The 72,089-nt window shown below is 39.2% G+C and overlaps 2 protein-coding genes across 2 annotated transcripts in view; one reads left to right on the top strand and one right to left on the bottom strand.

The window, feature by feature from the left end:
• Positions 1–2,602, top strand: part of LOC139723188 (leucine--tRNA ligase, mitochondrial-like) — a 20,618-nt gene extending 18,016 nt beyond the window's left edge. The window contains exons 16-18 of the mRNA XM_071634445.1: positions 268–504; positions 1,531–1,614; positions 2,423–2,602. Of these exons, the coding sequence (XP_071490546.1) occupies positions 268–504; positions 1,531–1,614; positions 2,423–2,602 (501 nt within the window). The remainder of the gene's footprint in view (positions 1–267; positions 505–1,530; positions 1,615–2,422) is intronic.
• A 19,628-nt stretch (positions 2,603–22,230) lies between these two features.
• LOC139723187 (zinc finger protein 423-like) lies at positions 22,231–63,362 on the bottom strand. The gene is made up of 5 exons (XM_071634444.1): positions 63,215–63,362; positions 36,351–36,446; positions 30,934–30,996; positions 27,390–27,611; positions 22,231–26,522 (listed from the first exon to the last, which is right to left on the bottom strand). Exons 1-5 carry the CDS (start codon positions 63,360–63,362, stop codon positions 22,231–22,233), a joined length of 4,821 nt encoding a protein of 1,606 aa, XP_071490545.1.
• Between the last annotated feature and the right edge of the window lie 8,727 nt (positions 63,363–72,089).

The raw sequence follows: 72,089 nt of genomic DNA, 5'->3' as shown, positions 1-72,089 counted from the left end.
TCAAACTGTACAGTAAAAGAAAATGAGTTTTCAAACTATAAATGGCTGTACCTTCTCTTTTGCAATTTTCTCCAGTTTTCATGCAAAATTTCATTCACACATGGTAGGTAATAATTCATACGGTATCATGTGTCAAAAGTGAATTGTTCATTCACCAGTCTCCATAAGTCCACTCTTTGATAAAATTCATTCTATTCTCCTGTGACCAGTGTATAAATGATGATAACTACAGCAGGTGACCTTTCTCTGTTCTCTTTTCACTTCCAGGTCACGACCCACTTTAGTGATGACTACATGCTCAGCGTGGCCATCAGTCGCCTCATGACTCTGACCAACCAGCTGCGGGGGATCCCCGACGATGTCATCAAAAGGTCGCCAGCCTTGTACCGAGACGCTGTGGGTGCCCTCTGTGTCATGGTGGCCCCTATGGCACCCCACATAGCCAGTGAGATGTGGGCAGGGGTAGCTGGTACAATTGATGCTGCGGAGGGCAGGTGGGATTGGGTGAGTGTCTGTGCACCAAGCAGTGTTCATGCTGCATTGCTATAAAATCTTTTATTTTTGCGAGGGTTTGATATCCACAAATTTTGCAAATCGCTGTTGGGCTACAAATTTAACAAAACGCGAAATATCGCCACCTGATCTCAGTCGCATTAAATTTGTTCCATGAAAATAATTACATACTCATCTAACAACATTTGACCCCTTTCTGAGCAGGGGCGAGGCCATGGTCATGGCTGGCTGGATAAGCGCGTGCTGGTATGCCTATCAAACGCTGTGCATATCCCTCCTTATCGACAAATCTCAAGCATGAGATAGAGAGTGCGGTGATCTTGGTTAGGTTGTGTGTACCAGTGCATTGCGAATAAGGGTGTACATGGCCTTACATGTTTTCTCCCAGTCCAGTCGCAATCACTTGGGTTTGCGCTAGTATTTTTGTGCACTCTGTAGTATACTAAGTGCATGTACAGTACAGTGGCGGAGTGAACAGACAAAACAACTACGCTAAAACAACTTCTAGCATAAATGTCTGTGACCTCATACATGAAAATATCTTTATGCAAAATTAACAGCTTTTACAGTAATTGAGACAAAAAAAATTCCCTTTGTGGCTATTTTTTGTTTACTTTTGTTGCTTTTAGGATTTATTATGAATCTGAATAGGTACCGTAGCATTTTTGAATTGTTGAATTTATCAATGATCTTCCGTGGACAAGTTGAGTGAAAAATTCCGATATTATGTAGTCACTACACCGTGCATTCCTTGCCAAGTTAATTTCAGTTATTGTTGATGTCTCTAAGTATAAACTCTTGTGTTTGTTTAGGGTAGGTGTGTTTTTTTGAGGGTTTTGCAATATTTGTTTAATAATTTTCTACTTGTTTTTTCATGCAACGGCATGTGGTCTTACTTTTTTGAAAGATGAGGGTAATTTGGATATCATTTTTTATGTATGTTTGTATTCTTACTCTTCAGAAAAAAAAAGTTAAACTCAAGTTATTGAACATATGTTTGTTTGTTTTTTAAAATAGAGAAAGTCTGTCTTGGAGCAAAGTTGGCCACATGCTGAGACAGAGCTGAGTGAAGCTGCAGACACCTTAGATCTTGTCATAAAGGTGAGACTAGATATCTTTCTCTTCCTAACATTGTACCTGCAAATTGCTCTAATTTAGTTTGTGATTGTAATCTCTTTTCTCTTTCATCTTTCAGCAATAATCATGATACAAAAATTTTATATAGTTTGCTTTAAATGATATGTGAATATATTCATTTTGTTATGAATCCCGAGAAGTCTGATGAATGTCATTTTAAAGTTATTTGTTAAACAAAGAATGCAATTGAAGATGAGGTTATTTTTTTTTCTCAAAGAAATAACTGGAATTGAAGGAAAAATGCTACTTTTAGCAGAATAAGATATGTATCAAGAGAAGGAAAAATTTAATTAACTTCCCAACTTATAAAAGCTTTTTACCAGTGAACTTGGTGATATCCTTGAAATACTGTGATTGAAGTCAAGAATGGAAAAGAGAAATTTTGAAGTGACTACCTGGTACCAAAAATGAAAAAGATAATATCTAGTGTGGTATTCGATGGATGGTTCAAAATGCTTTTCACATTTTGAGCTGTTCATTGAACACCTTATTAGCCTGTCTTCATTTTATGCTTTATTTCTTTGTACTTTTATTATTGCTAAATAGTTGTAACTGCAGAAGTTCTAAATAAAGGATTTTTTTGTTTGCTTGTTAACCAGTTTCTTGTCTCATACTTCGAAAGTATGTATCACATTTTTAGTATGCATTAGAGTATCTAATTCTCCGAGTATTTGTTGGGGTTTTTTTGACGTATTTCTGTTTTTAGAAATCCATTTTCATTTATCTGAATTGGGCATTTCTTTCCTTTGGGTTTCCCTGTCACTGTCACCAGATTAATAATAAGACTTGTGGCAAGCTGCTTGTGCCGTCGTCATTGATTGAGGACCGAGTAGAGCTGGAGCGCTTTATCCTAGACAGCGATGTTGGGAAGGCACATCTGGAGCCTGGGACAATCAAGAAGATGATCCTGGCACCAAAAGTGCCTCTTGTCAATTTCCTGACAACCAGGTGAAGCGTAGAGGCATGGAAGGGCTGGAAGCAATGGCGTTCGGGGATGAAAGTGGCTATCGAGGAGTGAAAGTAGTCCCATGTTTTTTTGGCCAGTGCCTGGGCACATGGTGACGTCTTTGCATGCTCTCTACCTCTCCCTCTCTCCCTTCAAGTGAGCTGGTGTCTGCTGTGAAAAACAGCTGGGATTGTGTAAGAGAGTTGATCATCTGCCAAGTTAGTACAGCAGGTGATCTGAGATATGCATTTGAAGTGACGTCAAGTGAAAACTGACAGCATGATGGGGACAATTGTAAGTGGTATCCGTTCCATTTCATGGGACAGGGCTCCTCTTGCACATACACTAGTGACTGTACCAAACCTATGAGTGTATGTTTGTGTTTGGATATGTAGCCTTCAGGTCCAGACTTAGTTGTGATTTTAAGGGCATCATGGGTTGGAACAGAAGAGGTCCATGCGATAATCCTTATTCCAGCAATCCTTTCTTAGCTTGTATTTATCTTTATTCCTTATCTGAATCAATTATAGGCAGTACATTGTACATCCTACTTACTACCACAGAAAGAAAAACGATATGATCCTTCCTTTTGTAAGTCAGTGAATAGTGTTGTGTCTTGCCTGTCATTGCATAAAGACAGATCATTCTTCAATGATTCATGTCCTGTAATGTCATGTCCTGTAAGCACAAAATGTATGTGGTTATAGTCTAGCAACATAAAGCCCCCCCCCCCCTTCCTGGCAATTAATGAGAGATGAAATATTCAAATCTCTCTGAAAATGCAATGTCCAATTGGAAGGCAGACTGCTCATTTCAAATTGTAATTCCTGTTTACTTGTTTGTTTTATTTTATTTTATTTTATTTTTTTTTTTTTTGGGGGGGGGGGTCAAAACTCATGGTATTATATGCATGATACAAAATCACTTCCAAGTTGTACCCTTTCTCTTTCAGAAGTGAGAGAGAGAATTCAGTTAGGAGGCTTTTTGCTAGATACATCACTTTCAACTACTTTATTTGTACAAATTCTCATGTTCTGATAAGCCTGACATTATCTTTTTTTTTAGACAAATATTATGCCAAAGTAGCATTTTGTCTGGCATTATCAAAGAATATGTCCCTGGAGCGTCTTTTAAATTCACGTGTGTGCTTATTACTTTTCCAGGTACCTTAATGATAGTCAATGCAGTGATACCATCTCCTTTACCCCCTGGAGTCTCTTTAGTGGTTAGCACTACTCTACTCTACCAGAAGGCTCTGCCATCATTATTGTTACCCCAGTATCGCCAGGTACTCATCTGACGATGTCTGTGCCCGGGGAAAGAGTTGGTATTAAAAACATTTCATCCAAGAATGTTTGCGTCGTGCAGAATTTCAAGCCAACGTGTCTTAATTTAGACTCAAGAGGGGCTGTTATCAATAAACCACTCAGAGGCTTTGTTTACCCTTGTCTCCTTAAAAGGGGAATTCCCAACCAGTTTAAAGTTAGTCTGAAAAGTAAGAGTACAATTTTTATAATCACAACAGTGAAAATTGTATCTTAATTGGATAAAAACTGGGGAAGTTATGAAATTGTGAAGTTGCAACATAGTTCTTGAACAGTTGATATAAATTCACAAGTTAAGGAGCTCATCATTTCACAATTTTCCATTAAGTGTGTAAGAAAAACCCCAACATGATGGAAATTCAATTTTTCTGCTATAAAAGTGTAATAAAACATAATAAAATTCCTGGCTGAATAACTTCAAAATAGTGATCACTCAGATATGTTAGGAATTGAGAAAGGGACATAGCTGCATTAAAAAAAAAAATGGATATTTCAAAGATTTTGTGTAAAAACTTTTTGGCAAATTCTGAGGCGATGACATCATCAACTCATTCATTTGCATATTCACAGTGACTGCTCAAGAACTGTATTGTGAAAATTAGCAGAACTTTGCAATTTTGTTAACATCCCCTCTTTTTATCCAATTTTGATAGAATTTTCACCATTGTGCTTGTAATAAGCATAATATTTATAATAATGATTCTGTAATATTTTATGATAAGCTTCATATTTTATTCTTTCTTTTTAGATTAACTTTCAGCTGGTCTGGAGTTCCCCTTGAGTATTACATGTACCAGTGTCACTGATATTTTGTAAACAATGGAACAATGCTAAATTTGGAGTAATTATGATTCCAGAATGATTGGAAAAAAAATCTCTGAGTGGACAATAGTGCTAGGATATACCAATCAATGAACCATCTTTTAACATGGCAAAGTGTGTTCACAGATATCTAGGCTGTTACATTATGATATTTCAAAACTTTTGTGTGCATTGCTGTTTTGTCATCCATTAAAGCTTTCCCTTTATGTTTGTCATTTTGCCTCCGATGAAGATTCTGCTATGGTTGAAAGCTCAGGCCCCTTTTGACTCCAGTAAATATTGTGATACAGATGAGTCAGTTGAATTGACCTGAATACACATACACTATAGTCTATACATTATCTTCTAGATGCTTGACTGCAAACTGAATTTATTCCTGATTCCTGAAACTGTGTTTCCCAGGTGATAGGCTTTCTTCCTGTTTTTTAGATAAAAATATATCAAATATGTATATTAGAATGTGATGGGGTGTACATCGTTGGAAAGGTTGGAATCTGAATGGGTCATTCAAACAAAAATCAGGAAATTGATGTTTGGTGATTCTCTAAAGGCTGTCATGGTAAACGGTTGCATGTCAGTGTGTAACAACTCATGTATGCCATTGCCCCAGTGTATGGTCTGTGTTATGTGACTGTAGAAATCATAAGTTTTTAATAGTCCATTGCTTTAAGTATGCAACTAGCCTCATGGATGATTTTCAGCTTGGATTTAGGGTGCAATTAAATGTTGTGAATCCTCATTGACAGCACTGAACATTTGAATTGTATTTTTTTAAGAATAAAATTCCTCAAGTGACTGATGATATCATCATTCATAGCATAAATGCATGTCATGCTTGCCTTGTGTACTGTATTTCTTGTTGCACATGCAAATTTGTCATCTACATGTACAAGTGTATAAGTGAACATTGCTTAATTTTGGGCAATAAGCATACTCCAGTTGTATAGCCCAAGGATGCTTCCATTTTGTAGACCAGACTAAATTGGTTGATTTAGCTTCAAATGCTGGAAAGAGATAATACTGTGTCTAGGATATACCTAAATGAGGTTTGCGGGGCAATTGTAGTTGGTATTTTGATCGGTCGTCACTGTCAGCGGGCAATTGTAGTTGGTATTTTGATCGGTCGTCAAGGTCAGCGGGCAATGTTAGTGGGTATCACCCTTCTTCAGGGTTTCGCCGTTCACTTTACATGTAAACATTCCGGTCAATCACGAAGAGGAGACATTCACAAATCAGGAACACACGCACCGCAGAAGAACGCCAATAAATCAACTCATAGGCCCTACAAGGTCGACCTCTTCCACCAGCTACTAGGCGTCAAACAATGATGAGTCCATTTGTGCTCAATAACTGCACAGTGACAACTATTACAACTCTCCAAATTGAAACAGAAGCAAAAACAAAGTGTAAATAATTCAGAGGTTTGAAATTCGCCTGTTATAACTATGTAATATGTATCTTGGAAGTTGGAGATGAATGATGTACATTGATGAACAATTTTGCTACTATTCGACATGTTGGTGATGATCTACAGGTAAGTCAAATGTGGCTTGATATATATCATAGTGTATAGCCGTATTCACATACATGTACTTTCCTAATTTACCTAGGGGATTGGTGATAATTATGATATTGACTGGCCTTGAGGGAGATACCAGAAAATATTGCCCGCACTGAAAGAATAATGCCCTCGTCTTCGACTCGGGCAATATTCTTTCAGTTTGGGCAATAATTTCTGGTATCTCCCTCAAGGCCAGTCAAAATCATATAAACATTTCAGATATCTCTGCCTTGACAACAGATTTGGCCTACAGTCTTTGAGATCAAGTCCCAGTAGAGCAGTGAATACAGGGAAAATTAGAACACTTCAATGAAGTTAGAAAAATATCCGACAATCCTTAAAAAAGTTAAGAATTTCCAAAGTTTTTATTAAATATAAGTGTGTTGTATTGTCATAACTGAATGAGAAGGCTACAACAATAAGTGACAAAGATATGATGAATAAACAAAGATTTCCGTAAAATATTTCAGTTTGTGTAATATTCTTCCTACCTTTTGAAGGAGGTAAGTCAAATTCTCTGTCATCATGTCAGAAATTTTACCTTATTTCATCTCAGTACCATGACGTGAACTGCGGTAGCCTTCCTATCAAGTAATGGCAGCACCAAAACTTTTGAATGGATTGTCCGATTTTACTCAAACTTCACTGACGTGTTCTACTATCATTATCACTGGATCCACATTATACATTTGCAGTAAATTCCCTTTCATGAGAATTGACATCTGCCTACACAGCGAACAGAAACAAGAAGATTCATTTAGGTTGAAATTAACCCTAACTAGGCCAGGCTATTTAGGTAGATGATAGAGCGGGTGGGGGGGGGGGGGGGGGGGGGGGGGGCTCCCAGGCCCCCCTCCAGATCTCGGCCGTCGACCGCGCGATCGCGACGAAAATTGGCACACACATTGCCTATGACGTAATCTAAAGTACCTTGAAGTTAATTTTTTTTTATTGTCATTTATGCTAAATTGTGCTAATTTATGCATAATGATGCATGAAATCAATTTGGTGTAAATCACTAAATAAAGCTCAAAACAGGCACATTTTTGTGTAAATATTCTTTTTTAGTGTCCTTAGCAATTGCCTGTAAGCACAGTTTGCATTGAAATTGTACATGAATACACGTTTTTGAGCAATTTTTGGTCTGACACGCACGTACATATTTATGCGCAACTTCGGAACCGCGCGCCCGGGCATCGCAAATTTGGTGTCAAAAGATGCGGGAGAATCGAAAGAAAAAAGTCATGAAACGTCGCGGCGATAGCTTTTCGCGATAGCGATACATCGCGCGGAACGTCGAGGGGGGTGGGCCGGAGGCCCCCCCCCCCCCCCCCACCTCTACCCCCACCCCATCCCCGGCCTAGTTAGGGTTAAGCTATAATAGAATTTGAGTTTCCCATGTTTTCATGAAACTAATGCCTAGTATAGGCTGACACCACCACCAATACTATACAATCCCTTTAATGGTGAGAGCAAAGGAGAATGATGATGATTTTGGGAAAGAGATAAGTTAGACAGAGGAGCTGTTATATGGCTCAATGGTTGACCACAAACTCTCAATAAACTTGAAAGCCCTATGAGGATCGGGCCCCGGTAGGCAGTAGAGGAAGTGCGACATATGTAAAGACAAGACGCAAATATTCGCGTTGCTAGTAAAAGTCCTTCAAACATTCAGAAGGGAGTTGCCCGATTGTTGGTTCCGTACGTATAATACATGTACTTGTTTTATCGCAAGCATGAAAGTGATCCCATCTACTGCAGGCCATACAAAAACTTAATCCCGTAACTCCATTTATGAGCACGAATGTCGAAGAACATGGAGTGTGGAAGAATGTGAAATAGTTTTGAATTTGCAGCAAACATACTCTGTGTCAACGCTCTTATAATGAATAAATTCACAGGGAAAAGACGAGAAAACTGAAAAAAAAAACCAACATCATTTAGGCTTGATGGGGCACTGACAGAAAGTAGAATGTATTAAAAGAACCTTAATCATTCCATATTGCTTGAGACACTTTTTTTCTTAGAGAATTCTAAGAAAGGAAGGGGATAGTTGCGCATCCTCTGACTCTTTTTTCCCTTCTCCCCTTCCCCCGTCTTCCTACTTCGTTCATATTATTGTCATCATCGTCACCATTGCCGTCAGACTTTTTTTTACAGACTCATTTTTTTCCGTAGTATCACTTTTTTTTTTTCATAATCCAATCTTCCCTATGAAAGAAAAATAGAAGACAAACATTAAAATCCAAAAGAGCGCCAAGCGGAATTCTCCCCGCACTCGTATAGTGAGGCACCGCGCCGTATTCCCTGGGTGATGCTGACCTAATCCACGCCCGTCGCTCCCCATATGACGCACTCTGAGACGGTAAGAGCCTCCCAGTCTCGGAGAGAGAAACAATAGTCTGGGCCGTGGGAGCTGGAGCCCCAGTGCGATTCCCGCGAGCTTCCAGCGCAATGACACCCAATTTCCCGTCCTCAGTCTGGGCCAGATATCGAAGGAAATCGAGCTAATACCATCCAGAGAGAGGCGACGCAGGATGCGTCCTACATAATCATCTGGGGGAAAGAGGAGACTAATAAAAAGTGAGTGTGTGTTTGTGTGTGTGTACGCTCGAGAGGAATGAGATAGAGAGGCAGAGGGGCTGGAGGAGGAAGGGGGGGGGGGGGGGAGGGAGGACTCGAAGAGAGAAGTTGTTTGATCGATATTGATAATTTGTAGCATATTCAATACCACCCACCAAAGTGACCTTTGCCTTCCTTCAAACTGTCGGCAATCTTCTCCCCAAGGTGCTGCGATTGCCAGTATTAAGTCACTGCCACGCCCCCGTATACGCCATCTTAATATCATACAGTACAATATGTCGCCTCTTTCCTTCTGTGACATTTTGTACCCCCCCCCCCCCCCCCATTTCCTTCTTCTCTCGTGCGTATTGACACGTTAACGGAAGTTAAAGATTCGAAAAGACAAATTCAGCGTTCGCGTCGATTTTCTCGCTCCCGACGCGCCGACTGCAAATGATGTATCGACATCACAAAAATGCACACCCGCGCTGCACAACAATCGTATTAAGCTCGTCCTCCCCAAAGACCAAGGAAACGGATTGATGGACTCATATCAATATCAGCTTGATCTTCTCGCTGAGTCGAAGCTAAAACATGGTAAAACCCATATTACTTCCGTCGTCACGTGCACCGCCAAGTTTGCGTAATGATTCGTTATCCGCTTAAACGCGACAGTGACGGGTTGTCTGTCCCTGCAATTTTGTGATCTTACCCTACTTTTTAGTTGCTAGGCAACGATATTTTTTTCTTTTCTTATGAAACGAATTAATAATGTTTAGAATAGTTCGAAAAATATACGCAATGTCTTAAAATTACCTACATGTATTTCTACTGCACGGAAAGTCACTATACGGAATGAACAATATTGTAGATAACCATGATTCCTCCAAGTCGTATACATGATGATGACCACCGCTTGTCTGGTTAGTCCTATCTTTTACCTGGTCACTAATATCGGAATCACGAAACGCGAAAAAGAACAACGAATTTCAAAGAATTACAGTTTCATCGCTTTCATTGTTTTCATCTGATAGGATAATCTATAATTGAGTGTGTGTGAGCATGGTGTGGGAGAGTGAAGGGTTCGTTGGTTATACCATTGTGTACTGTGACGTGGGTGTCATGTGTGTGTGTGTGTGTGTGTGTGTGTATGTCTGTGTGTATGTGTATTACGCACCATCAAACGATGCATGTATTTCAAACGATATTATACTATTGCGACATTGTACGATTCATCATAGAGAGAACATCCAACAACATACTCACACAGTCGGTCACTGTGACCGAATTCGGCTTTCGCCTAACTTCAGGGTTATTCCCGGACATTTTAAAAAAAAAAAAAAAAAAAAAAAAAAAAAAAAAAAAAACCTTGAAAAGTCCTGCAATTCCAGTTTGATGTATTCTCCTAAAACTACATTATTTTATTCAAATGTGACATCATCATGAGAAAGCCTGATTAATTTTCTTAACAATGACAACTCACTTGTTTATTATACAATTTACGACATTTATAGGAGAAACCATTCCCCACCATGTCCACTCGATGAGAAGCAATGTTATTCATCACCGCTGTTAGCTACAGTGTGTACATAAAGTCACTATTGCCTTTTCCATCAGTCATATTTTACTTTTAACGAGTCTACCCCCGTGTTTCGCCATTCTCTTCTTTCACAGTTGACCTCATATTCCAATTTCAAGCAGTGACTGATACAAACAACTCAACAAGTTTTAGGCCCCCTATACATCTTGTACGCCGACGAAGATCGTCAACAAAAACTTTTGGGGTTTTTTGTCCCCGCCGAAAGAGTTCGAGCAGGGGACTATGAAACGGGCTCCGTACGTGTGTGTGTCCGTGTGTCTGTCTGTCCGTCCGTCCGTCTGTCTGTGCGTCCGTGTGTGATCAAAATGTTCAATTTGCTACTTCTCTGTCATTTATGAGCCAATTTTAATTCTGTTTGCTTTATATGATAGCACTACATGGGAGCTTTGAAACTTCTACAGAGAATTTCAGTTGTGACCTTTGACCTTGACCTTTGACCTATATTGTACATTTTGCTTCAAAATGCTACTCCTTCGCCATTTCTAACCCGATTTCGATTCCGTTTGCTTTATGTGATGGCACTAGGTGAGGGCTTCAAAACTTCTACACAGAATTTTGACCTTTGACTTCTTTGACCTTTGACCTTGATTTTTGACCTATATTGTACATTGGCTACAAAATGCTACTCCTTCGCCATTTCTAACCCGATTTCGATTCCGTTTGCTTTATGTGATGGCACTAGGTGAGGGCTTCAAAACTTCTACACAGAATTTTGACCTTTGACTTCTTTGACCTTTGACCTTGATTTTTGACCTATATTGTACATTGGCTACAAAATGCTACTCCTTCGCCATTTCTAACCCGATTTCGATTCCGTTTGCTTTATGTGATGGCACTAGGTGAGGGCTTCAAAACTTCTACACAGAATTTTGACCTTTGACTTCTTTGACCTTTGACCTTGATTTTTGACCTATATTGTACATTGGCTACAAAATGCTACTCCTTCGCCATTTCTAACCCGATTTCGATTCCGTTTGCTTTATGTGATGGCACTAGGTGAGGGCTTCAAAACTTCTACACAGAATTTTGACCTTTGACTTCTTTGACCTTTGACCTTGATTTTTGACCTATATTGTACATTGGCTACAAAATGCTACTCCTTCGCCATTTCTAACCCGATTTCGATTCCGTTTGCTTTATGTGATGGCACTAGGTGAGGGCTTCAAAACTTCTACACAGAATTTTGACCTTTGACTTCTTTGACCTTTGACCTTGATTTTTGACCTATATTGTACATTGGCTACAAAATGCTACTCCTTCGCCATTTCTAACCCGATTTCGATTCCGTTTGCTTTTTGTGATGGCACTAGGTGAGGGCTTCAAAACTTCTACACAGAATTTTGACCTTTGACTTCTTTGACCTTTGACCTTGATTTTTTACCGATATTGTACATTTTGCTACTAAATGCTACTTCCGGCGGGGACATATTTTACGCACCGCGTAATTTCTACTTTTCCTTGTTTGTTCTCCTTTGCTACCGAAGTATTCACATGCATCTCTAGGGTTCGGGTGACGCCCCGATACCCTTACTTCACTGCATTAACACCATAGTTTACGTTACAGATTTACATAAGCGTGTGAATACATACTAGTAATATTCTATATACTTGGAGCGTTTTGAAGTAGGCGTATGAATACTCAATATCACTCGAAGGGGTTCACCTCACCACGTACTACAGCCTCCTCTGAGCTCTCTTTGGATGGATTGGTGGGTTGGATGGATTGGTGGGTAGGTGGTGGAGAGGTTTTTACCTCCGTGGATTGAGAGTCCCCCTTTTCCCATAATGGGTGGATCCTTCCCATGTGTCGTACACTAGTACCAAAGACCCTATAGATCTTTGCTAGTACTCTAAGAAATGGCGTGCTCAAGAAGACGCCGCTGGATGGGGTATATGTTCTGTATTCGGGGAAAGCATTTTTAAATACCTCGTTGTTTTGAGGAGGACAATGTTTCTTCGACGTCACGGGCGGAATATTTCTACACGTATTACTCACACAAATTTCGAATGTAACTGATAGTGATGAAGTAACTTTGATACATACCGGCAAATCAACGTCGATCTCCACTCCATCATTTTCCATATAGTTGGTCACACTATAGTTTAACTTTGACTTCAAAGTTGAGTGTCTGTTTCAGTTAACAACCATATTTTATAAACAAGGTGTACTTTAACCATGGCTCATTTTGAGCAGACGAAAAAAAAAAATGAATTCGCATGTACATTTCATCCTCTTGAGACTGAGAAATATGTAATGTCAGGTCTCTTTAATAGCTAAGCAAACCAGAGTTTTTAATCTCATTAGTATTTGTTTTGACTGTATATGTGACATGTTTTTAATAACTGTTTAAATACAACTATTCTGAACTACATTGTGTTGGTTTTTTTTTTCTCATTTTCAACACTTGGTCAACGGTATCACTGATTTCAACTGGGTGTTTTCTTCCTAGAACTATTGTTTGTTGTTTGTATCTATGAAATATGATTTTCCATCTATAAACTAGGATTGTACAGGACCATGTTAAATAGCATTCACTTGCTGATCTTCTTAGCCTGTCAAATGTATGTTGAAAAGAATGAATGGTTGAATAAATAAATAAATAAATAAATAAATAAATAAATAATAAATAAAACCAGAAAGGATAGTCTGAATGTTTGTGTGTGTGTGTGTGTGTGTGTGTGTGTGTGTGTGTGTGTATGTGTGTGTATGCGCTCACGGTTTTAAGGGATGGTATAGTTATGATTGAGATTGAGATTCAGGTTTTAATTCTTGCAAGATAATTAGAAACCACACCTATATGAATTAATAAAGAGCATACAATTTTAAGAGGAATTACATGTACAAATTTATTTGAAGAAAGTGGGTTTTACAAAGGCTGAGATATTGAAAAAAAAAAAGTAAAGCAAAGTGGCCCTCATAAAAGGTGGGACCCTGTCTTCCCTTCTCTCTTGTTAAAGGATGTTGCTGATACAGACGCTATACCACGAGCAAGTACGTACCAAGTACGTGTGTGTAACAAAAGGACATTATTTTGTTGATATCAATAAAGCATGCTTCAAATTCATTGATATTTCAGTATGCAAGCGGGTGTAATTCCAGAACGTGCTGCTCTTGTTCGTAACTTGTAGGCCCTACATATTTGTTTGAATTCTACGAGCAGATATTGCGTCAGTAAACCGACCGCACGTCGCTGCGCGACAAACGCGATCGCTACGTTGTGAATGGAGGTTATTAGGGAGCTTTAGATTTTAGACGCGCGGACGTTCAAAGGGGAAAAAAAATGATCTGAGCGTGCGCAGTAGCGCGGGTCAAGTTGTCTCATGTTTCTGCGCACGCTCAGATCATGTTTTTTTTTTTTCCCCATCTGAACGTCCGCGCGTCTAAAATCTAAAGCTCCCTAGTGTCGTGCCGATGTCGGAATGCACATTGCCGCCCAGTTTTTTGTTTTTGTTTTTTTTTTTAATCGCCACAAGGGAATGTTCCACGCACTAATTTGTCCACCTGACCAGCTGTATTGCATTGATGATATACAGATATCCACTTCATATTTGTGTTCTCCTGAGTTTGAAAACCCAAACCTGAACCCAATTATCATGAAGAATTGTACATGTATAGGCCCTATTATACAACGTCCAAGTAGATCCTTGTAATTTGATTGGAGGATTGTTGGTGACGTAATATTCAACAAGTACTAGAGTACTCCATTCAACGCGCCGTGCAATTTTGGTTCTATTTTTGCGTGCAACTTGGTTCGATTTTTTCGTTCTATTCCACGGTTCGAGAAATTGTACGGTACTGCGTGTACTGTGTGTTGCATATTGAGGATCGCATGCGCGTACGTAGGCCTACGTAGTGCTAGTGTACGTGTATGAGCGCTAACTTAGCTGTGACCTGTATCTACACTGATTCCCCAGACAGAAAGAGAATCGCAGTGGATCCACATGTAAGTATGGCAATATTTTTCATACATATATAGACTTCTAGGCCTACGTAGACCAAAAAGATCTACTTGGACGTTGTATAAATCAAATAGTGTATGGTCTTTACTCGTGCAATGGAACGAGATTTCGCACGAGGTGAAAGATAGAGGCGCTCTATTCAACGAGGCGAAACATTGCACTCGTGACCATTTTTGTATACCAATGATATTGTAATTTATGAATTATTTGTACTCATAGTCGATTTATATGTTTGTTTCTCTGGTTAATGAATATTGTAAAGCGTTTAGAAACATTTCTGTCATTGACGCTATGATAAGTTCTTCGTGTTACTATTACATGTATTAATACATGTATTGCAAATGCATGCACGGCATAGTTACGAATTACACCATTGTATTTTGGATAACAATCCTAGTTACACAACTGATCTGCGGCAGTTTGCGACCATTTGGTCGCACAGCAGGCGGCAATTGGCTTTAATTGTCATCGATCTCACCAGGTCGCAAGAAGACATTCACAAATGCAACAGCTGTCATTCAAGAAAAGCGACTAGAAGAGACATTTGCACGAATAAAAGTGGCATTTGCTCGTGGTCGTGGGTTCACAGATAAGCGTTGCACGAGTGATTGCGATTTGCTTGACGCCAATCATGTAATACATGTAGTCGCACGTACGACCAATAATTGGTCGTACCAGTGGACGTGAGACTATATTATGCGATCGCTCGTGCGATTGAACGAATCCGGTGCGAGTGGCGTGGGGTACAAGCCCCCCCCCCCCCCCCCCCCCCCCAACATGACCGGACCCGGTAGTCACTCTCAAGTTGGACTTCATAATAGTCAATATATGCCAAAGAAGAAAGTTACAATAAAGAAGAGGAAATTGTTAGAGGAGGGCGCCCTGCTGTAGAGGATCAAGTGATCATCAAGAGAAAGTTCTTGTACACACCGTTTGTTTGGCACAAGCGAGTGCTGCCATCAGCGGGACAGACACCCTGCCTTTGCCTTGTGCGTTGTTGATGGGCCGAAGATGCAGCAACCTCACGATCCTGTGAGATTCTTAATGAGCAGCATGGCAGCATTCACATGCAGTACCCTTCTTCATCCACCCTTCGTGTGCTTTGAGTGCCGACTGGCATATAACACCTGTGGCATTGCAAACGTTGTCCAAAAGTCCCTGGAAGAGAAAGGGTTAAAGACAGTGATTGTCCTGCAGGCTGCAGCTCATCCAAATAGTCCCTCTTTATAGAGATCTATACTCCCTTTACAGGATCATTTGCAAGCAGTCGTGCAACGGTCGTGTAAGATTTGCTGCGAGCGGTCATGCAACAGTCTAATGGTCTTAATAGGCCTACAATCGTCTATATGACCCACTCGCAAGACTAGTCTCTATTAGTTTGCAGGAGTCAGCTACAGTACGTGGAGGGATTATAAGACCATGAAAGAGATGCTTTGGCCCAGACTCCTTTACGACCGACAAGGGTTTGTGCTTGCAAACTAAGTCTCGATAGGTAGCTAGCTTACGTGCTAATGTTGCACGACCTCTAGCCAACCCAATGCGATTATCAAGTCGTGCGAACTCTTGCATCAAGTTGTGCAAAGTTGTGCAACAACACTTACAACAATCGCACAACTGGTCGTACGACGTACTACGAGTGAATCGATATCATCTGGCTTTTGAGCATGTTGAAAGTTCAGATTGCGACCATATCACGACCGCCTCAGGTTCGTGCAACCGCTTGCAACGAGTGGGAGTGCTCGCATTTAAAGACACCAGACCATTTGTGAAAGGGGCTTATAATTAAATGACTTGAAAATGGCATTTTGCTAATCAGGCCTAGGCAGATAGGGCCAATTGCTTCGTATGAAAAACGAAATGATTGATGCCAACCTCGTGTAATAGAGGTGTCTCGGTCTCGTTGGCCGAGCAATGCGCTTTCCACGAAAAGTTGCATCAGGGTCCAAGCCCTGCCGCTGCACATGTTGTGTCCTCGTAGCAAGGTACTAGTCAGGAGCACCCCTCAGCACGAAGGTGAGGCAATGAATATCAATTGATCTGGCTGATGTAGCATGTGTGCACCGTAAAGTGGCAGCAAGGCTGAGAAGTGCTCTCCAGGGAGAGGAGTGTATAGGAGTGTATATATACCATGTATAGACAGGTTTCGTATACAGGTAGGCAAGTTTCATTCCATTGGCAGGGGTAATAGGACGGTGTTTTTTTTTTTTTACATAAAACGCATTGATATTGTTGAAGGACGATTGGTATATAAAAGTACACTTTCATGAAGTACATTATACATTGTACATCATCATCTAAAGTTATACCCACGTATTTGTCTATCCACCTATTCATATGTCTTTATATTACCTATATTTATATATTGGTGTACAATCATGTATACATGTATTACAGATAGAAAATATATCGTTTTTCTCGTTCGATCAGCTGTAATAATAAATCCATAATCCTTTGCGATTCTAGGAACGTGTTTACAGCAGTTTTGCACCATAAATAGTATGTGTACAGTCGAACAATTCCTTGTAAACGAGAGAAAGAAAAAAAAACAACACATCGGCACCATCACCACAAAGGCATTCCTGTAGCATATCATCCGATCTATTTCACACTTTAAGTTCACATCGCAGGTGTAAATCTACTACAATACTGTATTCTCAATGCGTAACAACCACATTGGTGCTCGCCGGACCAAGTCGCAACCAAAAACAATCACGAATACATGTATATATTATGAAATAATAAATGTAATACTATGCAATGATTTCCCCTCATAATCACCATTTAGGTGTACCATCTTCGGATAAGACAAAACAAAAGTGGCGATATCTTGCGGATCATATCTATTCATCAAGCGTCTTGTTGTCGGCCCTCGGGCGACGTCGTGTCCCGTTTGCCTAACACTCCTACCGCTCAGCGAGTCCCGCCATGCATAATTCAGCCCGACACACGGTTGTTTTGCATGATGCAGCAATTTCCACCAATTTCGGTTTTGGAGGGGAAATTAAAACGAGGCTACAATCAGATGCGTCACATGGGGCTAATATACTGATGGGAATAATTCCCCTTGCCAGAGAGACGTATAAAAGCAAGAATAAGGAAAGAGAAATGAGAAAGAGAGAGCTGGTAAGAAAGGGAGATAGGATGACCAAAGTGAAAGAAAGGTGGGTGGGGGGGGGGGGGGCAATTTTGTACATGTCTGGCATATGCGTTTTATGCCCAAGTTTTCATCCTCTGTAGCGAGATAAATTTCCCCCCGTTCTGCTCATTTCTTCTCCTCCTCCAGTCCGTGGGGATGAAGTAGGAGCGCTATCGAGGGAGCCGTGGGGCCGCCGCAAATTTGTGTTGACGTAAATGTCATATTTTGCATATTCCACTCCCTCTACGCCGGCTTATATCACTTTCTCCTGTCACCAATGTCTGACGCCAGTGGGGATACACACGTCCGCACGCGTACACACACGCACACTCACTCACTCACTCACTCAAGAAAAGAGTTCTATGATTGCAATGTACAAAATTGGGTTAAAAGAACGAATGTTAGGCAAATGAAAACCCCATGTTGTAACAGACACTATGAGACATCCGTTTCCTCTTCGCCATCGTGCACAAAAAAAACACACAAGCGCTTGTCAGTGTATTAACCTTTATCCTTCTCTCCATCTTTTTTCATCTCTTTCTCTCTCTCTATTCCTGCATCTTCTCCTCTATTCTGTTGGCTTTCATTCACTCTTTCCTGTATTCTATCCATCCATCTATCCATCATTTTTTTATATGTTTACAATGTCCTCTATTCATCCTTTCATCTCTTTATATCTTACATCATTTCATTTACTACATTGTATTTACCTCTATGTATACATTACATCTTCCTATGTATCCCTGTCCATCTCTCTCTCTCTCTCTCTCTCTCTCTCTCTCTCTCTCTGGTACATTTGAGGCACATACACGTGCATTTCCACAACAGATACAGGATCTCAGTTGTACCAATACTTCATGAGAAATTCATAGATCATTAATAAGGGCTTACCGGAGAAAATTACAAAGCCTAACAAAATCATTGGCTGATGAAATGTATCTAAGTAGGCATACATTGCGCAAATTTCCATCTGTATGTTAAACAAAACCAAAAGTGTAAATGCAGAAGTAGATTAAACTTCTGATTGATTCTACACATAAAGCATTTTATGTCGTGTATCAAAATTCTAAAGTCCCTTGACTGTATGCCCCCTGGAAACTGATGGCAAATTTGAAAAATAAATGCTAAATGTCCTGAACATAATTTTCGAATTGAAAATGAGACAAAATAACAAGAAAGTTGCATATCCATGCATTTGTTAGCATTTATTTTTCATTGTATACATGAGAAATCTAACTATGAATTAATCATAACTCACCTTGTACAGAATACTGATTGATGATGGATGATGATCCACCAAAAAACAACAACAAACCATTACACATATTTTGATAAGAAATATTAGTTATATACATCACTGGTACAATTTATAGTACAGCCATCGTGGGTGAAAAATCAGGATCACAAACATTCTGATGTCCTTTTGCTCTTTGCAGTTAAGACTATTACAAAAGAAGTACTCCCTGAGTCAAAAAGGGGGATATTGATGTCAACGTGCAGTTATTATGGCGACTTTCTTAACTTCATCTACTTTCATGCACATGGTTATGTATCTTATTTCATTTGCTTTTTGTTTCATTGTCGCCGATGAAGCAAGCCTAGTTATGCACCATACTACCTAATTGTCCATTTGAAATGAATGTTGACACATTTAAAACTAGTGTATGCTATCCTAAGCTATGTATACCATACAATTACAGTCCTTTACTTGTCTTATGATCATTTACAGAACAGGGTAACTTTGTGTGAAATATAAATGTGTATCAGTAACTACTACAACCACAGTACACACTTAAAACTGTAATTGTTTACTCTATGTTAGTACAATTGCAGTTCATATGTTTTTAGCTAAATATAACAAGAATTATGATGACACATGATTTCAGTAACACCACCACAATTAATCTTATGATAGAGAGAGTGTTAATCAATGCAACATGTACAAAATCAATCATGATACACATGTAAGCAGTGAAAGTTACACAGTTTTTGCTTGAAACGTTGTCAGTTCAGTTCATTGTTCAGTCGAGCAGTGACATCACAATGAACTCTTTGTTACAGGAAACTCCTTGGGACCAGTTAAATTACAGCTGTACTTTGATATCTTATTATTATATTTCTACACAAGGGTTTAAAAACAATAAATTAACAAAGAAACTCTGAATCTGGGGGCATAAAAATCACTTTGTAATATCATATCGAGAGTTCATCATATCCCTGTTCTTTATAACAAGATGAAACTGTAGCAACTCATTTCATCACAGCTGTAATGAAGGATAGGCATCAGAAATATATGAGCTTGATCGCAAATTCGAAACAGGTTAAGCACCATTTTCAAATATTCTACAGTAAGTCCATCATCAGACAGAGCAAAATAAAACTTTTCCACTGATACTTCACTTATTGCATTAAAAGGGATAACTTTGAAGTTATGTTTAAGAATATCTCATATTTTCTTATTTTGTTTTTTCTCAGGTTTAATCACTAATATCTCAACTTGACAACAATGGAGTTAACTCCTTTTGCAATCAAACTCTTCCTATTTGAAAGAAATGTTCAGTGATATATTGTCTAAATATTCTTTACTACATGATAACACTATACAATATATAAACCCCATTCAGATTTGGATAAGGTATCCTTGCTATTGGTAAACTACAACTGTTTTATAATATTTCAAAAGACCACATAGGATATTCTAACACAGCCTAAAAAAAATATGGGTATGAGTGAGCATGAATTCTAATTCAAATGATGAATTATTTCTTCAATGTCACTGCTTAAATTCTGCATTAGCTCTCAAGCTAAACTTCTCTATGCCACATTGGGACATTCATATCTCATGTTTTCTAAGATTACTGTCACAGAACTTTAACAAGTCTTATTTTTGTGAACTGTCTTTTCATACCATGTCAATGTATCATGTAAAACTTGGTGAAATACTTTTTTTTTGAAGTATGCAAAATTAGGATTCCTTTCCTTGACCTCTTTGCAGATGACTAAAGACAAGATGTTGCAAACAGTACGGTTTTACCACTCAAACCATCTTGAACACACATGACATTTTGCACAATTCCAAGATAACGTATATCATAATAGTGTACATCATAAAATTATGTCCTTATCAACAGAAAACAGTAAGATTTCCTTTTTCTCATGCTTCCTCATTCCTCAATAAAGTAAATGAATAATTTTCTCATGTGCCTTTGATCAAAGATGTTGTACTCCTCTATACATCATTTTTAAATGAACTGAAAAGAATTCAAAGAGAGTCTTTGCATAAATCGAACACTTACGACTTCTTCTCAAGACAAGCAGGGCTTTCTTGGAAAATGACTTTATCACAGATTCTTACAAAGTGTTGCATATACGGTGTGATATAATAACTAAGCAAATAATAAACTTACCTAATTTTGCGTTGGGTTGAGGTCATGTCCATCACAACTACTACGAATACTGCCACTCAAGCTTACTTCCCAAAATTTGTGTCTTTTCTGCCAACTAGCCCGAAATCTCTTTTTTTTAAGGAATGTTGTCACAAAACCCCATCTTTACAGCCCATCAGGTAGATCATATAACATTTGATCCTTACAATAATGGACTGCAGGATGCATTTTATTGTGAATATACACAATGGTTATCATGAATAGATAAATCAATGAGCATTAAATTGTAATCAATATAAGACATTTCACCAAACACCTTCAAGGCCATGCTGATAGGACTCTGGGGTGAAGCATCCATAGAAATTGATACATGTATTAGCACTACACACATTCTGTGTTTGCAGGGTGTGCCCTAAGTTTCAAGAAATAACTATAGACAAAGGTGTCAGTAAGATTCTGCATATGCAAGAGACATTCTAGATAAGGCCATGTACGTGGTTGAGTCAGTTTATATGGCATTCAAGAATGTAACTACACTGTAGGATGATAAAATTGGGGAGTCCCCGGGATCTTTGACCTTAACCAAAATGAACAGATGTAAGGACAAGGGACTGACCTACTCCCCATAAGAAATTCACAGACATTTGTTCATGAAAATACTCATTTTCTTCTCATGTTACTCAGCTACTTAAAGTCAATGCTAACACTTTTCTTCATACCTTCTGACAGAGCTATAGGCCCCAAGAAGTGCTCTTTACATGTCCCAGAAAAATTTTTTGTTAGTCTGAGTTTCCGCAAAATTTTGCTGATGTGTTTCTCAAAGTCTCCTGCATTCACTGTATCCATATGTTTGGGGAAAATTCCCTACAAAAGATTTTAAATCCCGTAAATTGACTGGGGACTCAGGGGGATGACAAGAATACGCACCTCTGGTTTGATAACAACAAAAAACATGACATACATCAGTTCACGTGATATTATGCTTGTTAAATTGTACTCAAGAATTAAACAAAAATGATAGCTATTAATCTGTTCATTTCTAACACACTAATGACATACGTGAGTTTGAAGCACAAACGTGCTATTGTTCTACTGCTATTTTTAATCCTGTTATCACTAATATCTACAAAAAAATATGACACAAGGAATTTGATAAGTTTATTGAGTGCCCATGATGATATGCATAAATAACACACTAACCCTTTTGTTAGTCCAGCAATGACAGCCTATTTATCATATACAAACAATATCAGTAGAAACTTATTTGTAACACAAACTCATTTCAGTCTGAGTGTACATGTTCCACTGTTACCATGGCAACATCCTGACTGCTACTCACTTCCTCCTCCACAGTCCTGCCTGAGCCCCCTGCCGCTTGCCCCTCCTGCATCAATGCCTCCTCGTCCTCATCATTATCTGACACAATTGTTGGCAGCAGGCCGCTCTGGATCTTGTGCACTTTCTTGAGGTGGCGCCGTAGGTTCTTGGCCAGGGTGAAAGTCTCTTGACAAATCTCGCACTGATTGGTAGACAGCCTACCCTTGGTGTGAGTGCGCATGTGCACCTGCACATGAAACTTCCGGGAGAACATCTTTCCACAGTGGGGGCACATGAACGGCCGGATGTTGCTGTGGGACTGCATGTGGACCTTGCGCGTCTCTTTGCGCGCAAACCTCTTGTCGCAGATGCCACACTGGTAGGGTTTCTCTCCATTATGAGAGCGCATGTGGATAGTGAGGTTGCGAGCCAATGTGAAGACCTTATTGCATTCCCCACAGGTGTACTTCTTGCCCTCATGGTTAACGCGCATGTGATTCTGTCGACTGGACAGGTTTGGGAAGCTCTTGTTGCACTTGGGACAGTCAAAGGTCTTTGGGCCTGAAGAAGCTGTCTCCACCTCAGAATGAGTCCTGAAGTAGTGGTGCTGCATGTCTAGGACTGACTGGAACACCTCTGGACACATGGAGCACTTGACGGTAGGCTTGTTGAGGTGGCGCTTCATGTGGTTACTGAGGCTGAAGAGGGAGGCAAAGCTCTGCTTGCACTCACCGCAGTTGAACTTGCTCTCCTGCTGGCACTGAGGATGGGACTTGGCATGGTTCATCAGTTCTGCAGGGAAAAAGAAGGACTGGCTGCAGTTCATACACTTGTGGTGGCGGCTGTCCATTCCGTGCTCGATGGCATGTGCCTGGATGTCGTTGGCACAGCTGAACAGGGCTCTACATATTGGGCAGCGGTACTCCTTGTCAGGATATGAATGCTCTATGAGATGGCACTGGAGCTTGGCAGGAGAATCAAACACCTGACGACATAGCTTGCAGTCATGGAGAACTCCCTCAGCAAGGACGTGGGATGTAACATGGAGCTGGATTTCTGCCTCTGTTGAAAATGTCTTCTGGCACTTGATGCACTGATAAGTTTTGCCTGTTGAGCTCCCGACACCATTTCCACCGACATTCCTACTAGCTGCAGCCTGATTATGAACCTGCATGTGTACTGCCAATTCCTCCTGAGTTTCAAACTTCACTCTGCAAATGGTACACCTATGAACTGCAACTAAGCTATCTGGACTTCCATCACCTCTGGAATTAGCATATTGCCCAATTTGACGGTTCAGTGGGCTACTCATCTTGGTGACACCATGAAACTGGGCTTCAAGCGTTGTCTTGACACACCTCATGCAGCTAAAACATGGTCGGCCATCACTGTCTAGTTTTGGTACAACATCTGCTCTACTGGCAAAGGCCTTTCCACATAGGTAACAAGGATACAATTCTTGCCCAGACATCGAGGACACAATCTGAGTGTGGTGTCTGGCATGCAGTTGCAACTCCACAATGGAGGTGAGGTCTTGCAGGCACACCAAACATCTGATGGTTTCAGAACCCAGGGATAGATCAGTGTTGTGCCTCTGTGTGTGCTCAAGAAATTCTTCCTCATTGTGAAGTGTCTGACGGCATATCTGGCAAATGCATGGTTGCTGGGGGCTTGGAGTTCTCTGTGCTATGACAGGTGACTTTGACCGAGTTAGTTGTGCCAGTGCCTGCTTCTCTGCCATGCTGTGGTTGTTCAGGTGGGTCATCATCTCAAACTTGGATTTAAATTTCTCAGCACAAATCTGGCAGGTGAACTTGCCCTTGATGTGATCGGCCACGTTGATAGGCTGTGTCATCTCCATTTTGATGGTGGCGCTCCTTGCCTTGATGTTGTGCTCCTGGATACGATGCTTCTCGAGGAGAGACTTGAGGGGAAACATGATGTCACAGATTTGACAGGTGAAGCAACCGGCCACTTCCTCAGAATTCCTGTCTTCCTTAGTCTTGGAACATTTAGGACCGCTCTCGGAGGTGACAGAGCTCTTTTTGTCACTATCAACAGACACTCTCTCCTGAGATTCCTCACTGTTCTCATTTGCATCCTCGCCTGCCACAAGTGCACTACTTCCACCCACATGGTCATGAGCTGCTTGGAGGTGAATATCAAGAGCTTCTTGAGAAGCGTAAGGGGCATTGCAGAAGGGACACCGATACTGTTCAGAATGTGTTGTTAAGTGACACTGGAACTCCACGTCAGATGCAAAGTTTTGGCAGCAGAAGAGGCACTTGAAAGGCTGGACCATCTTTAGGTGTTCCGCCTTCACATGAACCAAGAGCTCTGCCTCAGAATTGTACACCAAACCACACTTTATGCAGTTAAAGAGCTTGTATTCATTACTATGCTTGACAGCAAAGTGAACCTGAATGGAGACCTTTGAGTCAAATACTTCTTTGCAAAGGGAACACTTAAATAAGTGGTGTGCATGAATTTCGAAAAGGTGTTTTTGCAGCTCATCAGGTTTCTTGAAGGACTTTCCACAGTCTTTACAGACATACTCCTTTGTAACACTCTTGAAGTGAGTCAGAACATGAACAATTAGTTGTTCATCATTTGGAAATTCATTGTGGCAAGTGGGGCATGACACCTTGGTTTCTTCTGATGCAGAATCCGCATTATTCTGAGGGGACTGCTGAGGCTCCACATGGGGTGACGTTGAAATGTTGACGGGAACAGCTGGGGGGCTCATACTGAGCTCTTTTTTCAGTTCCTTAACTTCTTTATTAGTATTGAATGTCGGAACAGAAACCGGAGGAGAAGAGATCTGTGAAGGGGTGACACCATTTGCACTATTTGTCTTGTTTCCACAAAGTTGATCTTTCAAAATGCTTCCAGATGGTATCTTACATTCAGGGTCTGTATTTAGGTAAACTGGGTTGTGGCTATTCTTGTGAAAGACCTCAATGTGAAGTTGTAGTTGTTCTATGGAGTCGAACAGATTCTGCTTGATGCAATAAGGACAAGGATACTTCATCTTGTCCAGAGGTTTGCAGTGGGCTCTCTTCAGATGCTCTTGAAGGTATCGCTCATTAGGGTAGGCCTTGGTGCAGTGAGGACACTGCAGTTTGGAGCGGTTGTTGGCATTGTCAAAGGAGTTGTGCACATTGCGGAAATGATCCATGAGAGCCACTTCGCTGGGAAAAGCAGCATTGCAGTAAGGACAAACAAGCTTTCCATCCTCCCGATACGTGATGAGACCACTCATGGAGTGCACACTCTTCACATGCTCATGAAGCTCTGTCATAGAATTGAATTTCATTGTGCAGTAGCCACAGATAAAGCTGCATGATTCGTCTCCACTCTGCAAGTTCTTGATCTCACTCTCATGGAGGGCGGATATATGCTCGGTGAGGTTATACAGACTGGGATAATCCTTTCCACAGTATTGACAAACAAAGTTCTGCGGGGTTGGTGAGGACTTCACATGCATCTGCTGGATGTGGATTTTGAGTGCCTCGGCACTGGTAAAGTCTGTCCACGAGCAGTGGGGACAGTTGAGCAAGTTGTCTGGAGTTCCACTCAGGCTGCTATGATTTGAAGAACTAGAGGCTTCCATCTGGACATTAAAGTCAGCGCAATTTTTGGCTTTGGCATCTTGCAACACCTTCTCCCGGGGCTTTACAGTGTCCTTGGCAATATCTGCAGCCTGACTGCTACTGCTGGCATGGCACGTCACATGTTCATCCAACTGCTCAGCCGAGGAGAAATAGAGGGAGCACTGATCACACTGAAAGGATACACTGTCATCATCTGACGGCTTCCCACAAGTGTTTGAATGAAGCACCAGAGCCCTGTTGGTGAGGAATCCGCGGTCGCAGGTGGGACAAATGTGCAGGCTGGCGGGCCCCTGCTTCTTGACGGTGCCCTTGATGTGGGTCTGAATGTGCGTTTTCAGGTGATCGCTACGGGCATAGGCTGCTTCGCAGTATGGGCAGTGGTACTTCTTGAAGCCTGTGTGAAGCTTGACATGGCGGTCGAGGCTCCTCTTGTGCTTGAAGAGCCTGGCACAGTAGGTACACTCGAAGCGCAGCTTGTCCCGGTGAGTCTGCTCGTGGAGTTTCAGAAATCGCAGGCGGGAAAATGACTTGTCACAGTATTGACACGGATATGGAAGGGGTCCACCCACAACTGAGACTAGGCCCTTGTGTTCAAGGCGATACTGGGCATCACCTTCTTCTTCTGCAGCCATCATTTCATCATCTAGGGAGGGAATTAGATGTGCACTCAGAATTATCATTATATAACAGAAATCTAGCTCAATATAAAATGTGAAATAACAAAAAGGGAAGTGACATACACTAAGCAGTGAACACATAACAATGAATATTACAAATTTCATCACTTGGTTGGCAAAACAAAAGTGATATACTGCAAAAACTTCTGCAAAAATTTAGCATTTTTGGACAGCACATTCTACATGAATGTGAACATCATCAAAGAAATTCTGTGATGCTGTAGTAAAAATGGTAGTCCTTATTTTAAGAGGTATTTTGGTGGAATCAGTCTGAAAAACAAGATTTGCAGCAGTGTATACATATTCACAAAAAAGATGGATAAAGAAATATTTCCATTTCTTACCACTGAACACAAACTGGTGTACTAGGCCAAAATTGCCAATATTGGATATTATTCAATTACGAAGCACTATCTTCTGTGAAAAAAAATGTGGTGAAAAGTGGAACATCTTCTACCATTGCAACAAAACAAAACAAAACAAAACAAAACAAATATGCAAAAATGACATTCATCAATGATTCCAATCACATAAATGCTGACTATTCAGTATGCTGAATTCAGTCTTACTAAATAATACTTTAAGGTAATTTTTGTAATGTAATTGCCACAGTTTTATTCACAATCAACCAAAAACTCATATCTAATGACATTTGCTTGCTATCCATCACAAATGACATTCATATAACTCAGCACTGCAGCGTACATTTCTTGTGACTAACACACACCCCTGACCCACTTCTGAAGGAAACCAGATGTACCATGTATTAAATCCACTAGGAATCGACCCAGCTTGGAGGCCACAGTTTAAACATATTTTGAGAGGAAACCCACCTCGTTTGCAATCCTTATTCCTGTGGTCCATGAAGTCGGTGATGCTGTTGAACGTTTCGCTGCACATATCGCACTTGTAGATTTCCTCCTCCTCCTCGTCATCCTCCTCCCCATCCTCCTCTCCATCATCGTCGTCATCATCCTCTTCCTCGTCTCCTGTGTCTCCACCCTTGTCGGCTCCTTCTGACGTTGCATCCATCTCTGCAGTTAAGTCTGCCACGTCTACAGAGTAAAAGAAACATATAGGCACATTTCTTATTACATCACTTGCACTGTGTAGAACATCTGCATTTAGATAAAAAATCAAATTGATGAAATTTGTAAAAAGGATGCTTAGATTGTGGCATATCAGTATCCTTTCACTTTCTGGTCCTTAAAATATTTCAAGTGGATCCTTAATTTCTCTCATAGATCTCTGATAAAGGTTGCAGCCACTTTTTCATAAGCTTTCAAGTATTCTACATTTGTATCTTAAGAAAAGCAATCAGTATAAGAACAGCATGTAGACATTCTGACACTGAAAAAAATACATACACACACAAGATGTTTAAATGAAATAATCATTAGCTCCTATGGATACAAAGTGTTCGCCATGAATTAATTTAAAATATTACAGGTACCTGGTAATCAACAAAATTTATTCACTTCTAGTTCTAAGTTGAACTATTACACATACAAAAAAGAACAAAAAGAAAATTGTGCATTTGCAATGTTATAAAGCTCCTCCTTTTAATAGGGAAACTCTAATTCACATCTGAGTGGATACCAATGAATTGAGTAAAACCGGAAATGCAGAACAGAGCTTTATAAAACTGGATCAAAACTGAGTTTAATTTAGAGTGAAAAGAAATGATAATGCTATATTGCATTTTAGGCTCTGCTAGACTTGGAAATAAACTTACTTCATGAGATTTGCATATATATATATATATATATATATATATATATATATAATATGTGACCATGCATCACAAAACGAACAAAAAGTCGCACCCCTTGATTTTACGTGAGGACTCAAAAAATGTGAAACGGGTCAACCAAGTCAATATTAAGTTTTTCATATTTTCTGGAAGAGCTACCCTTCTTCTACATTATTCTTAAGTTTTGGGTCATAAAATTAATGGGAAAGTGGATTTTCAGCAGTTCTTCTACAACCCTTTTTTTGTAGAGTAGTGAGATCAGGTGTGCCTCAGAGGCCCCTTTTCATTTCTTGAGTAAACCCTTCGCACACTCCTCACTTTCAAGTCTGATAACTAAGGAAGGGATGGAGCTACTGCTTTGAAAGTTGGCATTAATCATGGACAGAATGTGTTGATAGAACATGCTCAATTTCATTTTAATCTGATAATCCCTTCATTGTTGTTACTCCAGTGGTTTACAACCTGTTTTTTGTCCTGTAAATCACACAGCGAGCACGGTTTGGTAAAGATTAAACACTTGAATAGACAGATAGACCCAGTACTTCAGAGCCTCTTTTCTCAGTTCACACTTTTTCAGAGTGTGTGCTTTCTTTCCAATATTTAGATAGGTTAGAAGAGTCCATTTCAATGGAGCTATTATATCATTTCAAAGCTTAGAGTCTGCTCTTTCAGAATCTGCCCTTAACAAAAAATCCATATCTGGCGACTCTTTGTCTGTTTTGTGATGCAAGGTCACATATATATACACACACCAGGCAAAAGGAAAATTGCAAGACAATGTCATTGTCTTATTTGCCTAAGTGAGTGACATTAATACTGTTTGGCATACAGTCTGTATGACCCAAAATTTGTATTAGTTTCTTATCTATATTTGATTTCAATAAAGCTTTCAGTTGTGTGTGCATGTGTTTGTTTGACTGTACTCTTTCCATCACAGTCAACTTGAATGTGACTGTCAGTTTCCCTCAGCAAAATTTACAAATTGAGAGGTGCCATTTTAACAAAATGCTCTTGGAAAGGGTAACAGTTCAGTGGAAATTTAGGGGTATGCCAACATTCAGTGTACAGCTGAACTTTGTGAGCAAATCTTGTGATGCTATCCAAAGAGTCTGATGGGGCACACGGCTATTGCGCAGCTTTCGCATTACAAACATAGCTGCCATAAATTCCCCCTACTCCCAGAGGAGGTGTCGCGGGCACATCTGAGATGGAGCTTCCATCAACGACAGAATACGTCAGCAAGAACGAAGAAATAACCGACCCTCATCCAGGTGTGTAGTCTGAGACACAAGACACTGGGTGTGATTCGGGAGCAGCATCATCATCCCCGCGACAAACACGCCACGATATCCATTAACAAGCACGCTGGGAATACGCGGACAATTTAGGATATCCGAATCAATCACATACTTCAAATGGCTTGAAGGTCCATCAAGGATGTTGTTTGGTGGTAGCTGTGTTTTTCATCCCGATTGCGGGTACTTGGGAGGGTGGAAGAAGTTTTGAGAATCACAAGGGGCTGCAAGAAGATGTGGTAGATAGCAACCTAAATAGACTTAAAGCACTGGCATCTCATCCGACCTCCATTTTGTCAGCATGGAGCATAACATCAGCTTCACTGCAGGTGATACTGATGGATTGCTCAAGGTCCTGAGCCATTCCCCCCCCCCCCCCCCCACTTTTTGACAACTTGTTGAATTCTGAGATACTGTGGCACTCTTTGGATGCTGTGAACACCACAAGAGCACAGCTTGATCACTCATATTTTAGTATTATGGTCAAGAGATTCCTCATAATTTATCCACGTAAAATTCTGGGACAAACATTCGGTGACAGTAGGTTAAAAGCTCCCTCTGTCTGAATCAAATTCTTTTTAACCCATAGAGGACAAGTCCCGAGCATACTCGGGCAGGTGTCTATGGGAAATGCATGTTGTAGCAAAATCAGCCTGTCCTCAACAGATTAAAGAAAAAAACAAGGTGGTGAGCATACAACAGTATGTATTCAAGTTGTTGCAGGGGTTGCATTAAACTGTTTACACTCTGACTGGGTCTGGACTTTAAAAATATTACCAAAGGTACTACCCTCACTCTTAAATAATGAAAGATAACTAATTCTGGAATCACAATTTTTTTAAATACCCAAAAGTTGAAGACTACATCATGTACTTACATGAAAACTCAGGCAACATCCTCTTTAACTGCTTGATAATGTGGACAACCAACATCATCTATTTATCATCTATTTAGGAGATGTTGTCGGACGCAGAGTTATGCTAGAGCGCTACCTGAAGAAACAGGGGTCTGGACAGCGAGACTAGCTCTCCCATATTCCCAAGTTGCCAACTTACAGAAGGTGGGGGGGGGGGGGGGGTGGAGAGAGAGATATCACTTGAGAGAGAACATCTGATCAAAATGGAACTCAATTCTGACCAAACATCCCAACTTAAAAATAACACTAATAACTTTAAAACAGAAATACATGATCAAAATAACTGAGAAAGAAGCAATAATAAGGTTTTGAAACACACACACACACACACACACACATCCAAAGAAAAAAAAAATACTGCTATATACTACTCGGTAAAGACACCAAAAAGGTTCTGCATATTCTCGGCTTACCCGTTATCATCTCGGCGGGTGATTCATGTGTGGGGTCGTCCGCTGTCTCCCCGGAGACGTCCTCTGTAAGCGAGAGAAGGAGAGGTCCCAGTGAGGGTTAGCAAGAGGGCCTCATGTCTTCCATTAATGGCATCTGAATCATGCATTACACTGAGTGGGCCTGCTGCAAGACTTGTAAAGGAGTTTGGAGAAAGGGAAGAATGCAGGCGGATTATATCTATATCTATTTTGAAGGGAGCTTTGATGTGTCTTCATATTACGGCCCTTATGAATCAAATGTGAGAACATCTATTTTTGCATGTGTGTGTGTGTGTGTGTGTGTGTGTGTGTGTGTGTGTGTGTGTGTGTGTGTGTGTAATCACAAACATGATGATGAGGGGGAGAATGATGATTACTGTAAAAGTGGAAATTTTCGCGCATTTCGCGCAACCAGAAACTAGCGCAAAAATAAAAGTATGTGAATACTTTTGCTTGCCTTATGTTCCGGTACTTGATGTCTTGATTCCGTGGAATTAAAAACAAGCATCGCCATTACCTGCGACATCGGTGGCAGCATGCTTTTGTGTTACTATGAAGAAGACCAAAAATTTCCTTAATGCAAACACAGACCCCAAGAAAATCTGAAATGTTTTCCTACCACTTGCATGGTGACCTTGGTCCCTTGGAAATGGTGGTATGAATAGCATAGCCTTGAGAAATGGCTCATTTTGTTGGCAGAGTTATAATTCACTTCTTATTCTCTTCTTATCATCTTCATCTACTGGGGAAAAGCGTACAGATATTCATAGAATTTGAAAGTGCTTATTTCATCTGTCACTTCTATCCCTGAATCAAAAGGTAATAAACAATCAACATGTATGTCATCAGGGGCAAATTTATCACAGACAGAGAGATAAGATAACAAGTGCCCCTTTTTTATCACTGTTAAAACAAATGTCCAAATGCCCTCCCAAACTGAATTCATCCTTTTCTCTCTCTTCCTCCTTCCTTTTTCCTTTCAAGAGTGATGGAGGATGAGTCAATGCTCCGAGCTGCCAAGATTTCGGATCCCAAGGGTTCCGTCGGAGGAGGGAGGAATGGACCCCAACGCGTCCTGGGAGGGGACGAATCCTGACAGCTTCGGGCTCCGAGAGGAAGGAAGTATCCACTTATTTCTTTTGACTCAGAGATAATGAGTGCCACTTTCTACTCTGTTTCGGGATGGATGGGGAGGGCAACAAGAAATTCCCCCCACAACGGCAAGACACAAGGTGCGGGCCAGCGGAGCAGGGAAACCCATCCCTCGATCTCTGAGTGTGCAGTTTGTGTGTCAAAGTTTGTGAGCGCAAGGGGGCGTCCGTGTAAGATGGGATCCTCTTCCCCTCCATGGAACATCCTATCCCCTTCTTTATCTGAGCCAAGTCACCAGGAAAGAGGGAAGGACACCCAAGTGAGAAGTTCCTTGAGTGCAGGAGAGGCTGAAAGCCAGCAGTACAAATTAGTAAAAGCTTGAACATATTCATGCAATGTGTTCTTTTCTCTCTCTTTTTTTCTCCTTTAAGATAACCATCTTCTAAAATCTAGCCTTGGCTCAGTGGTCATGTGACCATGATGTCATCCAAGACAAATTCAAACCAGCATCACACAATTCCCACTTTAATTTCTAATCTATGGAGACTTCATCCCAGAGCCAAAAAATTATGAAAGGCAAGGACAGTGAAAATGATGATATTAATTAGAGCAAAATGAGATGAATATTACAAGCAAAAATAACCACTACCAATTGGATGCTTTAAGTCACTCAGTATGGCATTACATGTACACTTACATGTACACATCCAAATTAATAACACTAATTACATCAAGTGAACCATAATACAGCTGTATTCCAAAAGTAAAAATTTTCGCATTAAAGTTAAAAAAAGTTACAACTTGACCCTTTTGTCTTTTGAGTACATAACAAATATAACAAATATCACAAATATGAGCATATTATAGGATCCCATATCTAATATAATTTTGAAAGGGTCTCGCTTGTCTTTGATGATTTCCAGCACCTTTATCTCCGATGAACAGTAAGCAGGTTTTATGTGCACCTGTTGCTCTGAATGCTGTTAATGTAATCTCATGCCTTTGAGTCAACTTCTTCTACCAATTCCAATGTTTTTTTCATCTTTTTAGATTCATAACACTGCCACAGAAAAAAAGAAAGAAAAAATATTTCTTTTCGAAGAGAATATATATATAAGCAAGATTAGCACAGAAAAGCACTGTATGGCTTATGAGCAGTTGTTGACACAAAAAGACTTATGTGACTTTTTAAAGAATATATGGCTTTAACATTTCTCTACTCTGATTCTTATATCAATATTATGTGTTAAATCTGTAGGCCTATGTAGAATGCTGCCAATGCGATGTCACGTCAATCTTACAGGTCCAAAAACTGAGATCACAGCTGCTTATATAGAGTTCCACTCATCATCAAATAGTTCATGGATGCTTGTCTTGCACCCGTTTTACCAAGCAGTCAATCATCAGGCATCCAAGACCGACCACCAACCAGACCACATCCTTTCACTTTGTGATTTTCTTCCTTCCCTGAAAATAGTACCGATCGCGCCCGATAAAAAAAATTGCCTCCATCGGCACGCATTGCTGGTCCCTACACAGCAAACATTTTCATAATGGTGACTTCAAAACCATTAAAAAATACCCAATACAAAACACAAGAAACAATATATTCTTTCTTTTTAAGTCAGTATTGAAGTTTGTCAGGAGATGCAAGACATGATTTCATCCCCTCCTCATCCTAAGGGAGAAGGGGCCCCCCAAATATATATGAAAAAAAAAAGTCTGAATATGACAAAAGCAGACCTTATCTGCATGCCTGGAGTTTTGTTGGGGATGAATTATTCAGAGAGGATACATCTTAGGGGACACATTTGTATTCTACACATTGATCAAGGGAGTGTGGTGCACAAATTTCAATGGCTCCCCTCCTTTCCTAATGACTTTTTGACGGATATCGAAAGCCTCCGTCCTCGGTGTGTGGGATGGCAGGGAACAAGACCCTATAATGCGTTTATGAATATAAATACGACTATACTTTTTCTGTCTGCGAGCGCTAAGAAGCCATCAAAAGGCATTCGAAAGCTACACGGACTGAATTTGTCCCAAATGTATTTCCACTGATTCTTCTTATGATAATAAATGAAAACAAAACAAGTTTACAAAAACATTCGGACAAAGAAAGTAACTGAATACTTCTTTTATTTTATTTCATTTTTGATCAATGGACCTGTGACAAAGTGATACAAATGAAATCACAGGGTCAATCAGAATGACGAATCTCGGTTCATGGTCCAAGGATCGATTGAATTGAATTGATCCACATCTGGAGGAATATCCACTGAAGGGAACGAGGTCCACTGAGTCATAGCACATAATCAAGTGCCAAAGAGATGCCGGGTTGGACGCAGAGTTTGGAGTTTGAGTTTATAACCCACTGAGGATGGGCAGAATTTTCTACAACATGCATTTCCCACATACACCAGCCCAAATATACTTGGGTCTAGTCTTCAATGAGTTAACTCTTTGGCCCGAATTCACGAAGGTGGTACAAATGAAACCATGGTGTAAACCATGGACAAAAACCATGGAGCGCCAAGTGTCGCATGCAATATTTCGTTACGAAATCAGTCATTTCGTTGATGGAATGATCATTTTGTAATGAAATGATAACATTTTGTAACTAAATGAAAATTTCATCCACGAAATGATAATTTCGTTAACGAAATAATCATTTTGTCGACGAAATGACCAATTTCATAATGAAATATTCAGCGCGACACTTGGCGCTCCATGGTTTTTGTCCATGGTTTAAACCATGGTTTCATTTGTACCACCTTCGTGAATTCAGGCCAATATGTGCCATGGTGGAAGCCCCCTGTGTGCCACATTATTCTGAGACACCAATTTAGGCATGCTTTAAGAAAGCATTATGTTTTTTAAAGATGTATTTTCTGTATAGATTTCTGTTAAGCTGGACATGTAGTGAGCAAAGTTGTAGGGAAAATGCCAAGCTTTGCTTTGATGACAATTGTATGACAAATCCATGATTGTTTTTCTTTGAAATGACCAGTAGCTACATTACTGTAAAGGCATGACTTTTGCACACAAAACAGTAACAGAAACTTAGAATTTACATGCAAATCTATAAGGGGGCGCTGCTTGATAGTCAATTACCACATAAAATGCAAGCTATATGTGAGACGAACAGAAGCGCGAGAAAAGCTTTCATTGGGTTTGAGCAGAATATGCGAAGTTGGCACGCCGTCGACCAAGTCGGACGTGCGAACGTGGCACATAAAGAGTTAATAGACAATGGACAGTGGATGATGGGCATGCAAGGGAGGCCCATGTAAATATGTAGGTCTACTACCTTTGTGCATGTTTGTGTTATGGTGTAACAATGTGTACATTTGTGAGAGAGAGAGTGTGTGCATGTGCATGTATGTGTGTGTGTGTGTGTGTGTGTGTGTGTGAGAGAGAGAGAGAGTGCAATGGTGTATGTGTGTGTGTGTGTGCGTGTGTGTGTGTGTGTGTGTGTGTTGTACACTTGATTGCACCCAACTCCAAGTCAACATTGGCTATACGTCACAATTTCTGATCTACACTGACCAAAGAGATTTGTAAATATGGTTCATTGCAATTGCAATTCTGCAACAGATGCAACAACTGTCACTCCCAAAACTGACTGGCTTGTGTCAACCTGTCACCATGTTTGTAGTCTCTGCAGTATATGTGTGTCTCTATTGTACCAGCTTCACAGAATAGCAGCCAGGCCACATAGAAATACTGTATAATCATTATATTATGCCATACATATTTCAACAGCATGACACTTCATATATTATTCTTTGTAAGACCATTTTGCAAGTTATTGAATTTGTGACTGAGGAACACAGCCATAGGATAAGAAATATATGACTATTGTTTCATAACAGACATATGTGATGAAAATCTTGAAGAGATCTTGATAATGCATTAAACTGAGATTACTTTCATATTAATGTTTCTACACAAATGATCAAACAGAATTCTTATGAGCTTCAATCAAATTCCTAGCCAAAGTAATGCTTCTGTTGCAGAAGTGTAAATATTTTTGTTTTAGTTTTTTTCTTTTTTTAACACAAATATGACTTTTTTGAAGAAAATGTCACACAAGCTAAGGCAGTCCAAAATATCTAAAAACAAGATATATTTCACAGTATGTCATACTAGTGCACAAACAAACACACACAAGTGAACACATTTTTTTTAAGAGATGGGTAACCAAGCATAAACATAGCATGCAATGTGGTATTAGATTATGATCCTCTTGAGAGCAATGGTACAAAGTGAGGACAGTGAAATGTTCCCCCCGCCCCTCTACCAACCATCCTGGCTTGAAATCTGGTCCTTGGTGGTATCTTCCGCATCACACCCCATCGCATCCTCCAGAGGTACCTGGGGGTCATCCTCACTCACATCTCCTGAAGATGGGAAAGTAGAGAAAGATAAAAAAATAAAACAAATGGTGCTAAAAAATGGGGTTAGACGAAATATGACTGTAGAAAATATGCAGGGATGCAAAATCAAAGGATTGATGATGAATAAGAGGTTATTCCACATTTAAAGAGAAAATTTGGGTTTTTGTGCAGCTTTAGTGTTCAATATGTCAAGAAAAAAAGGAATTGCATGGTTGCATCCTCACTTTACTAACTGCTACGTCATAAGGAAGTAAGTGTGAGCACATACAAATAACATGCAAGCTTGCACATATTTGGTGATTCAGCTTCTTTGCTCTTTCTACAAAACATCATTATCTAAACATCATTGCAGGAGACCTCTACTTTATTGAGAAATATCACTGGATAAAAAAATTCCACACACTTTTGCACCTGACTTGAGATCACAACCAGACATGATAATGTGTGCCATAAAATAATGATTTGCATACTTATTGGGCATGAACTTGTTTTTCATGGTTTGGGTTTCTCGGTGACTTCCTGTTGAAGCTGTCTTCCCAAAACTTCAAATCAACAGAGTAAACTTTGTTTAATCAAATAAAATGATTAGAATTTCATTCAAACTGGATTAAAAATAAATTTGTGGAATTTTGATAGTTAGCATGTTTTCGATGAATACAGGTAAATTGGGAATGGAATGACATCATCACCTCACAACCTTTCACTGTTGTGCACATCCAAAATTCAGTTGAAAATAATGATTCAGCAACGACGTCCTCATTCCCCCTAAAAAGTCAGAGCTGTTGCATTTTCACAAGAACTAAATAAGATACTGAAGCTACATCTTATTATCAATGATCTAATGCAAAAAAAAAAATGAAATTTAGTACAGTTCAATAATAGATGTGTGATGTCGTGACAACATCATCCAGGCTGCTAATTTTAGGATGTGGTTGTGACCAGTATTACTAATTTGTGAAAAAAAGCAGAGAAATTTAGAATTTTGTAGCTTTTTTTAATCTCAGGTCCAATATTAATGAAATCTCTACCATTCTGTTTGTCTGATGTTACTGATGAGCCAACTTAAATATGGTGTAGAATCGAATCTTATAGCACTGATATGTTTTACAGACATACATACTTTTATACCACCTGCGTGAAGTACTGTAGCTACTTAAAGTCAACAGGTTATAGCGACTAAAGAAAGCAATAACTCCACTCTCCCTACATCTCGCCTGGCCCACCATCACAACATAACAGATAGCAAATCATGAGCATACAGCATCATCACTTTTTAGCATCAATCCACAGAGCCAAGTAGGAAACCTCAGAAGCAAGAATTCAAGCCAACTAGCCCCCGATGGAAAGTTATGCATGCATCTGGTTGCGGTTTGTCACTTTTCCGCCAATGCGAGTCATACGAGCAATGCCCTGCACCACTGATGCATCAGTCGACATTACATTCTACACTGTAGCATCAGTGTCAAAAGTAGGTTCTACCATGGTCTTAACCCTTCTATGAGCGGGTTCAAACTTTTTCCATTCCTCGTCCGCTCTAAACATTCTCCCGCTTTCAGTCCCCACAGAGAGCGGTGCCACACTCTGTCGCCATGGAAAAGCTGATGCTTTTCAAATCTAGTACAAGAAAATATTGATACGAGTCTTTCCGTGCATTCAGATGTCGAGAGGGCGATGAAAGACAACTCTCCGTGCTCTGTTCTCTTCCCGAGTGTTCTCCCAGGATGCTTTTCATCGCTTGCCTCTTAAATGTGTCACACGGACACACTTGAGTCATTCTGCTGAGTGGCCAAATTCACATTGTTCACTCATATCCCGCAAAGCAGAGACGAGCGTCGTAAGACCTGATCGATGGAGAGTGTGACGGGATACAAGACAAACTGATCGATGATGGGCATCGAGTTGTAGGGCATCCAGAGTCATGATTGATTGTCACACATCAGAGGTTGAGATGTTATGATAAGACTTGATGAGCAAAGTAAAAATATGCGGCAGAATCTCCAGTGAATCATGTTATCTTGCGTCCAGGAATTACATTCACAGATGATTACATAATACAGGTCAGGGAATCACACATGATCCTACTACAGAGCTACAAGCTCCTTGGACCAACAGCGATACGGTGGGTTAATGAGTCTGGACCGACAGAAGCAGAAAAGACGAAAAGGTTTGAATCCTGCGGAGTACATATTGCTCCTTGGTACCAATCCCCCTCCCCCCCCCCCCCCCCCCATGTCTCTCTTGACCAGGGGGCTGGACTGGGTACCCAGCATTGCTTAGGTTATAAAATAATAATGGCAGGACCCTTTGAGTACTTGAGTTGAAGAGGCTACCCTGGGTAACAGGAACATATCATCATCATTAGTATGTAAGTGGCTAACAGAATGTTTAGCTGCATCCCAAGTAACTTAGATGAGTTACTGAGTACTGCCCACACAAAACTGTCATAAAAAAAAAAAAAATATATATATATATATATATGCATCATACAGTCAAAAAGTTGCTGACCCTGCCCGTACAGACCAGTAGAAAACAACAGACTTTTAAGTTGGTTCTGTTCCTTTCAGTTATTTTCTATTGACACTCAAATCACTGCAACTCTTAAAGAACATATCAATCTCAATCCCGACAGGACTCGCAGCGAGCACAGTTACCTCAGAGTCCGGTCTTCCCTTTCACTTCCAATCAATCTTATTTTCATTTCTTCCTTTTCTTCTTTTGCAAGATTTGCATTTCTCGGGTCGTCGATGTTAGATTAATGTCACACCACGAGGCCGATTTCATTTCGCCTCCCCCTGGTCCTGATTTACAAGTCAAACTGTAATTAGCTCTCTCATTACCAGCAGCGACCTTTCTGTCTGCAATGTCAATGAGATTAAACTGGGTTTGTGGCCATCAGAGGGTTAAACGCACACAAGGGTACCTGTTGATTTGTGAATGCAAGAAACATGCTGAGTTTCTCTTGCTGAAAGTAGGATGCTTTTTTTTTGCAGGGTTGTATGTTTGTTTGTTTGTTTGTTGCTTTGGGGTATTTTTTTTTTTTTTTTTTTTTTTGGGGGGGGGGGTTAGGTTGTTGTTGCATTTTTCAAATATCAGCTTCTTCCTCCTCATCTTCCTTTCGCCCCGTAGCCAAAAACAAAGAAACAAACATACGTACATGCAAAACACACACACACACACACATACACACACACTGATGATATCACTGGCCCTTCTAATGTAGCAAGTATCACAACAGTTTCACAAAAAATGCAGATAAATATGTGCTGTGAATGGTTGTGTGTGTGTATTTTTTTCTTACAGCTTTGCTATTGATAAAAACAGTTGAACATACACACATCAATATAGGAGTTCTCTGAAGAGGAAGTTTTTCTCTTGAAAACAAGAAAATAATGATTAACAAGAACTCAATGGGAAATAAATAAAGGTGTTTTAACTTTGCACTGTCCATGAGAACAAAAGATCACCCACTTGTTATGTCAGTCGAAGAATGACATAAACTAATATCATGACAGGTCTTGTCAAAAGGAAAAATATAACAAACAACCATCACTTTAAAATCTCAACTCATCATGTTTTCATATCACATGATTATGATGAAGCTGATGTGATGAAAGACTGTATCAATCACGTGTTATATCTTCACTGTGCATTCTCTGTCTCTCTCCAAAACATCTTATCTATTTTTCTATCTCTCTCTCTCCATCTATCTCTCCCTATCTTCATCTTTCTTTCCCTCTCTCTCTCTCTACCTATCTATCTCTGTATCTCTATCTTTCTACTGTATCTCCCCCCCCCCTCTCTCGCTATCTATCTCTATATTTCTATCTTTCTCTCTCTCTAGCTATCTATTTCTATATTTCTATTTTTCTATCTCTCTCTCTCTAACTTATTTTTCTCTCTTTTTTTGTGTCTTTCTCTCTGTTCCTGATCTCCCCTTTGCTGGATTGAACATTAAAATTTGTGAGGCAAATCTGAAGCATCCCAACACCGCAGAGGCAGAGGCAAGTGGCTCCCCAATGAATGAGAGTACGATACCATACAAGGCGATGAGAGGCAGCACATCAATCACGGAGGAGATGCTTGGTTTGCATAAAAGATCGATTGATATCTCTACTAATCCAGAATTCAGCCTGCAGCAGATATCTTCTTATTTATACGCCCTTTTCAGATTGCTATGTGCTAAGTCTATTTATGCATTATGTATATGATTCTTTGTTGTCGCTTTTTTTGTCGTTGAAAACACAACATTAAAAAAAAAGAAATGATATGTCAGATAAACTTGAGATTTGTTCAAGGAGAAATTTTGAGATTTGTTTGGAGAAATGCACCATCAAGCTCTGAAAATTTATCCACTCCAAAACTTTTCTGAATCTTTCCATTGGCACATGAACGATCACTTTTGTCAAAGAAAAGGAAAGAAAATATTTACTCTTTCATACGAAATACTAACGATGAATAGTCCCAAAATCCTGAAAAGCATACAACACAATACCACAAAATGTGATTTCTGTGTCTTGATGGGTCAAATTGGTACACCTGTGGATGTCCTATTAGTAAGTACTTCCTACATAGTGACAACAGCCTTTTCCATTCAATAACAAAAAACAAACAAAAAAATTCCCAAAATTTCCAAGATTGTGTAGGCATAAAAGTCATATGGAACCCAGTCCTGTACAAGCGATATCTGCAGGACCCCTTTCATGCTACTCACTTGGGGGATCATCAGCAAAATTCAATGGGTAATCAAATGTGGAACATCATACTAATGAATGTGCTCCATGTTAAATTCCTCTTTTCAATTCTTCCGCGGCAGAAGTCCATGTTATGGATAACACATGAAGCGCTCACAACACTTTGCTGGCACACTGACCTTCACTTTTCAACCGGGAGTATACCTATAATGCCTTTTACACAACAACTTTACCCGGGAGTTCCAGGGGACACTCCAGACTTTACCAGGGATGGTTCAAGGGTTAGATTTCTGAAAAGTTACCCGGCAATTTACCCACAATGCCTTTCATACTACACCATCACCTGGGAGTTCCAGGAAGATCTCACATGAGATTTGCTCAGTGTGAAAGGGGTATTAGTTGAAGTTATGGCCAGACGAGGACATCATTTGCTAAATTTGAGGTCATCTGTGACCTTGACCTTTCACCTGCCTTTCACCAAAGTAATTGCATATCTATACTTCATTCTTACTTAACAAACTATATACAGGTAAACACTAAATTTTCCTAGCTTAAAGTCGGACGATCGTCATCCCTAATGGTACGGAAACTCCGAACGATCGAAGTTTGTGCATGCAATTGCGCAATGCCAGACTCGGTGCTATATCCATAAACTTGTGGGACAATGCTGCCACTGAGACACGTGTGTGCGTGTGTGCCTGTGTGTGTACGCATCTACACAAACATTGTGACCGCGAGCTGCGGTTATTGGAGAGAGGCCAGAAGATGCGTGGCTCTTTTGGCCTCTCTTCATGCGCATGCGCACTGAGAGTGTGCGTCCATTCGGAAGCTCTCGGGGCTCGCTTGGACAGCCATTTTGGGTCAGGAGATTTGTAGCACAGAACTCTTGTAGTCTAGAGTGTTGTTCGCTGACCCATTGAGCCAGCGCTATTCTCATTCGGTGTCTCTACATTTGATACAGAATGGGGGAGGCAGCGTGTTGCGTTCGTCTCCATGCCGCACAAACCACTCGCCACGATTGTATGCCTTTAAAGGACAAGTTCACTTTCGTACACATAAGAATTGAGAGAATGCAGCAATATCAGCAGAACACATCAGTGAAAGTTTTAGGAAAATTGGACAATCCGTTCAAAAGTTTTGAATTTTTAAAGTTTCATTGCTGCCATCGCTGCATGAAAAGACTACTACAGCTTGTGATGTCACATGCATAGAATGATAAGGAAAGTATAAAGAATATTCAACATAATTTCACTTTTCTCACATAATAATAGAGCACTTGACTTACCTCTTTCAGAAGGCAGGGGGAATAATATTACCCTTAACATATGTCAGTAGCGAGTCAAGGGAATGTGTACTTTTTTTTCAAAAAATAAAATTTTGTGGAATTCTCTTTATATTTTCTTTATATCATTCTATGCATGTGACATCATACACTGTAGTAGTCTTCTCATCCAGCAGTGACTGTGCAAAAGCTTCAAAAATTCATAACTTTTGAATGGATTGTCCAATTTTCCTCAAACTTTAATTGATGTGTTCTATGGATATTGATGCATTCTCTCAATCCTTATGTATAGAAGGTGGACTTGTCCTTTAAGTTATGACTATAGAATAAAATTCACAGTTCAAGTTTAGTGATGTTTGACTTTGAGGATTCTGCCTGAAATCTTATCAGTCTATGATACACCTCATGTAGCATACTTATGCTAAGTACCAAGAAAAATTCCCCAACAATGTTCTTCAATCATGTTAACATGATCTTGGTTCTATAAAATCATTAAATTCTCGTGTTACTGTTTAGTACATGCTGTGCAATAGTGCTGCTCTGAAGAAAGAAAAAATGACAAAATTACTTCGTGGCAACATAAAAGATTTCTCAGTTTCAATTTCACAAGCAAATGGAGGGTTAGTTTGAAGACGGAGTTACAGGAAAAGCAGCATAAACAAGAAACTTTGCCAGATATAACAGAACTTACACTAACATTTTTGCCATTTGAATATACCAATGTCATTTATTATAAAATGGGTTCAAGAATGTAGCCAATTGGAAGCGCTGAAATGAGTCACGTGTGCGTGCATTAATTTCTCACTAACATGCACAGCCTGACGTCACAATGTTTACACTAGCAGTGCGCACTCAATTACTTGTTACAAGTGTGTCGCGCGCTACTGTAAACAACTTCTAGTTCGGGCTGCCGGCCGGCCTTTCTTGTGCATAACATGTGTGGCGTACGTATACACTTATACGTATAGTACTTATATGTGCGGGATTTCCGAGTGCGACGTGTGTAAATGTTTGGGACGAACATCTTCGGACATCTTGATTCTTGAGCGAGTGCTACATGTAGCTGACTGGTATTGACCCACAAAGGTACGTGAAAAATGCTGTTAGTTTTCGGCCCATCTTATAAAAGAAATGATGCACAGGATTATTTTGAGCCGTTAGTGGAGATGCAGCTCACTCTCGGGTATTTACAATGTAGTGCAACATGCACTCGGCTTCGCCTCGTGCATGTTTCACAATTGTAAATACCCTCGAGTGCGCTACATCTCCACTAACGCACTCTATCCTGTGCATCATTTGTATAACAAAGCATCAAAAAATGCCCAGAATTATAGCCACCTATGTGAAGTACGATATTCTTTTTGGCTTTATGTATATACCCACAAAAAGATGAATTGAATTTCCCACATCTCCATAAAAGACATTTGTTCTAGAAGATTGGAGCCTAAAAGCTATCTAATAAGCACCTTGTGGGGCATCAAGAAGAAACGATATTATTTGAAGAAAATGCCAAATTAGACATATTTCACACATAACAAATGAGGAGTTCTTATCCAGGGACAGCTCGTTCACACGACTGACAAACTTCTGCTCTTCCTCTATTATTTCTTTTTTATTATTCGTAGATACCTCAGGCACCACCTCGTAACTCAAACTACTAGATCTCTCCTTCTTACTGCACAATATCTCTCTCTTAGCAATCAGTAACTTTAATTTCATTGCTTTCTTTCATCATATAATATGCAACTCACTAACTCCCCATGCCTCCCCAAAGCTCATTCAAAATTGACTGCACTTACTCCAGTCCTTATAATATGGATGTCATTTCATTGGTCGAGATATTCTCTCCCTTCGACAACAGAGCTGCATTTGCTCAGCAAACACAGCTGATTACAGTGTTAGAAAACATGGAAGGAAACACAACTGATATTGGCGAAAAAAAAATGAAAAGAGGTGTGGCACATGCTTCTTATTTATTACAGTCAGGAAAAGGGCTGTACAGCAGGCCAACTCAGCAGGTCATACCACAGTCTGTGAGCACTGAGGTACCAAGACTAGCATATCCCAGTGGGAGGTGGAGCCATTGTAATACCCCTCTTTCAAGCGGAGATCTCCAGCCAGCATAAATCTCCCCTCTCCTCTAATTCTGCGGCATCCCACTGTGCGGCGCTCAACAGAGAGCCCTATGGGGTCTCTGGACCATTCCATCAGGTCTGCAGGGGGTGGCAGGTGTTAATCCAGGCACCTCTCCCCATTGATCTTTATTACTATGAAGTTGATGTAAAATGAAGCAGTGGAGGTTAGAAGATGTGAGCTCCAGACACACATAGCTCCTCATTTGGGTAGGTACAGGGAGGTGCTTCCCAACTGCCTGGTAGGTACTAAAATCAAGAAAAGCAGATGTCTTTTCCTGTACATCAGTAATCACACAATTTATTTAGTTGTGCTATCTCAAAGAAACTAGACATTATCCTTATTTGTAGTCATTTTACATAAATATCAATATCAATACTTGTATTTTCATTATTGTTGTTGTTGTTATTATTATTAACATTATTATCATTATTATCATTATTATTATTATTATCATCATCATCATCATTATCATCATCATCATCATTATCATTATCATTATCATCATCATCATTACAATTATCATTATCATTATCATTATTATTATTATCATCATCATCATCATCGTCACTATTATCATTATCATTATTATCATTATCATCATCATCATCATCATCACTATTATCATTATCATTATCATTATAATTATTATCATTATCATCAGTGCAATAAAATATTAAACCTCTATATATTTTATGAAAAGCGACAGCATACAAACATAAAGCATCGATGCAATTCATCCACTTTTGTACAGAAGCATTCCAATGCAATCTCCCCTGACAAAGACAACTGTGAGGAAGTCTTCTTCTTCTTCTTCTTCTTCTTCTTCTTCTTCTTCTTCTTCTTCTTCTTCTTCTTCTTCCTGCATGACATAATTTTTCCCTTCCATTCTCCACTGGATGTCTATTGATCACAAAGCTTTGAAGCCTCATGACTGTGCTCTTGTTCCTCTTGGGCACCTTTGGAGTTTGGATACCACCTGTTGCTGGAGAAAGGGTCAGTGTGGGTAGCAGAACAATGTACCCATTCCCCTCTCACCTGGATACTCATTAATGATTGCAACCAAGACAGAGGAGCAGTGGAGAAAAGAAAGAAAGAATGGGGTTTACAAGTGATGGAGATGTGTTCCACACTTGACCAAAGAACTTGTTTACAAAAAAACCTGCTTTTATAGAAGCATGTTTCATGCGCATTCATGTTTTTTGTAAGTCTGAACTCTGGAAGCAAACTTGAAATTAATCCCATCCTTCCAAAACATGCTTCTTGAATCACACATTTGGCTAATCATGGTCCCTTGGCACTTCCTAATTAAGTTTTCTCAACTCTTGAGTCAAATTAGCAACCTCAACAGTATGACTTCAAAAACACTGTTCCGGAGGCGGAGTTTACCTTGAACATAGTACTCACTTCTGCCATGGTTTGACATGTGCATGAATTCTTCAAACATAACCTTTATTTCTAAAGGGAATCAAGTATTGCTATAGTTTGATTGACAGACCATGGGAGTCTTGACAACAGTTGCTGAGAAGACTTCATTTTGATGTCTGAATACTCTGCTCTGTAATTCTAAATGCACTAAAAAATGTGTTTCCAAAATGTGATGTTTTTCTGCATGTCTAAAACCTCTCCAATACATATGGGCAAAAAAGAAGAGACTTGAGAGATAAAGAAGGGAAAAGATTAAAAAGTGCATGGCAAAGGAGCTCAATGTTATATTATGTTCAGATCTACTCAGTGATAAAAGAAAAAAACAAGAGCTTGTTTGATACCATGCTACTCTTTCCCAACTATCCCTATCCTAAAAACAAAGTACAATATGCAAACATCCATCTTTCCTCTCATCTAGAGAAGCAGTAAAACAAAGCTCAATTTGACATGAATGAATGAAAGAATTTTCCCCCATGTAGAATAAGTGATCAACTGCTCAGCTGTTCTGGATGGTCAAGATTCTTTACAACAGTCTTTACCTTTTTTATGAAATACATGTCCTCAGAAAATCTCCTTTGTCAGTTGCATATAGGCCTACCTCCTGACAAAGTTCAGTTATTGGAAACCATGCATACAGAATAAAGCATCCCTTTTCCAGTCCAATATCAACCCATTCTTTGCTGTGTGCATGCATACCTGTATCTACTGCAGAAAAAAAAAAAAAAAACAGAGAGAGAACTAAAATAAAAAAGAAGATGTTAATCAAATAAACGAGACACACTTGTCACTCACAACCCAGTATGTAGCACTCTGAATAGGAAGTCCCAAGTGCCCACATCTGTGTTTGCTTTAATTTTGCCCACCCTATTCAAGATGAACCTGACTCAGTCATTACCATATAGGCCTATATGCAATTTGATGCTACATGTCATCAGCATCCGTTCTGATATGGTACAGGCTTTGGGGGTTAAACCTTTATGCCCTCAGGCATTTAGCTTAACCATTTCAGTGCTTTGAGTGCCAACTGGCACAGAAACACCTTAGTTTTGTACACATTGCCCAGGTCCCTGGTACAGAAAGGGTTAACTTACTAAGACTTCATCAATAGCAGAGCTACCAAGTCTCACGCATTTTGCGTGAGACTCAAGCAGTTAGGGGCAATCTCACGATCTCACCCATGACACCCATTTTTCTCACGCATCGGGCCAAATCTGCAACTTGGGCCTATAATAATGAGTATAGCTCAAAAGATTAAAGAGATAGTTGCAAATGAAGGTATATTTCCCTTTTGTCTTTCAAAATAAGTAAAAAATAGTCACTTAAGTATGCACCTGATCGCACCATTAAGAGCTAAAAATTGAAAAAGCTCCCTACCGTGGGAGGCCACAGGGGGAGAAAACCCCTCCCACACCCTCGCTCGCGCGCACATTCGCATGCCGAGATGCCGAGTCATGAAAATCTCACTCATAAAATTGTTTTGAACTTGGCATCCCTGCAATATTCAGTTTTCCCTCCAAACTGGACCTACTTGCAAAGTTAGCAAGGCCACTTGGGTGTAGCAATATACCTCGGGTCTTCATCAGCTCGAGCTTGAAGAAAAGCCTGCTATTTCGGATCCAAACAATTAGCCCGATCAAAAAATAGCCTGTTAATTTTGCGAAGAAGACCGAAATAGCGCGCTATTCCGATCGGAAAATAAACCACCGAAATCTCGCACGTATTTGCAGAATAGCCAGCTAATTCACAAACTAGCGCGCTAATCTTAATGCGTCTTCATCAGTTCAAGCTTAAACATCGGGTTTATCGATAAACCACACGCTTGTTCGTCTAAAGTGTGTATGCACCAGCACTGGCCTTAAGTTACCCAACCGTGCTTGAAGCTTGAGCTGGTGAAGACGCGATTGCACATTTCAGCTGACTTCGGGCTTATTTCTCTGATCCACCATAAACGCGCTATTCTTCAAGCTCGAGCTGATGAAGACCCACCTAGTCCAACAGGGAAGGCCGTGGTGACACAATTGGGTTTGGGTTATCTCTGTCCATTCAATGATTAGTTTCCAGACATCAATCTGTGCCAACTGAGGAAGAAAGCGCTCCAGCATGTGCACCAATTGGTAAACACAGCCCAGAGAAGGTTTAAAGCCCATGAGACATAAATATTTTACTTTTTTACTGCATATTTCTGTTGCTAACCTGTGATAGTTCAATAATATTTTGGTATAGTGCATATTGAAACTCACAGACAAGTTCTTCAAGAGATATTGTGAAGGCAGTGAAGGGGGGGGGCCATTGGTCGATATTCTTCGCTTATTTGTACAACTAATTTGATATAATACTGACAACAATGGTGTGCTGTAATACAGTCAGTGACTTTTATCTTTTTTAATTCTCTGTGGCAGAGTATGCATATAAACTAGATGTATCAACCTAACTCACAATAGCAAATTCCCAGCTGTGTCCTGCACACAAACCAACAAAGAGCCAATTCTATCCACGTCAATAAGAACGATGACTCAGAATGAAACAGAACATTGCAGTTCCCACAAAAAAGAAGAAGAAGAAGAAGAAGAAGAAAAAGGAGGTTCTGCCAAACAAGTTGTCCAGCTGTAGGTAAAGGCCATTCTCTGCCTTGTTTGGCACAAACCTTTCCTTGATTAAAGAAATAGGAGCTTGGGATGAAGGGAGGAAAAAGAGAGACTTTGAGAGGAGAACGAAAAAAAAGAAGAAATATATCAGTGATTACTCTTGTACCCCATCATATGGACCAGCTGGGAATTGAGAAAAGGTCAAACACAATGGGGCACAGCAAGCCATATTCCATACCCCGCCACCACCAGCCACACGAGGGGCTGGGCCATACACACACAAGCCCCTTCTTCTTGGCACTATACGAGCGAGCCCCGGCGTCATGGGAGTCACTTGTCCCCGTTTCTCCCCCTGCCCATGTTTGGATGAGCGGTTGTCGCAAGCTCCGGCAAACATTTGATCAGGTCCCCCGGCCGCGCAACAGGGTATGCACACGAGGGGTGTGCCCCCGTCCCGGTCTTATAGCATTAGCTGCCGGGGACTCTCTCCTCCGGGCCCCCCAACAGTGCCGAGAACCACTCAATTTCAGGACACACACCCCTGGGTTGCCACCCGCTTTTGTTAGAGACATGTTAGTGAAATATAATAACTGACTGGGTAAATAAGGGAAGTGCAGCAAACACACACACACACTTGTACACAATTGCTTGATACCACTGATATGCACAAAGCATAGTGAGAAACTAGAATACGAGTGAAAAGGAGGAGTTATAATCTTCACCACTATGCTATATTTGAACTGGTTGAAAGGCTACACCTGCCAATATCATAAAAGACACTTCTTTAGTTCTCAAATGCGCATACCTTATTTTGATTACCAGTACTCTTATTTTTTTAAGTGTCTAAAGATAGAAAAGCACATATATACACCACATGTGACAAAAACAAACAAACAAGATTCTTCACTTGCAAGTCACTTTTGTTTCAAGTTGTCACATTATTGCACATCATGACTGAAATGATAATACAAACAGCCAGGAAGCTCAGTGCTGCTGTTTCACATCTTACCCTAAAGAGGGAGCCCTTTCTCCTTGCCAGTTTACCACTGTGGGGCAGATCAATACTATCATGAAGCAAGCTAGTGTGCAATGTTGCCATGTACTAATGAACCAACCTGCTGACAGAACTTAGAGTTAAAAAGTTACTTAAATCACTCTGAAAAAAGAAACCTTTTGATATCGGAATCTGCTCCTTTCCATACACTTGTCCCGTACGGGTGATTTGTGGTTGGCTATATTTTCTGTCTTCCTGGCAAAGTGCTTCCTTCACTAGTAATCATCATCCATTTGGTTTTCACCACTCTAGTCAACCTGCCCTATACATTTATGTTTTCTCCAATACCACCCCCCCCCCCTTGCCCCATGTTACTCCCCATATAGTTTCCCGAAGTTTCTTTGAATCTGTTTCAAGGTGTCTGACACTTCTACCCTTCTAGAAAGATAGTAGTTAATAGTAAGTAGGATATCCTATGGGAAAGCAGTGACCCAAATCAAGCACCACAGGCCTTCATTGTAACCTGCAAAATTCAGTGGGTCAATTCTCATTCATTTTCTGTTTTTTAATGGGCAATTTAGGTTTAACAGTGGTCGGAAACTATTTGAAAAGTAGAGTTTACTTGGTTGATGTTCAAGAGAAGTGGACTGGAAAGAAGTGAGAAACCTTGAATGACCAATCTCTGCCCTCCTGCCTGTTGTATTGCTCGAAGAAGAAATCCACTCCAAAATTTTATCAATATTTCATTTGGGGAAAAAAAATCCCTGCAGATCAGTGCAAAAATGATCAAAATCGGATAGGAAATAAGCAAGTTATGACATTCTGAAATTTCAAAATATTTCGGAGAACACTTCTTGGCCAGTCGTTATGAATATTCAAGTCAGCAAGTTGATGATGGCATGCTCTTGATTTCCTATGCATTTTATGTACAGAAATGAAAAAAAAATCTCATATTTCAGCTGTATGAATATAAAACGTGCCTTAAAACCACCCAAAATAAAAAAGAACAAATGTTGCCTCTGATATACTTTGGCATAGGAATATGCTTTTGCCTGTATTAGCTAAAAATAGCATTTTCTTTCTTTTCAGAATTCCATCCATATCATACATGAAAAATTGTAAGAGCATCACATCATCACTTTGTTCATTTGAATATTCATAAGGGCTAGTCAAGAAATGTTTTATGGAAAAAAAAAGTGAAATTTCTAAATGTCATATTTTCCTTATTTCTTATAATCCAATTTTGGTAATTTTTGGAACATTATGTATGGATTTTTTTCCACTTTCTTTTGGAGTTAATTTATTTCTGGGTTAGATTTCCTCTTTAAAGAGGTGTTCTACCGAAGTCCGACCCAAGGGAAGCGGAATGTTATTTTCAAGTCTGACCAAGAGCACTAGATATATTCTTAGATTTATCACAAATGCAATCATTACAGCTAGATCAAACAGGACTTTGAAAAACATGCATTTGAAAACCAGGTCTGTGTAGACTATACATGTATTTTTAACCATCAGACTGATGTGCCATCCTGTGAAAATTTTGCATATATGGCTGTTACCAAACATGCATAGTTCTTTGGAAAAGATGTATCACAGGGAAGACCATTTGATACACATCTCAACAACACGAACAATACAGGTGTCTATGGATCTCAGCATTAAAGAGAATACCACATTTTCTTGGTCATTATGGAATAAAGAATCATATCCTACTTCTTATCATGTGTCAAAATGATTACATAGAGAAATGCTAAATAGGCTTTGAGCACTGTTATAGGCCTACCTACTTCTCTGTCTGGAGTGAAGTCATGCTAGTCATAACTTTTCCTCTGAGGGACACAAGTATGAACAAGCAAGGGGCAACCTCACCTCCAGGAGATATGAGAAAGTCATTCCACAAACTGCAGTTGTATCAACCTCTTATCCCCCCCCCCACTTCCTCAAGGGGAGGGGACAGAGATTTCAAAGAAAGAAAGCATCACCATGCTTGACATTTAGTGCCACTAGGAATTAACACCCCTCACATCCGAAATGGTATAACCCTATCCAGGGGTTTGCAGAGAGGGCGAAAGAGACAAGATGGAAAATAGTTCTGCATGGCAGAGGCTTGAAGATCCCTGTGGGACCACCATTCCTGGGGACTAGATTTCCATCACCCAGAAAACATCTCCACGATATGCTTATATACATATATATATTCTCCCCCTCTCTTTTAATCAGGCCCTGTAGGCATGCTCGCTAGCTGGCGGTAGCCACTACAGGGGCTTTAGGGCTCCCGTGGGGGCCCGCCGGTTGCCTGGCAACCCCACATCTGTCTTGCACATTTGGCCTCACACGTAATTTGGTACGGTCCCGCTGGGACTCCCGCGGAATGACGTTGGCAACTCCACGGGGAAATCTTGCCAGAGACCCTCGCATAGCAACATCCCTCCATTATTCAATCCCACCGACTCCCCATGGAGATTACGGCCCTGCCATATAAGAGGAGAAAACAAAGCCAGGAAAAGCGAGACAGACGTAGAGGGGGGAAAAGATAAAAGCAAGAGAAGAATGAAGGGAAGGAAAAACAGGCACAGGCAGTCTTTGCGGGGAGGAAAAAAAAAACTGCAATTTAGATTTGATGTCTTCCCCGGGGAGCCTGGCAAAAGAATTCATCCATTCCACTTCAGAGTTTCCCATTTCCACTGATCTCCTACTGATTCCCCTGCCACGTTTCAGAAAATGTAATTTGCAACAGACTACAGCAAGGATAGTGGGCCAGGTAGGACAGCCATACACACAAAAAAAAAGGAAGAAGTGAGAAAGCCAGAATGACAGAAAGAAGAAACAAGGGGGAAGGGAGGGAGGGGAAGGTGGGGGAGGGCTAAATAGCAGGAGAGAGAGAGAAGGGGGGGGGGGGAGATGCTGAGACAAGGGCTTTGGGAAATGTTGTTTGTGAAGCCTGGCTGTAAGGCACCCTAGGGGCCCCCTGGCCAGCCTTTCCTGCTTTTCTCTGCTAGCCTCAGCGGGACGTCTGCGCTCCGAATCTGAATCCACCCCAAGTAACGGGGCCCATCCCATCTACAGCGAATGGAGGCACTCGGCGCGGCAGTGGTAGTCTGGACGTAAACCCAGTGCTGCCGTGGAACACACTGGATGAACCGTGAGGTGCCACAAGGTGGATCCAGGGAGCTAGCCCGAGGCTGGGTTACATATCAAGAAGAGTGGCTTTCATGTCACGCTCATTCAACGCCCATCAAAATGCCCTGAAAATTCATCATGTAATGGACTAGACAGACAATTCGCACATGTCAAATAACCCATGAAGAGGGAAAGTATACATACAACAAACGGCTCAGCTTGATTTTCAGTTGAAGTCACTGCTTTATATGTACATATGCTACAATACATACCACCAAGTGTATTCCATGTAAGTGAAAACAGAATACTGTAAAACCAGAAATGTTCGCATGCATTTTAATTTCGTGAATTTCGTGAGGGCCAAGATTCGCGAAATTAAAATGCATGCAAAACTTCTTTTACACTATATGCATTGAATGCCAGTGACAATTTGTGAAAATTTCATGCTGCAACAAAGACCGTCAGCTTAAATTTGCAAAAACTTCATGCCACAAAAATATCTTGCTTTTATGCCTACACTCCTACATAGCACTACAATACCCTTTTTCTCAGATCAGGAGGTATGACTACTTAGATAAATGCATGTAAGTACAATCAATAAAGCAAACTGAACTCCTAAACGAATGAGATGTAATTCTCAGAACTTGGCTGTCTTCTTATTTGCATATCAGCATTGCAAAATAGTTAAATTGTGTTCTAAACTAGTGCATTTACTTCTCTCTCTCTCACACATTCAACTGTTTCCTCACTTTGTATATTCACTTTGTCACATTTCCATTATATCTACAATGAAAGTGCAATCTACAATATTCATCTAATCCATGCAGAACTTTACTTTATTCTGATTTTAGAAATTGTTTCAGAATACCTTTTTTTCTAAAAGTTTGGAAATTATGTGACCCCATAAAGACAAACGCAATGGAAACTCCATAGGCCTAAAAACACATTACAGCACTGACCCAGGTTTTGTCGATTGTCTCTTTTTATGAGAAATAAAACTGATTCAAAAGCATCAAAAGTTGAATAGGCAGAGTTTATTAAAGGCATAATTTACCATTTGGAGATGAAACAAAAACCCAGCATTAGTGCTTTAAAATAGTTCTTAAAATGTGAGTTAGGGATGGAAACAACCATTGTAAAAATTTGAATTGGTAAAATCGATGTTAAGTATTGTTAAATATACAACATGTGAACAATAGTTATAATAAAAATGTTTCCAGACTGAACCGTCTACAGTTACGGTTTATCGAGAAAACTACAGATAGCTCCTTATATTTTAGGCTTTATCGCGAAAATTTTATGTGCTAGGATGTTTTGTGGTACAACAGACCTACACATATGCATTAAATGTCATATCTTGAACATTTCTTAATTCACTGTTCCCAAAGGTAAACAGGACCTTCAAAACATTGTAGCTTCTTGAGGGCTTTTTACACTTGTAAATTTTTGCTTAGCCCCGGACTATCGGTGGGGCTAAGGGGGGGCCTTAGCCCCACCGTTGGTACGGGACTATCCTTAGCCCACTTTCTGTTTACACTCGTTTTTGCCAAAGTGGGCTAGCCCCACCGATAGTACGGTACTATCTGGCCCTGCAAAATAGCAGGGGTTAGCACCGCAATTGCGGTGCTAGCACCGCAATTGCGGTGCCAAGCAAGTGAGTGTAAACAGAACGAAAAAATAATCCTGGGCTAAGCGACGGAGACGAAGTCCGACCCTCACTGACCAATCAGAAACGAGGCAATCAAGTGCTGCCGGTGCGTGCGTGTACGTGTACAGTACACAGCGTAATTATGAATATTCATGTGGTTTGGAAAGTCCGGGGCTAAGAAATACGAGTGTAAAAAGGTCAGTTTTCTCCTTAGCCCCGGACAAGAGATAGTACGGGACTAATTGGCCAGTGTAAAAAGCTGAAAAAATTGGTACGGGACTAACGATAGTCCTGGGTCAGAGAAAGTCCGGGGTTAAGAAACACAAGTGTAAAAAGCCCTTTGGAGAATGTGCATAGGCCTAATGCCTTGAACCAAAACACAGAGTAAACACTATCTAATGAAATCATTACCATTATCAAATATTTTGCAACAATTTACAAATTGCAGGGGTTTTTTTTTCTGTTATTACAACATCATAAGCAACATAGAGTAATTGATCTGTTTTAAAACCCATATCCTTTGGATAAAGTACCAGAACTGGAATGTGTGAAGACATTCAAAATAAGATTTTACTGAAGGTTCAGAAGCTGGATTTAAGAGCAAAAAAGATGTGATTTTACTATACTTGATGCAACAAAGTCATGGGAGAGTCCATTATAGTTACAGGTGTGACATGAAGAAAAGTCTACATGATTTCTATTATTAGTCTACTATCAAGAAAAATATGTTCAACTTGACCAATGATCACTGGAGTCGAGCAAAGACATTGCAAATTCATAATGATTGCTCCTGTTGATCCTCCATGTTTTTTTTTTCAGGGTTTGTTTTTATCCCCCAGACTCAACAATTCAGTAAATATGTAATATCATAATATCAGTACAGCATTGGGCTGGGGTGGGGCTGTCTGGGATAGCCAAGATTGGGGCATGGACACTGGCGAGAACAACCCACCTTTTGCTGGCTGGCTCCACACTCCAGGGTCTGTTTTGTAATAAAGTGTGCTCTCCACACCTCTAAATCAATGTTGACCTCAAAGAGACTTTTCAGAGGATGAATGAATACGCATATAATTCCCCCCTCCCCTTTCAGTCTGTTTAATTTGTACACTTTATCTGATCATACTCTTTATATCTCACAAGGCTCTGGAAGAACAGAATGTTCTTATACTCAGAAGAAAAACAGGGGTTTATTTTAGTTGCTACCATCATTGTTATAACAGTTGCAACCACATGACACAGACTGTGTGAACTGATAATGTCATCATCTTTCCAATGTCCTGCTGACCTGCACGCAAATCTTTTCTTTTCAGACATGATGCTGACAACAACAAAAAAGAGCTAGAAAAACTTGTTTTCTTCTCATCCAGTCATTGATGTGTTGCATGATCAGACTTGAATGTCATCAAAACACATCCTGAAATGCTTGTAAAGGTGATAGATACTATGATGTCAGGATTTTAATCAACTTTTCTCCTGCCTTGATACAAGTCTTGGGTCCGTAACTTGGGTCGTTCATGAAGGGTTTCGCCTTTTTGCTGCAACATACCGAAATGTTGGCACAGCATACAGACACGCACAACATTCACTGACAACATGTTGAAAATAAGAGACAAGTTGCTGTCTAAAAATCTACCTAATCTGGCTTAAGATTTGGTTGGCAGCAAATTCATATCACAGTAAAATGCTAGAAATGATGAGGCTATGATAACACAACAGAGCATCTAGTATCCCATCACTTTCAGGACCCTTTAGCAGGTCCTTGACCCTTCTTGCCACACAAACAGCTTTGCTCTTTACACTCATAATGCCACCAATGCATTTGTAGTTCACAAGAATATCAAGATACATTATATATTCCTTTTCCTTGTTATGCAGCATGTAAAAATTCCCAATTAAGCATCATCATGTGTAGGCAGATAACTTTCAATTATCAAAGTGCGCTTTCCATGGTTTTCAAAGTAAGTATAATCCACTTGAATTTGGGCAACAACAGCCACATTACTTTCCACTGATGATATTATGATTTGCAGTCATAAATGACAGCTATCTGGATGTTCTTCTCAAACAGTCATCAAATAGAAAATCTACAACTTTGAAACTTTCTCATCAATAAACTAAAATTTGTGGATGTGTAAAGTAAAAAGTTAGCAAATGACAAATCACGAAATCACACAAGAAATAAGGTTATGTAGTCAGAGCTCACATACAGAAATACAGAAATTTGCTGCTCAATATTACACCAAAATCACTGATATTATGTAAGGCTACATTGTAAAATTCTATAGTACTTGCCTGTCAGGGTAGCAAAGTTTGCATCCTCTGATAGCTTCACTTGACCAAAGGAAAATTTGACTGGCCCCAGAGGAAAAGAAACAGAAATATATGACATTAATGACATTACTACGTGATGAATATCACTTAAGTCTGTTATGTCTGGATTTTGTTTGAGAATGCATTACAATTCATAATCTCAAGTAGTCTCCTTATCCAGTCATTACAATACAAAAACTTTAAAAATTCATAACTTTGGCATCAATTGTCTGATTTTCCTAAAACTTTCAATGATATGTTCTAATAATGTTGCTGCTTTCACTCAATCCACATTGCTCTTTGGGTTTTGGTTTCCTTTAAGTGTTATAAGTTGACTACTCCACCTTCTTTTTGATAAGCCATTACACGTGCTTATTTCCTTTCATTTCCTATGTAATAAAGTCGAGTCTAGAAAAAGTACATGCTCAGAATGAATTAAAAGAAAATTTATCCCACATATTTGCAGAAAAGCATTGCAACGATAAAATACATTCTGTACTGTTTGAAAGTTTACTGACTGCACATAGATTTCTGTCCGATGAATAATACAAGATGCACACTTTCTCTGGTGCTAAATATTACCAAAATCACACAATCAAAATGGAATGAAAAATGGCTACAATAAAGACATTTCAAGAAAAGAAGAAATAAATGATGTAATTCATCAGTGAAAATCTGAGAGAAACCTGAAATATATTATGGGCAGGTTCTGGCATCATGTATATCAGTGAGTGAGCTACTTGAACATAGCATCCCATGATGGGCAACACATTAAACGTTTATAGGTCTACACTGGTCATATGATTGTGAAATCACATCACTTTCACAGGATTTTCACAGTTATCAAACCTTTCATTTTCATGGTTTTGGAAAGGAATATTTCCTCTGTGACTCTGCTCAAGATTTACCATGAATATCATTCTGTTTGATTACTGTCGGCACATTCTGTGAATGCAACAGATGGGCAGTAACATACAAGAAATATCACTAGCCAAAGAGAATTACATCATTTTTATAGATGAACTGTGTGACGTTAAATCATCCATAGCCTCTTTTGCTTTGTTCAGTGTTGCTAATTGAAGTTCCACTGATTGCTGGCTTTCATGTCTATCAATAATTTGCACCAATACCATTCAAGTGCCCTGGTAGTCAGTGACAGGAAATGGGAATTGCTTGAAATGGGCTAAATTTCAACCATCTTCCTTAATGACAAAATTTTAACCCCCCCCCCCCCCCCAAAAAAAAAAAATGCATCTTAAAATGGCTCTTTCATCCATACAATGGTGCGTGTACACTTTTAAGCCATTTTTTCCACAGATCATTTATATCATATCTTATTTAGTATCCAAATATAATGTATAGGCCTATAGCCTAGATGATTTATGAAAGAAATTTTGTAACTGTCCTAATCACACGATTATGTATATTGTGCATCTATATCATTTATTCATACATGTATTACTATTTGATATTCATTATATCACTGACTTACTCCTTAGTTCCTGGCTCTAAAAGCAATGCAGCATGCTGCCATACCATTCAATGTACTGCATAAAACTCTATGATCAAGTCAAGGTAACCTGTTGAAGTGGAACACGTACAGGAATAAAATGACCATGAAACCCACTTTACAGTTCGCATCACAGGCAGTTTTAAACGAGAAGAATCTGGCAATGTCTGCAATGTTGATACCACACACTCATTTATACCTGCTGAAGTTCATTCCCTGTCGAAGTCAGCAGTGGGGGATCCAGGGGGAGTGCATCGGGCACACCCCCCTTTATTTTTTGTTAAAACAAAGGAAATAAAAAGAAAAAATGGGGGCGCATGCTCCCCCCCCCCCCCCCCCCCCATAATTTTGTAAAGATGCCCCCTCTTTACGGAATTCCTGGATCAGCCCCCGGTCAGTATACCTCAGAGACAAATAGACTCTCACAGCCAATGTCTTTTATTCTAAACACACTTTCCACAGGTGACCTATAGCACTATTAGGTGCTGCAAAGACCACAGAGTAGGCATTCTTTTGAAAAATCAAAGGGAAGGGGGGGGGGGGCGAGGGATGATTGTAACAGTTCACTGCCATAACTTACAGTACAACATGTACCTCTAATTTTCTTTACCACATATCTTTACATTTTCATTGTAGTTTGCCATCAGTAAAGTTCTCATTACAGTCTCTACAGAGATGCTTCCTCCACAATATTTCCACTTTCTGCAGGTGAGCCATGAAGATTATATATATTGAAACACCATGGCAACTCATCTAAAATTCTTGACCACTAATTTTGATCTTCAAAAACTAAGTAATTACATCTCTCTTTTTTTAACTTCTAATAATCAATAAGATAGCTGAAGATGTCTGCCAGTGTTGGCTCAAGACTATGAATGGGCATGCATACCAATGCCATGAGAATAAAGAAACCATGTTTCCTTATATTCATTTCTGCATGCCTTATACAAATAATACTAGACAAAGAAAACTCCAGGAAATTCATGCTCCCACAAAAAGTAAACATTTATCACTGATCTGAGATGCAGGGTTCACTATGACAGTAAGTAAACAAGATCAAAAACAACAACGGAAATATGAACTCTGTTTCAGAAAACTTGTTAGTTTTATCTAATAAAAGCTTCTAAGACCTTTAAAACCCACCTACTCTCATTATCGAACAAACATAATAAAATAATTCTCACACATAATCTTAGATGACATCAAACAAAACTTGGATTAAAGTGCAATTCCATTTCATTATAAAAATAATTAAATGACACTCACATTGGCTTTGATAACGGAATCAAATCAGACCATGGAGCTACTAGCTCCATGATCAGACTAAGATCAGACCAAATGATATATCATGATTCATTAAGATTGGACATGAAATAAGAAAGTTCTAGAATTTCAATATTTCACTTTTTGTTTACCAAACAATGCACTAAAATTGGAAGAGGTAGATTTGTAAAATCATGGAAAATGTCAACCTTCACAGAACTCTTTATTTCAGATGTGATATTAAAGGGTGTGTACAGTTCTGGTCGAGGTGAGGATTTAGCTTTTAACATTTTGCGAGATATTCAGAAACCACTCTATGAGATGTCAATGAGCATGCAATTCTAAAGGGTATCAAAAGTTTATTTGATGAAAATTGGTTTTGAACAGTGACTGAGATATCCAAAAACAAGGTGAAACAAGGAGATCCTAATAAAGTTGTGGCCTGTCGCCTTTTATTATTATCACTTTTTTGGATATCTCAGCCATTTAAAAACTCATTTTCATCAAATAGACGTTGAATCCTTCTTAAAATTACATTCTCTTTCATATTTCATAAGAGGTTTCTCATTATCTCACCTTGGAATGGTCAAAACATGAATCCCCACCTCAACCAGTACGGTACAGTCCCTTTAATGAAATCTCTACCACTTTGTATGTCTGACTTTATTCATTTAAGCCAACTTGAGGACAGGAAAGAATTGAAAAAAAAATGTCAAACTAGCAAACAGCTTAATAAATCAAAGGGGTGGTATGATTTTGGTTGAGATGGGCTTCAGGTTTCCAACTTTTTGTGAGATGAGAAACCTCCTATGAAATATGAAAGAGAATACAATTCTAAGACGAATTCAAAGTTTATTTGATGAAAACTGGTTTTGAAATGGCTGATATATCTAAAACCAAAGAGGTTCTAATAGAAGGTGGGACCCAACTTTTTTGAGGACTTTGTTTTACTTTGTTGTTTTTTAAATCTCATGTATTTCAAAACCAACTTTCATCAAATTAACTTTTAATTCCTCTTAGAATTGTATGCTCTTAGATTACTGTGATAAGTGGTTTCTAATCATCTTGCAAAAATTTAAAATCTGAATCCCCATCTCAACCAAAACTGTACCACTCCTCTACCACATATCACTCCCATCCTTAAATAATACATTGGTTACCAGCATGTGAAAATTTTGAATATAAGATTCTGCTTCTGACTTGGAAAGCTGTTAACCCATTGAGGGCAGGCAGATTTTGCTAAAAAACACATTTCCCATAGAGACACCCGCCCAAGTATCCTCGGGGACTAGTCTTCAAAGGGTTAATGGTACTGCTCTTCAGTATCTAGTTGACTCAATTTCTGAATATATATATGTACCCGGTATAATTCTTGATCTCACGGGAGTAATATCTTGGTTCCACAAAGAATTGAATCTTTGGTTGGAGAGAGAGAATTTGTAGCATCTCCTCCTGTCTTTTGGAATTCGATTCCCTCCACACTTCTCAGTTTAAGCACATAAAAATGATGCATCTAATTTAAAGTTAGAGTTTTCTTTTGTGTATTTTGAAACACATTTATTGATTTATGTTTGGTTATTGTTGTTGTGTTTTATTCAATAATATGTTATGCACCTCTCTGTGGCTCAGAACTGTGAGAATACAGTGGCGGCACATAAATGTTTTGTCTTATTGATATTTATTCATTATTATTATTATTATCATCTTTATTATTATCATCAAATTATCATCACCATCATCATCATCTGATGCTAGCAAGTCAGCTACAACATGCATCCTTGGGGATCATGATACAGTCATGTTATTGGAAAGCTGCTCCCTGCATGTATCACCTCCTAATCTCTACCATTGTTCTTGCTGCTTCATAATTATGCTCGTCACCATCTTCACTCTCAAGACAGAGGCACTTTCCCCAATGCCTTGCTCAAGTCAAAGGTCATTTTAATGCTTGTGAGCCTATTGAGAATAAGGAAAATAACATCTTCACACAAATTCACCTCCAAATACATCAAGTAGGGCCTGCCTAACTGTGGTCATTTTCACTAAAAAGAGACAATATTGATTACACGAAGGTGTTACTCCTCGGTAGTGTATTAAGCAGTGCAACATGAAGAGCACTGCTGGGTGATACTCTACGTTCTTTTCATTTTGTCCGAGCTATTGAAGCATCTGCATGAACTTCTACCACATTCCCAATCACTTGACATTCAATTCAATGGCTTATTAAGTACTAGCCATGAGAACATTAGATGACAAGATACTAGTGTATGTAACAAAGTATAAAATGATCAATACTTTCTAATATGTCTGTGTTAAGTTTTGCCCAGACTGTCACTGTGCTGGTAGGCCTATTGGTTAGTTCTAGCAAGCAATAAGGGGTACCAGGCAAGGTATCCCTCTACATTTATAATCTGAAGTTGAGAATGAAGAAAAGAAAAAAAAAATAATGATTCTCCATTTTTTATATATCTCTCATTTAATAAAGTGAATAACCTCATGTCATTTGGTGATGAACTAGCCAAATTCTGTAACTTGTCAATCTTTGCATATTGCCATACATCTTCTCGAATAGATAAACACTTGTTCACTCAATCTATTCATCTATTGGTGCAAGGTAAGGGAAAGGCAGATGAACCCACATGATACACACACACACACACACACACACATATCCATCCACACATGACTTTCAGATGGGCCTACACTAAATGTAGGCCTATGTTCTACCAAGAACAATAATAAAAAATAACTCATTCTCATACAAGTTTCTTTCTTTCTCCTACTTTGCCTGATCTTGTGTGCTGGAATGTTATATGACAATAATTTGATGACACATAGTCATGGAATCAATTCTTGGCAGGACTTATAAAGTTGATTTTCCTTTTTGCCTGTTTATATTATTTTAATCCTTTCCTCACTAATTGTCAGATGTTCTTGTGTTGTGCTGACTTCAAAACGTATTAAAGCTGTATACCACATACAAAACATCCCAACTCAACATCGCGGAAAGATCGTAGCCATCTCGGAAAGGAACTTTGGCCATTCCAACATATTCTGCCACAACTTGTACATACTTACTCTTGAGCGCTCGAGGCTTTGACTGTTTCCGACGAGAAGGCATGGCTGTCGCTAGTAGTAGTCGATCGATCTTCTCCTTCTTGCTCATTAGCAGAGGAGAGACAGGTCTTTATCGGTCCGAAAGGTGCGAACAGGGCGTCGGATATCAAAAGTTCGGATATCGTTGATCAGACAGCGTTGTTAGGAACGTGTGAAGTGGTAATGGTCTCTCAGAACGGATGGGGAACGAATCACAACTTTAAATCAAACTGAAGGAAAATAGAAATGATTACCGCAATTCTTCACCACCGCTTTACGCTCTTCTGATTATCATGTGAAATGCTACTCTCCAAAACTTGAATGAATCTGGAGTCGGATAACTGGTTAGCCTGCTGGAGTGGTAAAATGCACCGACGAGAGCTCAAGATGATCTCTATTCCGACGTTTTGAGAGCGATGCCAAATAAAATGGTTTGGTTGGCGTGGAGGGTGCGGGCTGTTAGCAGTTGGTATGCTACGTTGCTTTCCCTAGCTAATTGTTCGCGCCGACGGGCACGAGGCACGAGAATTATGACAATCTGACAACAACTTTATCGAAATCAGGTTATAGCATGCGTGCAGTTTTCGAAATCAAGAACGGAAAAATCTCGTTGATATTCGGGCGTGACCGTCGATCTGTGCCGGTGCACCCTACTAGGGACTTGTGTGGTTCTCCCAGCAGCATAACAGTGGCACCTCTGCAGAAACGCACGCCGGCGGTTGGGCGTTGATCGCAGCTCACGGTGCGCCAGGATATGAACAGTCTCGGCTGGAGAGCAAAGCCGCAGCTGTCCTTCCCGCTTGATAAGACGGAAATAGTGAACCGCTGCAGGGTTTCGCTCGGTGGGAGTCTTGGCCATAATGCTTTCCCAAATCCCCTGGCAATTTCGAGGAGAACAACTTCTTTTTCTTCTCTCCTGTGTGAATCAAGTATTTTTTTTTTCTTCTTTCATTTTTCCCCTTCGCTTGCGCACGGTGTCCTGCTGCGATAACGACGCATGCTCTTTGGACTAACCCATTATCACAGGCTGAGGGGTGAAATTTTCAGTATCCGATACACGCTGGGAAAAGAGACTACTATGTGTGCACAAATAGTCTATCTGAGAAGTTTTTGCGTGAATATGCATATTGATTAGTCCTGGATGACAAATCGTACTAATATTTTTCATTCGAATCATTGCAAATCTTGTGAGAATTGTTCTCATTTGCAGAAGATATTACAATACCTTTTTATGAAGTGGTCGAATCCGGTACTTTCCCCATGGGATCTCGGAATTCTTACCCCGTCATACAAGGCTTTCTAGCGCTCGCCGGATCATCCCCCTTGAGATTTGAGATGATTCCGCCGTGCTACAGTGCTGTACAATCGGGGTATAGTAAACGCAGTGTGATGTTCGTTGAGGCAGTGGGCCTTATAAAATACACCCAAAGAGTCATGTAGATATCAGCTAGTCATGGAGTAAGAAGACCATTATTTTTATGCGCTGGTTCCAGATAGCGTAAGTTAGTGTAAGGAAGGTGGCCAGTATCTCTCTTGTATTGATCTAGGTATATATTATAAATAACTGCATTCATAATCAGTGTTGTTGTTGTTGTGTTTTTTGCTGTCCTCCCTGTCTCTTCATATTCGTGTTTTTTTTTTTAGAGTGTAATTCCTCTCCATCTTCGAACTGATGACTTTAATTAATGAGCAGATTGAAGTGAAACAATGAGAATGGTAAAAGTTTCATCAAATTGAGGACAGTTGTGGAATTTCAAATTTTCTCATAATTTCACGAAACATTGATAGTAGTGTCAATCTGTGATGAGGATGTAATCACCACTCCATCCGCAGTTATGTCAAAACAATGAAATATTACAAATATATCATTTTTGGATGACACGATAGGCATATTACACAACTATACCAGCCGCCCTTCTTTTTTAGTCAGTATTCCCATCATCAAAAAGGCATAAATTTAGAGGGTTTTTTTTTCTTTTTTTTTCGGTGATAATTTTGGAAAATCATCTTTTAACTATAATATTTCCGGTCTGTCATTTTGCTTTTAAGCTATTTTTCTCAGTCACTTGGTATCCCCCAAATACATCATTTCGGAGACAACATGCGCGCCCTTTCCAGAGATTCAAATATCCACAGCTATACCAAGGAGGTGGGGGATACCTCCCTAGCTGTAAAACCAACTGTTAAACCAGGGAGGTGGTCTTTCTTCCACCTCCCTGGTTAAACACTTACTAGATTGTTTGACATGTGTTTTACTCAAGTATGCGATTATGTTGTCTCTTGATACACGAGTACACGCTTGCCGTCATAAGGAGACGTGTGTGCTAACATTGCAACGTCATTATGACTTCCAGGAATAATTAATAAATAGTTTGATGATTGATGGAATATGATTGGCAGTTGCATCTTTGCGTCGAATCCGATCAGGGGAAATCTAAGGGCAATATCACTGATGGACCATGCAAGGACTTGATGGGATCATCAATTCCATTTCGCTAGAAGCTGTATCTGGGATTTTATGCGGAGGAATATATACATGACACAAAGTGCCCCTATATATAAACTTTACTATTATAGTCCTCTCCAACGGTTGTTATGACGTCAGGGGGTTGAATGTGTTGCATTAACGCATTAATGCATTCCCCAGTGAGAAGCATCTGAAAGGGAAATACACATCATGTATCACACTATTTCAAGATGACTGTCATCAATAAGACAATATCAAACAAACAAAACTGTATTTTCATGAAAATCGGAGAATTAATGGGCCAATTATGGAATTTGAAGGATTCGTGTGTTTTTCGCACAACGGTGGTATCGGTTGTTACCACTAAAATGCAAATTAGATGATGACCACCTCACATTGTTCTACTGGTTTTTATAGACAAAATAATAGAGAAATATTGCGGAACAGTAAATATCAGTCACAATCGCCCATAATGTACATTGTCATGATGTCATTACAAGTCTTCCATTGATCTGTACATGATTTCATATCAGCTCATTCTTCACTTCAATCTCCTTTTCTTAGGTAAAATCATACAGAATGACTTGCACCCCTCACATCACGTTCTTGCGGAGTTTGAATAAAATCAGTTGAACACCTTTCAACGAATAGGGGTTGTAGAATTTCTCCATTAAAACCATGATTGTTCTTCTCTTCTTACTTTTTTTTTTGGGGGGGGGGGAGGGTCAAACTATTATAGGGCTGTGGAGCAGTGAAATCTGATTTTTAAAATGGTATTTTGACCAATGTTAACGTTTTTGCGAAATCTTTGAAATTCAAGATTTCATCATCGTCTTGTCTCATGTCAGATCATAACGAAACTTTGAACATTCTGCTTTTTGTTTTTGATAGCAATGAAGTCATTGAAGTCAAAAGGTTTCACAAAGACTTACTTATAGGCCGAAATTCAGTCTTCTATTTCAGAGCTGTAGGTGATATCAACGTGTCATCTATTCTGTTTGTCAAAATCTGTCTTTGTTCTTTGTTCTTTCTTTGCTTCTGTTCAATTTTGTGGTCGCTATGTATCTCAGATGCCATCACCAATTCAATTGCAATTTTCCATGAACATGTCACATGTCACATGTCACTATTTTTGTATTGTATTCAGATACAGATTCATCGAATGACTTTAAGAGGAAATAAAGCTCAACCAAAGCTCTCGACACAGAGTAATCTCGTTTTGTCGAAACTCGATCAAATCCATGTTTGTTTTGATATATTATGATGGTAAATGTAAAGTGAATGAAACGGTTAAAGTTTTTTTTTTTAACGGAAATCAGACCAAACATAAAAACTCGTTAGAACTTTCTCATACATAAAAATGGCTAATGATTTAGTAGCTTTATCTCTTTTTAAAAAGTTTTCCCAACTAAATCATTAAAACTTGAAGAAATTTCATCCGAAGGTTCAACCTTCCTCTGTTTAATTAAAGGTCACGTTAACCTTTGGGAGCAGTCATTTGAAAAATGTTCAAGATATCGCCTTTCATGCATATGTGTAGGTCTGTTGTACCACAAAACACCTTCCCATATAAAAGTTTTGCAATAAAGCCTAAGATATAAGGAGATGTCAGTATTTTTTTCAATAAACCGTAACGGTATACGGTTTACAGTCTGGAAACATTTTTATTATAACTATTGTTCACATGCATAAGCATCGATTTTACTGATTCAAATTTTCACAGTGGTTGTTTCTATCCCTAACTCACATTTTGGAACTATTTTACAGCACTGATGCTGGGTTTTTGTTTCATCTGCAAATGGTAAATTATGCCTTTAGTTCGAAATAAAAAGTCGGTTCAAAACAAAGTAATGTGAGCAAGTATTATTATAATTATGTATTATAAGTCAATCGCAGAGGTCTAGACGCCTCATCATCCTAACATCTATATTTCTTGAAAACGTGTGTGTGAGTATAGAGCTTCTGACGTAGATTATTGTTTTATCTTGGGGGGTGGGGGGAGATTTAATTCTTCTGGTACCATTACTGTACATTTACTGTGATCTTATCATATTATCCCTCTGCGAGCGGCATTGATTACTTATCCATAGGTTTGTATGTAAAACTTTTGCACATTTAATTTATTGGCACAGAATGGGTTCAAGAAAAATCACCTTGTGGACGAGATAAAAGTTCGCACGAAAAAAATCCACTTTTTAACCTATGTTCCTTGTAGAGAACTGTCGTCAATTGCAATAAAAACAGACACATTTTAAAAATGTGGCGGAATATCGCTGTCATAAAGGGCGAAACAAGCAAACATCACGTAGATTACTCTGAAATGTATTATTTCATGTGAATGCTGTCCTTATATTTTCCAATTGTAAGAAGCAAGATGAAACGGCGTCTCTTTTGTCATGTCGTCAGCAGATGGATTAATATAGCATTGTGTTCATGTGTGTGGATTAGGAGATTTATGATAATCTGGAAAGCAGTGACACGTCGAACTCTCTGTAGATTATGGAATTCAGAATAAGACAAATTCAAGAGTGCTTCAACACTTTATGAAAATTGTTGCAATGAAAAAAAAAAATCCAGTATAGATGCCTATTGATCACACAAAGAGATTTCTTAACAAAATCACAGGTTGTCCTTTATCACAAGGATTTCCTCGCTGAAGAACAGCACGGATGAACTAACTATATCTACCTCGAAAGAGCTATACAATCATACAAGTTGCCTGACAATTCGGGAGCAAAGTCATAACGAAGACGTCGCCCACAAACATGAAAAAGCTGCGAATCCTTTCACGTACATCAGTGGAAGATGATAAACTCTCTGATATACTAGTGACAATATTGACAATTCATCGCAAATTTTTAAGCCAGCTCTACTTTAGCAATTGCATGAAGTCTCCCATGATAATCATTCATCATCAGAGTTTCTTCAAAAAGCTGTCCTCTGGATTACAATATATATATATATAAGTGTGGGTCGTGTGTCTTCAGCTAATGATGAACCCCTGGGTCGTCGCATCTTTTTGGAGTGTGTATGTAAACGAGAGTAAGGAGGCGGTAGACGTTGCTTAATCCTCACAAATGATTTTACTCAAGCTTTCGGGCTTCCTGCCCTTTGTCAAGACTGGGGACAAGATACAAAACATGGATATCATATACACAAATAGAAAATAATAATGTAACCGGGCCAAATGTGAAGTGTGCACCTCACACCGTACGTATTTATAGATCCTGCAACCCTGAATGCTGTTAAACACATTATTATACACTCATTCCCGGTTAAGAACGCTACTTATGTGCTCTTTTTGTGTGTACCTATGTTCCGCTTATTCATACATACACTCCTTGATTTAATTATTATTATGATTTCATTAATTGCCGTTATTGTTCCATGGTTGCCTGCTTTGACATACGCGAGGAGTTTCACATGTGTGTTTGTGCGCACACATCAGTATCCATTGTGTGTGTGCAGATGTTTAGTCATACGTACACTGTATTTGTAAATGCTTATATTTTGTATGCTTGTTTGTGATTGTATATCTGCAAGTTATATTATGCAAGATTGATGCATATATACACTCCCACCTGTGTAATTATTCCCTGCCGTCACATTATTATACACTATGTTGTTCACGTCTAAGATAGTAAGTATATTTATCTGTGAATCTAGTTCTCAGTGGGCTTCCAGACTTCTTCCTCTTTTTTTCCTCTCCTTTTGTATTTATGATGCTTCAATTAATCTTTCCATTGATTTTATTTTTCCAGAGGGGCCCACATTCTACAAGCTCTGTCTTTTTAGTGGGTCTCTCCATTTTTCGCACTTTAAGCAAAGTTATACATGTACCTTATTTCGATCACTTCTGTTTTTTTTTTTACTACAATGTATAATTACTATAAGGTCCTCCTCAACTGTTTCACATTCTTTTCGATACATAATGTTCTGTTTACCTTATTCTCTGTTGTCAAAAGAAGTGTAACTTATGTTTTGTCGAAAAATGAAATAAACTTCGAATTGAATTGAAATTGAATTATAAGGAAAATAAAAACAGAATTTCACAAAATTTCATCTTTTAAAAAAAGTACACATTTCCTTGACTCGTTACCGACATATGTCATGGGTAATATTATTCCCCCTACCTTTAGAAAGAGGCAAGTCAAATGCTCTTTTATTATGCGAAAACAATGAAAATATGTTGAATTTTCTTTACATTTTCTTTATACTGTTGTACTCATATGACATGACAAGCTGTAGTAGTCTCCTCGTCCAGCAGTTCCAACACAAAAATTTTAAAAATTCATAACTTTTGCATCGATTGTCCAATTTTCCTCTAACTTTCACTGATGTGTTCTACTAATATTGCTGCATTTTCTCAATCCTTATGTTTATGAAGGTGAACTTGTCCTTTAAGAACGCTACTTATGTGCTCTTTTTGTGTGTACCTATGTTCCGCTTATTCATACATACACTCCTTGATTTAATTACTATTATGATTTCATTAATTGCCGTTATTGTTTATATGGTTACCTGCTTTGACATACGCGAGGAGTTTCACATGTGTGATTGTGCGCACACATCCGTATCCATTGTGTGTGTGCAGATGTTTAGTCATACGTACACTGTATGCTTATATTTTCTATGCTTGTTTGTGATTGTATATCTGCAAGTTATATTATGCAAGATTGATGCATATATACACTCCCGCCTGTGTAATCATTCCCTGCCGTCTCTGCCTCCTTCACTGTAGTTATCAGTTCCGCTATTGTTTTGATCATCATTATTATTTTCTATTTGTGTATATGATATCCATGTTTTGTATCTTGTCCCCAGTCTTGACAAAGGGCAGGAAGCCCAAAAGCTTGAGTAAAATCACTTGTGAGGATTAAGCAACGTCTACCGCCTCCTTACTCTCGTTTATATATATATATATATATATATGAAATATATATATATATATATATATATATATATATATATATGTATATATATATGTATATATATATATATATATATATATATATATATATATATATATATATGATTCCTTGCCTATATTAGCAACAAAACCCGTTTCGCGAAACAAAATTGTGAAAATGATTTTTTGAAAGTTGGATTAGTGTGAGTTGTACGTCGTCTTTCAACTGTTTTGGAAGGTATAAAAAGGAAACCAAAACCTAAAGAGAAGTGTGGATTGAGTGAAAGCAGCAACATTAGTATAACACGTTAGTGAACATTTGAGGAAAATCAGACAATTGATAAAAAAGTTATTAATTTGTAAAGTTTTGGTGTTGTAATCAGTGGAGAAGGAGACTACTAGAGGTCATGACGTCATATGTGGACAACAATACAAAGAAAATATAAAGAGAATTCCACAAAGATTCATTTTTCATGAAAATTACACATTCGTTCAATTTGATACTGTCATAATAATGTTAAGGGTAGTAATTATTCCCCCTGCTTTCTGAAAGCGGTTAGTCAAGAGCTCTTTCATTACGCTAGAAAAGTGAAAGCATGTTGCATTTTCTTTATTATTTTCTTTTATTGTTGTCCACACATGATGTCATAAACTCAAGTAGTCTCCTTATCCACTGCTTCCAACACCAAAACGTTAAAAACTCATAACTTTTGCATCGATTGTCCGATTTTCCTGAAACTTTCACTGATGTGTTCTACTAAAGTTGCTTCTTTCACTCAATTCACATTTTGCTTTGGGTTTGCTTTCCTTTAACAATAAAGTGAAATGCCAGACGATGTTCAAGAAGTAAACATAGAGTGAAACATTGCACTTTTGATGTTTACATGTTTCTTAAGGATATTTCTTTTTCTTTTTCTTCTTTCTTCATGCGTGTTTTTGTCTTTTACCCTAATTTTTCGTTTCGTAGTGCAATGGTAAATATAATTATACATCATAGTTACGGTGGTAGTGAAATAATGTGTGAGTTATATGAGACCCTTACGGAATATACCGCACATCATGATATATTTCTTTAATACCCTGTCTTTATCATTTAATTTATGGCGTATTAAACACAATCATTCAGTACCGTGAATCAAAGTATTGGTAAATTTTCGGTAACTAGCTTTCTGTAGGCTGCTCATTAAAAAGAAAATTGATTAAAAAAAAAATGGTTTCCTTCTTTCCGTCTGTGTATATTTTTTTTTTTCCCATGGGAATTTTTGTGTGGGTTATTGATTATATTTTCACTCTCTCAACTGAAAGTTCATAGTCCTGGATTTATCAAGAGGTCTAATGATCATGACGTGATTAAATGTGGGAGAATATGAAAATCGATTGGTTTTCAAAAACAATTGTCAACACTTTACAACCGGTCTTTCCTTCGTTCTATGACACCATACATTTCTGTTGTACTGGTAGGTAAACATGCCCTTGGTAATCATTAATGTTAAATGTTCTCTCTGTTACAATACCATCTTCATAATTTTATATTTTTGGGTGTTTTCTCTTTAATTCATGATTTCTTACTTTAGTACATCCGTTTATATCCGTGTATAAGTTGTTTTCATTCACTTATGCACTTATTCTGTCTGAAATATAACCGCTAATTTTCGACGGTGCAACTCTCTCAGTCAATTAATGCAGTCGGTCGCCCTCTTGTGGCAGACTATGGCACTTGTCGCCTGTCGTGCCTGTTATTTTTCCGGTTTCAGAAATTGGCGCGCAAACGAGCATCAAATTCCGTGACGCCATCACGTCCGCCAACTGTCTCTTCTCCTGTCTCTCTCCCTGCATTCCTCCCCTCTCTCTTTTTCCATATATATCTATGTATGTATCTATCTGACTGTCTATCTAATCTATTCATCCATCTATCTATCTATCCAGCTATCTATTTTCTGTCTTTCTGTCTAACTTTATTTCCAACTTTCATCCTTTCTTTCTTTTTGTTTGTAAGACTCCATGTAAAATCCAGAAATAAGAGCATGAAATAATTATGTGTAAATCCCAAGTCTTGCAGATGTGCTTCAAGTAAGACACTGGCGAACAAGGTGTCATCTCCACGAAAACAAGATGAGTCTCATGCAATTCAAGGGAAAGTCCAGACGATTTTCAAAATTTTACATCATGTAGCTCATAGATCAACAGCTCCAAGTTTTTGTATGTGGAAT

This window comes from Diadema antillarum, unplaced genomic scaffold (assembly GCF_040938485.1).
Source record: "Diadema antillarum isolate AM-2024a unplaced genomic scaffold, OU_Dant_1.0 scf00000182, whole genome shotgun sequence".
Lineage (NCBI taxonomy): Eukaryota > Metazoa > Echinodermata > Echinoidea > Diadematoida > Diadematidae > Diadema > Diadema antillarum.
The sequence above is the reverse complement of the archived record's forward strand: the minus strand, read 5'-3'. Positions and strand labels throughout refer to the sequence as shown.

Coding starts and splice junctions, on each gene's coding strand:
- LOC139723187 (XM_071634444.1), bottom strand. CDS start 63,362: ATGGCCAAGACTCCCACCGAGCGAAACCCTGCAGCGGTTCACTATTTC. Junction 30,997..36,350: donor CCAGATTTCAAGCCAGGATG/GTTGGTAGAGGG, acceptor TCTCGCTTACAG/AGGACGTCTCCGGGGAGACA. Junction 26,523..27,389: donor GAATAAGGATTGCAAACGAG/GTGGGTTTCCTC, acceptor TTCCCTCCCTAG/ATGATGAAATGATGGCTGCA.